The sequence below is a fragment of the Aulonocara sp. 'chitande type north' Nkhata Bay genome, linkage group LG3 (genome assembly GCF_057382095.1).
Source record: "Aulonocara sp. 'chitande type north' Nkhata Bay isolate Kocher_YH1m ecotype deep benthic linkage group LG3, A_spYH_male_GT1.1, whole genome shotgun sequence".
In the NCBI taxonomy this organism is placed as follows: Eukaryota; Metazoa; Chordata; class Actinopteri; order Cichliformes; family Cichlidae; genus Aulonocara; species Aulonocara sp. 'chitande type north' Nkhata Bay.
The window spans coordinates 68,514,558-68,577,067 of record NC_141346.1 but is presented as its reverse complement, the minus strand read 5'-3'; the positions used below and the strand labels follow the sequence as shown (position 1 = coordinate 68,577,067).

General features: G+C 42.6%; 2 protein-coding genes across 7 annotated transcripts; both read right to left on the bottom strand.

The window, feature by feature from the left end:
• Positions 1-4,088: 4,088 nt before the first annotated feature.
• LOC147336819 (uncharacterized) lies at positions 4,089-35,621 on the bottom strand. Its single transcript, XM_086285623.1, has 15 exons — positions 35,565-35,621; positions 33,967-34,059; positions 33,705-33,854; positions 33,485-33,598; positions 22,614-22,706; positions 22,352-22,501; positions 22,132-22,245; positions 16,137-16,215; positions 15,511-15,739; positions 13,599-15,369; positions 13,353-13,526; positions 11,102-11,275; positions 10,788-10,943; positions 6,944-6,990; positions 4,089-6,795 (listed from the first exon to the last, which is right to left on the bottom strand). The coding sequence occupies exons 1-15, from the start codon at positions 35,570-35,572 to the stop codon at positions 6,212-6,214; spliced, it is 3,936 nt and encodes a 1,311-aa protein (XP_086141749.1). The 5' UTR covers positions 35,573-35,621; the 3' UTR covers positions 4,089-6,211.
• A 901-nt stretch (positions 35,622-36,522) lies between these two features.
• Positions 36,523-59,427, bottom strand: LOC147336818 (focadhesin-like). 6 transcript variants are annotated; one of them, XM_086285566.1, is made up of 15 exons: positions 59,357-59,427; positions 56,484-56,555; positions 55,824-55,898; positions 55,265-55,419; positions 54,310-54,402; positions 52,441-52,542; positions 52,096-52,321; positions 51,704-51,910; positions 51,066-51,153; positions 50,708-50,901; positions 49,584-49,844; positions 48,759-48,863; positions 39,846-39,947; positions 39,622-39,749; positions 36,524-38,862 (listed from the first exon to the last, which is right to left on the bottom strand). In XM_086285566.1, exons 2-15 carry the CDS (start codon positions 56,538-56,540, stop codon positions 38,796-38,798), a joined length of 1,860 nt encoding a protein of 619 aa, XP_086141692.1. In that variant the 5' UTR covers positions 56,541-56,555; positions 59,357-59,427; the 3' UTR covers positions 36,524-38,795. The 6 variants fall into 6 exon arrangements, with proteins under 6 accessions (XP_086141690.1, XP_086141691.1, XP_086141696.1 ...); XM_086285567.1 differs by having other exon boundaries at positions 36,525-38,516; positions 59,357-59,426; XM_086285564.1 differs by having other exon boundaries at positions 36,523-39,749.
• Between the last annotated feature and the right edge of the window lie 3,083 nt (positions 59,428-62,510).

The following is a 62,510-nucleotide window of genomic DNA, read 5'->3' as shown; positions in this document are numbered from 1 at the left end:
ATGTGGTCATGTGTTGGGTTACGCCAAGTTTTCTGAGGAGCTTTTGTGATATTTAGTAGATCGGATTACATCTTTTTTTATTTATTACTTATATACGATCCAGTAATTTAGGTCAGTATCGGACTGATACCGATATGCAACATCGGCTCGGTCCATCTCTAGTTCAGATGGCTTTTAATGAGCCTTATAAAATAAACACAGTTTAAAAACATCTAGCAACTAAATCAAGGGTAGCCTGAACTTACAGTCACTGAACACAGCAAGTGTCCCTGCTCTCAGATACAAAACCTGCCTTTAAAAGTTCAGAGTAATGAAATCAGCAGCACTGATTCTATCATTTCTAGTCTCACACACCACTTGTGTATTTCTGTTGTTTTGGTTCACATCGGTTGATTTTCTGCTGTAAACAACTAATGAGAACATTTTCTAAACCTCTGAGTGTCCATCAGGATCCTGTAGAAACAGCTTCCATGTCAAACATTTCTGTTTAGAAAGAAAAAGATTTTTAGAAAATTCTCTAAAGAATTCAACATCTGTTTTGTTTTCTACTATTTATTTATTTTTTAAAGTCACTCTAGCACAGATTTCTTTAGTCACATGTCTTTCTGTGTCTTCCATACAAACATTAAACATGCAAACACTTAACACAGCAACACTGAAACCATTTGAGTGTAACTTTCATTCAAATCAAACTTTATACACAATTACAACATGGAACAAAAGACAATCTAAACATTAAAACACTACAACCAATGAAGAAACAAATGAAACCAATCACAATCAACATCAAAATATGATCATGGAAAAATAGAAGAGACATATCATACAATTCATACACGTTCATGTGAAATCTTTGGGTTCAATAACCTTCAATCCTTCTTTTAAATTACATTTAAATTTCAGCTGGCAGCAAAGAAATTAATCAGAAATTAACCTCAATGAATCTGCAGCTTCATCAATGTGATGCTGAGTTTCTGACTGAGATTGAGTCTGAACATGTCTGACTCTGTGAAACAGTCAGAGTGTTTCTCTGACAGCAGGAGCCTCTTTACACTCAGCTTCACACAGACGAGCTGAGGAATGATCAAGCAAACTTCTTCTTCTGTCATTTTTAACAGCAGCTTGCATCCAAAGATGTTGCACTACTGCCATCTCCTGGCTTTTATTCTTACTTCTCCTCCAGATCCTCAGATCCTCTTGATGACATCAGTATTTCTCAAAAATGAAAAACCACTCCTTTCACCTCATCATGACTTAACTGATTAACCACTTTTTCCAAACGTAAGTTTCATTTCACCACCAGTTCCCACCCTCAACACTCTCCTTTGACTTCTATACTTCAACTAATAACCACATGTTCAACCGTCTCCACAGCATTACACCATCACATAACCCAGTCGGATGTTTCCCCATCATAAAAAGAGAACCATTCAGAAAGTAATGACCTGTTTGTATTCTCCTGCTGCCTATTTAACCCACTACTCCTCTTAACTTCTATTGTGTTTTGTACCCATGTCTCCCTTTTGTTCCATTATCCCATGCCATTCTCCAGAAGTTCTTACTTTGTGTCCAAACTATTCTTTTCCCTCAGATTTCAACAATGGTATCTGCACATCTATGTCTACTTTTTTAACAGCTGCTTTAGCCAATCTGCTCTTTCATTACCCACAATACCTCTGTGAGCCAGAGTCCACATTATCACTATATGTTTATTTTCTTCAGACACTCTATGATGAGCAAAAGGACGTCATACAAATTTACTTTCAATGCTGACAATGAATCACTACATATTATTACTTTTGAAATTCTGCTGTCTTCCACCCATTCTAAAGCCAACAGTGTGACATATAACTCAACTGCATATATACTCAGAAGATTTGATGTTGTTTTTGCAATCTTGAGCCTTAACTGCAGAATTACCACTGCTACACTTGTTGCTTCAGGTTTGGGATCTTTCGACCCGTCTGTATACACCTGTAAATAGTTCATTATAAAATTCTTCAATTCAATTCAATTTTATTTATACAGCACCAAATCACAACAGCAGTCGCCTCAAGGCGCTTTATATTGTACAGTAGATACATAGAAAAAAAACTACAATCATATGACCCCCTAAGAGCAAGCACTTTGGCAACAGTGGGAAGGAAAAACTCCCTTTTAACAGGAAGAAACCTCCAGCAGAACCAGGCTCAGGGAGGGGCGGGGCCATCTGCTGGTTGGGGTGAGAGAAGGAAGACAGGATAAAGACATGCTGTGGAAGAGAGACAGAGGTTAATAACAGATATGATTCAATGCAGAGAGGTCTATTAACACATAGTGAGTGAGAAAGGTGACTGGAAAGGAAAAACTCAATGCATCATGGGAATCCCCCAGCAGCCTATGTCTATTGCAGCATAACTAAGGGAGGATTCAGGGTCACCTGGTCCAGCCCTAACTATATGCTTTAGCAAAAAGGAAAGTTTTAAGCCTAATCTTAAAAGTAGAGATAGTGTCTGTCTCCTGAATCCAAACTGGAAGCTGGTTCCACAGAAGAGGGGCCTGAAAACTGAAGGCTCTGCCTCCCATTCTACTTTTAAATACTCTAGGAACAACAAGTAGGCCTGCAGAGCGAGAGCGAAGTGCTCTAATAGGGTGATATGGTACTACAAGGTCATTAAGATAAGATGGGGCCTGATTATTTAAGACCTTGTATGTGAGGAGCAGGATTTTGAATTCAATTCTGAATTTAACAGGAAGCCAAAACAGGAGAAATATGCTCTCTTTCTAGTCCCTGTCAGGACTCTTGCTGCAGCATTTTGGATCAGCTGAAGGCTTTTCAGCGAGTTTTTAGGACATCCTGATAATAATGAATTACAGTCGTCCAGCCTGGAAGTAATAAATGCATGAACTAGTTTTTCAGCGTCACTCTGAGACAGGATATTTCTAACTTTAGAGATGTTGCGCAAATGAAAGAAAGCAGTGAAGTGAGATTAGTGCTGTAAAACTTCCATAACACTGAACAGATGCCACCACAGATATGTTAAAATCTCAGTCAAAACTAGCAAAAACAAATGAAATCCATGAATCAGAAATGCTGATTGTTGAACAGATAATTCAGTCTGTGCATGAGGAGGATCCACTTTAGACTAAACTACATACAGAAACACAGGAACCAGGGCACAGTGTAAATCCAGGACCTCTGTGTGCAACAGCTGACCTGTATGAACACAAAACACTGACTGAAGTCCACGTTGATGCTTTCTGTCTGTTTTACTTTTACATTTGAAGCAACACATTTTACTTCAAACACACAGATCAGGTAGAAAACTGTGGATTAGAAAACAAATTCATCAAGAAGGTCCTGAAGCAAGAAGTTCATCATTGCATAGAGTAAGAAAAAGGACATGAATCATCCCACGGGTCTGTGCAGTCGTTATGTTATCATCAGCTAAATCATGTCTGCATACTGTGTGTGTGTGTGTGTGTGTGTGTGTGTGTGTGTGTTGCTTTTTTAAATCTTCTACTTAGAGTTCAAACTTGGATAGTGATAAAAACATTGCACTGCTTCATTTAATATCTAATTGAACACATCTGTGGTTGAATTTGAATCTTAAATGTTTTGATTTCAAAGATGTGGTTCTGATATGAAGGAACAGAAAGTCAATTGTTGCCATGGATACAGTGAGACAGACGCCTCAGACCCTTATTTTTTTTATTTCTTTGACTTTTTATTTTATTGATTATTATTTATCAGGCCGGGGTCTTTCTGTGTGGAGTTTGCATGTTCTCCCCGTGTTTGCGTGGGTTCCCTCCGGGTACTCCGGCTTCCTCCCACCGTCCAAAGACATGCAGCTTGTGGGGATAGGTTAATTGGAAAATCCAAATTGCCACTAGGTGTGAGTGTGAATGGTTGTCTGTCCCTGTGTGTTGACCCTGCGACAGACTGGCGACCTGTCCAGGGTGTACCCCGCCTCTCGCCCTATGACAGCTGGGATTGGCTCCAGCGCCCCCCGCGACCCTGAAAAGGATAAGCGGAAGCGAATGGGTGGATGATTATTATTTATTTATTGATTCATTTCTTTATTTTTACATTTTAAAAAGTGCATTTGTCTGAATGAACTAATCCCCATTTCCCATGCTTTGTATCACTGGTCATACTGGGAACAGCCATAGAAAATGTTTGTAAAGAAGAAATCTTAAACATGAGCAGATTCTCAGGCGATTTCTGTTTCCTAACCATTGTTTCAGTGCACACGTCCCATCACTACATGTGTGTTAAAGATTTCTTTGGGATCAAAATCATCCACTGACAGTTATCAGTACAAACAGGATGCAAAAATCCAAAGTTCAGACTTCAGAGTTACTAAAACAGAGATCTGAGGAAAACTGGTTCTTCACACGACGTTTCATGTGTGAACAGTAGAGGTGGTTTCATTTTCACATGTAGGTGTTGCAGTGAGGATTGCAGGGAGACATTTGCTGAATAGCTGCAGCTCTGCTCCTGTAGACTGCCTCTGAATGTGTGTGTGGTGATAAAGTCACTTTAATTAAATGTCACCTGTCAGGGAAAACTTTGTGTTGACTGAAGAAAGTTCACTTCTCTTTCATTGCAGCTCCACTCTTATTTTTGATGCACTCATTTGTTTCATAAATGATTTCAATGATTTTGCCACAGCTCTGCATTGTCAGCTCGGAGCATGTGTGCTTTTGATGAAATGCTGATATGATGACGCTTGATTGGGGAAAGATTTCCACAGGTGGTGTTGTTGGTCTCCTTCTTCCAGTTTTCTTGTTGCTGCCTCTCTCCTCGCCTCAGTTGCTGCAGCTGTATCATGTATGTTGTTATGTTACATACAAAGAGGAATTTGTGACATTAAAGAGTAAAGATTCTTCTAATTGTTTTCATCTCATCTCCTACTGCTTTAGTCTGCGTGGACAATATATGAGTAAATCATTACCAAGCCAGATTATATTTGGAATATTTCAAACAGAGGACATTACAGTGAAATCTGCTTTCAATGTGACATTTACTTTGATCCTTTAAGACACAGTTTATACATCAGACAAGCTGTTTGCAGAGCGATTAAATGTTTGATATTGTTGTTAAAGTTGTACAGATGAGCGTTAATCACCAACAGCTTCATTCATGTGGATGAACTGGACGGTTCCAGGGAAACTATCAGGATCACACGCCTCCAGTGGTCACTGTGAGTAACTACAACTCTGCACATACAATAATTAAGATGAAGAAATGTTTTTATTGTAGAAAGATGAACCAAATGTAGTTTGACTCTCTGACAAACGATGGCAAGATAAAAGTAGTTTGTTAAAAAAGACACAAAAATGGTAACAATGAAAACAAATACAAACAGCAGCATATCCTGATATGAGGCTCACAGATCAGGATCAGTACAATACGTAGCAACCGACATTGATGTTGCCATGGTGACCGCTGCTATATATAGTGTTTCTGTTACCTCACTTGTCTTAAACATCAACGCTGGCTGTTTTTCATTTTACTAATGAGTCCACTCTCTTCCCTCACTTTCGTCTCTTCCTCGTGTTTGAGCTCCTCTCAGAGAGGATTTAAGAAAGAGCTTTGATGATGGCTGTAGCTCAGGAGACAGAGCAAGGCATCTAATGATCAGAAGGTTGGTGGTTCAATCCCTGACTGCTCCAGCTGGCACACAAAGTATCCTTGAGCAAGACACTAACCCTCTCCGATGCATCCATCAGAGTATGAACGTGTTAAACAAGAATCAGTCCATTCACCATGGAAATATCAAAGTAGAAAGTGATGGCAGTTATGATTGGCTGCACAGCTGGATCACATGACCAGGTGAGTGGTACAAATAACAGGAAGCTTCTCTTGTGGCTTTAATAATCATTTGAATTGATAACTTGTGATTTACAGACTGTTCTTTATCTTTTCATTGTCGTCTGAAACACAGAAAAATATCAATGTTGGAAAATATGACATTTATATCTAGTTTCTAAAGGATGGTTTAATTCTCCAAAGGCCACCACAGACATGACAAAGTTATTTCATCATTATAATGCACAAAAACAAAAAGCAGGATGAGCCCTGCTGCTCACCAAACTTGTGTTGAATAATAATTTGTGAATCATTTAGTTTAAAACATCAACTGACTGAATCCATGAATCTCATCATGTGTTTCTGAGTGAAAGACACAGACATGAACAGACTGAACTGTTTCTCTAACAGGTAAGACTAACTACACAGAGTCACTGACCCAGGGCCAAGTAAATATCTTCTTACAAACTTATACACATCTCTAAAACCAGCCCAGAACCCAAACCCAGGATAAAGAGTTTGAGTGAATGTGGTGTGGAAGGTGTGGAGGTGGATCAGAGTGTCAGAGGAGACTCTGTAGAAGGACAGAGTGCCAGCAGGACAGTCCACATACACTGCTGCTCTGTTAGAGACAGAGGAGGAGGAGGAGGAGGAGGAGATGGATGTTCGACTGTTATTGTGCCTGACAGACCGAGGACCATTATAATCACAGTACAGACTCCAGGACTGATCATTTCCACCAAACACACACTCATCACTCCTTCCTTTCCTTTTGATTCCTCTGTAACTCACTGATATCCAAGCCTCTCTCGTCCACTTGACCTCCCAGTAACAGCGACCAGTCAGACCATCTCTACACAGCAGCTGTTCACAAACATCAAATCTGTCTGGATGATCAGGATATGACTGAACCTCCCACACACGTGTCACCTTCCTGTTGTTGTCAGACAGTTGGAGCTTTGTGTTCACTGTGTTTGTGTCGATTGTGAGTTGACAGGAATCTGATGGAGAGAACAAACACAATCCAGCTGCAGTTATTGATCCATCATCTGTTCATTGATTGACCCTTTGATGATGACTCCTGACATGATGAAGATGGTTGAATGTGTGCTGCTTTGTTTTCATGAATCCCATTAAAAACACACTTACACTTCCTCAGACCTGGTCTCAACCATCGGACTCCAGCAGGCTCCACCCTGAAAGGAGGAGGGGGGTCAGAGCAGCACAGTCAGCATGCACACATGGACATTACATGGCTCTCACACACACACTGTTACACACTGATAAAGGAACAGTCCAACATTTTGACACATAAATGTTTAAACTTCAAAAGAGCAAAACTCATAATCACATCACATTTAATCTCCTTTATTAAGCACGATGTCCAGGGAGCATTGACATGTGCCACAGTCAAGGTTCAACACACTGTGACATTCATGCTGTCAGGGAGTGGGTGCATATTAAATGTAAAGACTGGGACTGGCCACAAAAACTGATTCAGTACAGGTAGAGTGCAGCAGCCAGTGCATCACATATTTTGAGCTAATGCAGCGGTCATCACACCACATACTGCTTTCTATGTAAAGGAGCCTTCATTCTCAGATTAGGGTGTTTGTGACCATAAAGTCTGTCTCACAAGGGCAGCCACTGGTCCAGGCGAGGATGCCTCCACAGTGGGATGTCTGAGGCTCGTCATTTTGATTTATTTATTCAGAAATGATATTAAACAACAATACAGGGAAACCTTGAATTAAATGACACAATTCTTGGTCATTGATGGTTACAGCTAACAGTGTCTCTGGGACCACTTTTGACAGCATTTGACTGAAGTGCTGGTTGGCTGCAGGGCCACCATGAAGGCTCTTTCTGGAGCTCTCCGGCTACGTCCACACTAACACGTTTTAGTTTGAAAACGCCTTGTTTTCTCTCCATTTTGGCCTCCCGTCCACACTGAGACGGTGTTTTCCATCCATCCATCCATTTTCTTCCGCTTATCCGGGGCTGGGTCGCGGGGGCAGCAGCCCAAGCAGAGAAGCCCAGACCTCCCTCCTCTCCTCCCTCTCTCCCTCCTCCAGCTTGTCCGGGGGAACACCAAGGCGTTCCCAGGCCAGCTGAGAGATATAGTCTCTCCAGCGCGTCCTGGGTCTGCCCCGGGGCCTCCTCCCGGTGAGACATGTCTGGAAAACCTCGCTCAGGAGGCGCCCAGGAGGCATCCTTGTCAGTTGCCCGAACCACCTCAACTGGCCAAACTTCTCACCCTATCTCTAAGGGAGAGGCCAGCCACCTTCGAGAGGAAGCCCATTTCCACCACTTGTATTCATGATCTCGTTCTTTCGGTCACTACCCACAGCTCGAGGCCATAGCTGAGGGTCGGGGCGTAGGTCGACCGGTAAATTGAGAGCTTCGCTTTTACACTCAGCTCTCTCTTCACCACGACGGACCGGTGCAGCGTCCTCATCGCTGCAGCCGCTGCACCAATCCGTCTGTCGATCTCCTGCTCCCTTCTCCCATCGCTCATGAACAAGACCCCGAGATACTTGAACTCCTCCAGTTGGGGCAGGAACTCGACCCTGACCCGGAGTGGGCACTCCACCCGCAATCACGCCTCGCCACCTTAACGTCTATGCTCTCTATGCTGTTGTGTTGGTGTGTGTCGGACTTTGAGCTGCAAAGCTACAGCCGGCTGTGTGCGTACAGCAACCATGTGTGAAAAGTGGTCAATAAAGAGATGCTGAAAAGCGCGTTCATGCAAACATCGTCGGGTCTGCCGTGATATGTTTACAAAGGGACTTCTGCTCCTGAACCTCTGCACACAGCGTCTGCAGGTTGGGGCTGTACGAAGTCACTTTATCTCTACAGGACTGTAAGCTGTCGTCTGTGAGGTGTGAGCGGTGCTTGTTTTAACATAGTTCATGGTGGAGAACAGCTGCTGACATAATGTGGATCCGAAGATCTATAACTGGCCTACCTGGGGCTGAAAGTCTCGATAAATGCACAGCGTTTTGGCGGGTACACCGGCTTCCACGAGTGTGACGGATATTTTGAGCGATGAAGAAATAATAGAATATAATTTTATTTTTATATTTCAATATCACAATAATCTTCCAATTTAGAACTACAAGGTAAAAAAAGAACTAACATAAATAAAATACACTTCAGCTAAATACTTCTAATGTATTTTCCCGGAGCCGCACTATAAGGACTAAAGAGCCACATGCGGCTCCGGAGCCGACCCCTGACCTAAGTGAAACCACTTGGCTACGCCTAGAAATTCTGTCCATAAAAATTATAAACATAATCGGTGACAAAGGGCAGCCCTGGCGGAGCCCATCACCCACCTGGAACGAGTCCGACTTATTGCCGGCTATGCGGACCGAGCTCTTGCAACGGTCGTATAAGGACTGAATGGCCCGTAGCAATGGGCCAGGCACCCCATACTCCCGGAGCACCCCTCACAGGACTCCCCAAGGGACACGGTCGAATGCTTTCTCCAAGTCCATAAAACACATGTAGACTGGTTGGGCAAACTCCCATGCGCCCTCAAGTATCCATGAGAGGATAAAGAGCTGGTCCAGTGTTCCAGGACTAGGATGAAAACCGCATTGTTCCTCCTGTATCCGAGGTTCGACTAACGGTCGGACTCTCCTCTCCAGCACCCTGGCATAGACTTTCCCAGGGAGGCGTTTTCGCTCAAGGAAAACGCTGTGTTTTGAACACGCTCTCGAAAATGCATACATTTGAAAACGGTGCTTTCCCTTCGCAGTGTGGACAGCAAAAACGCAGACTTGAAAACGATGACACCTTTTTAGTCATGTGATGCAGTCATGTGACCAATTAAACAAAGATAGCGGAGGGCATTATACAACAGTTGTTTTGTTTGCTCTCATTTTTGACACCCCTATTAAAGGTTAATATCAGTCTGCACATGCTCCAGATAGCTTTTCTTTAAACTCTGTAACTCTCACTCGCTTTTGCAACTTTGTACTTTTGTGTTACTCGCAGCAACAACTCCACCTCATTGTTAGTCCATTTAAAAACTCAGTGCTTTTCCTCATTTTGCGGCGACGTTTCAACGAGCCGGAAAGTGAATAGACGTCGGACAGAAATGAGGCAGGCCGGATCTTCCTGCGTTTCATGCATGAGCAGGACTGCAACATAAGCGTTTTTTTCGGCCGTTTCAATGTGGACACACAACCTTGTGAAAACGACTGAAAACAATAGTGTGGACGCAGAGCATTTTCAGACGAAAACACCGTTTTCAAATCCATCTGGGCTAGTGTGGACGTGGTCTCAGTGGCACAGCACATATCCTGCAGTGCAGGCTGCAGGGTAACAGCACCAGTGGTTGTCCTTGCTAGATTGGCTTTACAGTCAAAAACACCCACTGGTCTGGGCCTAACACACAACCACCAATCCACCAGCTCCATCCCTTTGTTTCTTAATCTTTGTTTTCTGTTAGCAATGAATGACTGATTTGAATGATTGATTTATATTATATTTAGTGCCGTCAACATTAACCCGTAATTACGGCGTCAACACGGCAAATTCTCATTAACAAGTTAATGCAGATCAGCCCGATGAGGGGTTACACGGCGTTGAAGCGTTAATGTTGACAACACTAATTATATTATAATTTGACTTTGAATTTCAAGGTTGATCGACCAAAGTTAATTCACTTTGGTCGATCAACAGGCTAAACATGTCCTGGACATGGTCTCTGCACACAGATAAAACTTAAAATAAATAAAGAGAGTGAAAATGTCAGTTCCTTTCCAGAGATCAGTTTGAACAGGCTGCACCGTTGTTGCTGACAGAGATTTTGTCCTTTGAGACCCCATACAGACATCTACTGTTTATGTTAGACCAGAATGGAAAAATGTTCCTATATGTGTGATTGTTCAAATAACACTGGTTTCCAGCGTTAAGTAATCAGACAGAGCCAGTTTCCTTATCTATCAAACACTGTTTGTGGCTGTAACGGCCATCTACATACCTCAGAGTGTCCAGTCTTAGCTGCTCAAGCATCTTCACTCCTGCCTCTCCTGGGTTATTGTAGCTCAGGTCCAGCTCTTTCAGATGGGAAGAACTGGAGCTAATAGCTGAGACCAGAGACTTGCAACCTTCTTCTGTGATCAGGCAGCCTGACAGCCTGCAGACATGACAGATACTCTTAGAGAAGAGAAAAATAGCTAAATGCAAACAGGAAATTGCAGCCAAAAGTGAAACAGGAGTTAAAAATAGCCATTAGTCAATCTAAACCTTGTAAACCTCTAAACCTCATCTACTGAACATTTCAAGAACGCTGACCTGAGTGTTTCCAGTTCACAATATGGACTTTTCAGTCCAGAAGACAAAACTTTCACTCCAGAGTCCTTCAGGTCATTGTTACTCAGGTCAAGCTGTCTCAAACTAGAGGGCTGGGAGCTGAGTAGTGAAGACAGAGTTTCACAGCTTCCCTCTGAGAGATTACAGACACTCAATCTGAACAGACAATAATGAGAAAAATAATAATGTTAAACTTTCTGGTCTGAACCTTTGAAAAAACATGATCTAGATAAAATATCATCTCTATAGAGGTTAAATCATGTGGAGGGTAAATTAATCATCAATAATTAATCAATTAGTCATCATTAAATAATTAATTAAATGTCATTAATGGATTATGTTCAAAATACTTAATAAATTAAATACATACATCATTGATTTAGTCCCAATTAAATTAACTAATTAAATTAAATTAATTAAATTAATTAATTTTACTGAAGTTTAATGTGTCAGCGGAGCACATGTGGAACTGAACCATTCGCTTGTCTTAATTATCTGCTGTTTATATGTGTTACACTTTTTTAATCTTTAATTTTAAATTGAAACTAACATTTAAAAACATTTGGTACAATGTGGAAAGAGGAAGAGTATTTCCACCAGGAGCAGAAACGTCGAAACGACTCAGCATGACGATGCTGTTGGTGGATACTGAAGAGCTCAGCCTGTCAAGACAGGATTAGGTTATCGTTTTTAAAAATGTTTGTTCAATTATATTCTGAGGCCAGTTATCTGGTATAATCTTTGGAAGTCTATTAAAATAAAAATAAAATCAGATGTGTGGACTTTTGGTTGTTTTGTTGTTCAATAAGCAGATGTTGGTGTTTCAGCAATGCAGTAACTTAAGTTTAAAAGGCTTGTTAGAAACAAGCCCCCCCCCCCCCCCCCCCCCAACAAAGATCAGATCTTAATCAGGCTTTATTTTAGAATACATTTTAATAATATTTTTTAAAGCAGTTTAATAATTTCTGGAGCAGGCTGAACAGCAGTCTCCACTATCTACAAACAGCATGAACATGCTGTGGTGAAAATGCTCTCTTTCCTCCTTAACAGTCTTTTTAATGTTAGTTTTAATTTAATGCTTGTTTCAGATGCATAGTCTTAACTCAAAGTAACCATGGTCAGACTTCATTGAAGTCATGAACCGAAAACTCACAGCTGCCAACTCTAGTTTATGGCTAGACTCAGTTTGTTGAACCTGTGCCTTGAAAAGGGTCCTGTTTGTCCCTCGTGTTTGTTTTCACATTTTAGACTTTGCTTCTATTGGACTTTTTATCAGTAACACGTGCTTACGTTTTGCTGGAACAGTTGAAACTAACATAAATAAATAACTCGAGAGGTGATAGTCAGCAGGGGTTTACAAGTTGTGTGCCGCGTTGTCGGCGGTATGCAAGCTCGACCACTTGCGTGGTCTGGCAGACATCACTGAAATCATCTGAGATGATTAGGTTCATTAAATGTGTCAGTAAAATAATTAAAATAGAAAACAAACCAATAATTGATTAAATATGTAATTAACTAATTTGAATTGCACATAAATACATAATGAAACATTTTAAATGAAATAAATGGATAATTCATTATTAATATATTTCTTTAATTATGTACTTTTTAAAAATTAATTACTGAAATAATTAATTCATTAGTGATGTATTTATTTAATACATCCATTAAAATTATTGCTATTTTACTCAAAATAAATTTAATACATAAATATTAAATAGTTAACTTATGATAATGAATACATGCAACTATAACTGATGACATAAAAATGAGGATTTCTTAAGCTGAAGCCAAAGTGCTGACTCATTTTTCATGTTACTCTCTAATGTTTTCCCTAATAACAAGAACATAATTACACTTTAGCCACAAGAGGGCAGCAGCATTAATACAAGTCACATGTATATAAAGGTACAGTGATTATATTACAGACGGTGATGGCAGTGGGTTTTTCCATAACAGATCTACCAACCAATCACAAGTAATTTTTCTTGGTAGTTTTTTTCCCTGAAGTTCCTCCTTTTGAGAATTGAGTAACTGACCAGATCTCTGTCAAACCCCACTGTTGCAGTTTATCTATCCTGCCCTGCGGTTATTTATCTGTTCATTTCTGACACTTTCTCAACTTCTTGCACTCCTTTGAAAGAGATATAAAAGTAAGGATATGTCAGTATAAAAATAAATGTAGTGTTTAAGTTGCAAATTTCAAGTCAAATCACAAACAACAGTATCTGACCTGAGTGTTTCCAGTTTCCAGTTTCCAGTCTTCAGTCCAGAAAACAGTGTTGACAAACCTGAGTCCTGGAGGTTGTTGTTACTCAGATCTAGAGCTCTGAGCTCACAGTCTTCTAGTTGAAGAGAGGAGGACAGAGCTTCACATGCTCTCTCTGACAGGTTACAGCCATTCAGCCTAAAAAAAAAAGATATAAATCATCATAAATAAAGTTACAATAAATTAAATAATAAAAACTTTATAACTTACAGAGCTTTTTTACAGGCTTTGACCACTGGCAGCAGCCTCAGAAGAGCCTCCTCTGAAGCAAAGTATTTCTTCAGGTCAAACACATCCAGATCTTTTTCTGATGACAGTAAGATGAAGACCAGAGCTGACCACTGAGCAGGAGACAGTTTATCTGTGGAGAGACGTCCTGAACTCAGGGACTGTTGGATCTCCTCCACTAGAGAACGATCATTCAGTTCATTCAGACAGTGAAACAGATTGATGCTTTTCTCTGCAGACAGATTCTCACTGAGCTTCTCCTTGATGTACTGAACTGTTTCCTGATTGGTCTGTGAGCTACTTCCTGTTTGTGTCATCAGGCCTTGCAAACGAGTTTGATTAGTCTTCAGACCCAAGAGAAAACGAAGGAACAAGTCCAGGTGTCCATTGGGGCTCTGTAAGGCCTTGTCCACAGCACACTGGTAGAAGTATTTCTCTGTCTGAGAGCTTGTTTGTTGTTTTTCCAGCAGATTGAGTCCAGAGTTGATGAAGGTCAGGTGGACATGAAGAGCAGCCAGAAACTCCTGAACACTGAGATGAACAAAGCAGAACACCTTGTTCTGGTACAGTTGTTTCTCCTCTTTAAAGATCTGTGTGAACACTCCTGAGTACACTGAGGCTGCTCTGATATCGATGCCACACTCTGTCAGGTCTGGTTCATAGAAGATCAGGTTTCCTTTCTGCAGCTGATCAAAAGCCAGTTTTCCCAGTGACTCAATCATCTTCCTGCTCTCTGGACTCCAGTGTGGATCTGTCTCAGCTCCTCCATCATATTTGATCCTCTTGACTTTGGCCTGAACCACCAGGAAGTGGATGTACATCTCAGTCAGGGTCTTGGGCAGCTCTCCTCCCTCTCTGGTTTCCAGCACATCCTCCAGAACTGTAGCAGTGATCCAGCAGAAGACTGGGATGTGACACATGATGTGGAGGCTTCGAGCTTTCTTGATGTGGGAGATGATCCTGCTGGCCTGCTCCTCATCTCTGAATCTCTTCCTGAAGTACTCCTCCTTCTGTGGGTCAGTGAACCCTCTGACCTCTGTCACCATGTCGACACACTGAGGAGGGATCTGATTGGCTGCTGCAGGTCGTGTGGTTATCCAAAGGCGAGCAGAAGGGAGCAGGTTCCCTCTGATGAGGTTTGTCAGCAGCTCATCCAATGAGGTGGACTTTCTGGTTTCTGTCAGGATTTTAGTTTTGTTGAAGTCCAAATTAAGTCGACACTCATCCAGACCATCAAGTATGAACACAACCTGGAAGTCTTCAAGCCTGCAGATTCCTGATTCGTTAGCTTGATTAAAGAAGTGATGAACAAGTTCCACCAAGCTGAACTTTTCCTCTTTCAGCACATTCAGCTCTCTGAAAGTGAATGGAAATATGAACTGGATGTCCTGGTTGGCTTTGTCTTCAGCCCAGTCCAGGCTGTATTTCTGTGTTAAGACTGTTTTCCCAATGCCAGCCACTCCCTTTGTCAGCACTGTTCTGATTGGTTCGTCTCTTCCAGGTGAGGCTTTAAAGATGTCTTCTTGTCTGATTGTTGTTTCTGGTCTGTCTGGTTTCCTGGATGCTGTTTCAATCTGTCTGACCTCATGTTCATCATTGACCTCTGCAGTCCCTCCCTCTGTGATGTAGAGCTCTGTGTAGATCTGATTCAGGAGGGTTGGGCTTCCTGCTTTAGCGATGCCCTCAAACACACACTGGAACTTCTTCTTCAGTTGGGCTTTAAGTTCACGTTTACAGAGTGGAGCAAATATTTCTGAAGGTAAGAAATTCAGAAACAAATATTATATAATAAATATCATAGCCTTTCAGTACCCTGAAAGGATGAATGTCTATTGGTCCATTTCTTGAGCTATTAGGAAAGATCAATATTCAGTCTTTAGAGAAATTCTCTTACTGCTCTGCAGATGGTCAGCCATCTCATGCTGCTTAAGTCTCCTCAAGAAGTGGAGTGTGATCTTCAGAAATGCTTCTCTGCAGCTCTTTCTTTCATCTTCATCCTCACCTTCAAACATCTCCTCATCCTCCATCTGGCTCTTTAAAGTTTCTGGGTGATCTGGACTCAGAAGCTTCTGGATCTTCTTCAGCTCGTTCTTCACAAACATGGTGATGTTGTCCTCCAGCCGCTGGAAAAGAAGACTATATGAATTACCCAGTGGTAAATGGACTGGTTCTTATATAGCTCTCTTTGATACTCTGTGCACACAAAGCATTTTATACAACATGCCTCATTCAACCAAGCACATTGTTCTATGCTTAAATACTTTCTTTCACACTCTGATGGATGCATCAGAGGGCAGCTTGGGTTTAGTACGTTACCCAGTACATTTGCCAGCCAGGGTTTGATTCACAAACCTAACTAGTAGCTGACCTGCTCCCCTCCTGAGCTACAGTCACCCCAATCTGACTGAAATCATGGAGCCCAAACTCTGATTTATGTTGGACACACTGACAATCCTCTGGTCCACAAAGTGCAGCATAGAGGTGACTGAAAAGAACAAATGTAAACGTAGTACTACAAACCATAACCACAGAGTCCAGGTGTGTTTGATGTTGCTGTGCAGACTGACCAGTGGAAACCTCTGCTCTCTGCTGGTCCACTCTGTGGAGGAGTAATGTATAATTAGCTCATGTTATGTCTGTCCACACACAGACACAAGCTAAAGGTCCATGAAGTGATGTTTGGATGGGTTCAGTCAATCAGATGACTGTCATGGTGGAGCTTTGCTAGTCCTGCTGATCCCACTGAGAATTAACAACACAGTTTCCAGATGTCTGTAGTTTTCTGCTCAGTTTCTTTAGTCCCAACAGCTCTTACCATCTCCTGCATAAAGCTTTCCCTCCATGCTCAGATGCCCTGGAACAAGGTGCTCTCTTTATATCAGTGACTGGTTTAAAGTGCCAACTTGCAGTGCTCGCCAAACTTTGTGTCAGCAAAAGTAGTTCTAATGTTTCTTACATTTATTACATTTTTACATTTTTACACACACAAATCAATGAACGCAAAAACATAAACTTTCCAGATATTTTGTTTCACAATGTTACAAAACTCAGTTCAAAACTACACAGTCTGATTTACAAGTACAAAATATTTATGACCACAGTTTGAGCCGATGTATGTCCCGAGTCTGTGGACTCAGTAGTTTTGTTTTGATTGTTCTTGTCTTTTGTTACAATTTCATTCTGATTAAAATTTTCTAGTTCTGAGGTTTTGGTTTCTGTGTTCCCTCTGTACTGTGTTAGTATTGTGTCTCTGTGTTCACTTCCTGCTTTATTTTGACAGTGCCATGTCCTATGTTAGTGTGTCTACTTTTGCTTCCCCTTGTCTGGTTATGTCCAATGAATCCTGCTGTGTCTCCCTTTTCTCATTCCCTGATGGCTCTTTTGTGTATATGAGCCCTTTGTTTTCTCCTGCTTGTTGCTGGTTCGTCTGTGTTGTCTCCCCGTGTCTCCGTTTAAGGTTTCAGGTTAGTTTTGTAGTTTTTTCAGTAGAGGTTATCTTAGCTTCTGCACAGGCCATCTCCACTGCACTTCACCGTTTCAATAAAGCTCACTCACTTCACAGCAGTGTCTGCATCTTGGGTCCTTTATTAAATTCAACATGGCTCGCCCCGCTAGCCGTGACATAAGATGTGAAAACAATATCCAAAAAACACGAGAGACAAACAGGAAATAGTTTTAAGGTGCAGGGCCAACAAACTGAGTCTAGCCATGAACTCAGAGTTGATTGAATTAGCATTTTGAATTGGCTGATCTGAGTTACTTCAATCAAGTCTATGTTCACTTTGAGTTAAGATTATACGTGATTGATGTAAAAGAAAAAAGCCGTCATCAGCAACTGATTCTGATTTAACAGGTTTTCAAATCTAAACGGTACCCATCCCTAGCTGGCTGTAGTTAAACCTTTACTTAAAAAGCATCCCTAGACCCAGCTGTCTTAGCTAATTATAGGCCGATCTCCAACCTGACAACCCTTGAAAGAATAGTTGGGGAGACAATCAGAGGGGCAGTGTGATGATCTTAGGTTACAAACTACTGCAGTCAAGTCATTAAGGGAGACGGGATCAAACTGCTCTCAGACAGCTGAGCACACAGGAGAAAGACTCGGATCTGAGGCAGCAGTCGGCGAGACAAGAGCCCTAATAGATAGAACCTTGTAGGTAAAAATGCTAAAAAATCATCACAAATACTTGGTGAAGAAATGACTCTGACATTATCACGTGAACGAAGAAAAGCGATTGAGGACATTAAAAAATACCTGAGGCCTGTGACTGTTTACTGACACTAAGTTTAAGACAAACTGTGTCTGCAGTTAAAGCCCATCATGTGGGCGATCGTGGCTCAAGAGTTGGGAGTTCGTCTTGTAATCGGAAGGTTGCCGGTTCGAGCCCTGGCTTGGACAGTCTCGGTCGTTGTGTCCTTGGGCAAGACACTTCACCCGTTGCCTACTGGTGGTGGTCAGAGGGCCCGGTGGCGCCAGTGTCCGGCAGCCTCGCCTCTGTCAGTGCGCCCCAGGGTGGCTGTGGCTACAATGTAGCTTGCCATCACCAGTGTGTGAATGTGTGTGTGAATGGGTGGATGACTGGATATGTAAAGCGCTTTGGGGTCCTTAGGGACTAGTAAGGTGCTATATAAATACAGGCCATTTACCATTTACCATTATTTTCAGGATGTCCTAAAAACTCGCTGAAAAGCCTTCAGCTAATCCAAAATGCTGCAGCAAGAGTCCTGACAGGGACTAGAAAGAGAGCAGATTTCTCCTGTTTTGGCTTCCTGTTAAATCCAGAATTCAAAATCCTGCTCCTCACATACAAGGTCTTAAATAATCAGGCCCCATCTTATCTTAATGACCTTGTAGTACCATATCACCCCATTAGAGCACTTCGCTCTCGCTCTGCAGGCCTACTTGTTGTTCCTAGAGTATTTAAAAGTAGAATGGGAGGCAGAGCCTTCAGTTTTCAGGCCCCTCTTCTGTGGAACCAGCTTCCAGTTTGGATTCAGGAGACAGACACTATCTCTACTTTCAAGATTAGGCTTCAAACTTTCTACTTACTTAACGATTAAGTCCCTGTATTCCACCATTATATGGAAATCAGCCATTATAACTTGTGTCAAATCTACTTGTACCTCACAGTTTTCTAAGCACACAGAGAGCAGTAAACCTCAGAGCAGCAGCACATCAGACTGTGCAAAAAATCTAGAAGAGAAAATATTTCGACCCATTTCTAAATGATTCTTGTGACCATGCTGCACCACAACACCTGATCTCTGGTTTCCTCACCTCTTCAATCCCACTTTAATACTTGACTAAACTCATTTTCCTGTTTAGGTGTTGAGGCAAAGCCGCCCATCTACAATGCAGGCAACAGCAAACTGAGCTTTTTTCTACTTTTGTGCTACAAAATGTTCAAGCTGATTAAATTCATTAGAATAAAAGTTCAGATAATTTTCTCATATTAATGTTGGAGGTAGAAATTCAGGCAACTTTGCACAAAAACTGACAGAAATTTCCTTCAAAGATGGAGTTTTTACTTTAATACTGTGAGTACATTTCAGAGCCTGGACTCTTTTACCTTTACTTGAGTAAAGAAGCTGAATCAGTATTTCAGCTTTAAGAGGGTATTTTAACACAAACATCAGTCCTTCTACTTGAGTATGTTTGACACTTTGTTTACGTCTAAATTAACTTTACTGTTAACCAGTTTTCATGTTTCTGTAATCCACCAGTGTGCTCATGCTTTTTTAATTGAAAAGAGATTTTTAAAGATCAAATATAATTATGTTTGTTATTTGTGGATTTTAAATGTCCTTGACAGAGACAGATGATGATCATTATCCTGCACTGTGGTTTCAGGTTTGGTCGAGCTAGCACAAAGAATGGCTATGTTGAACTTCCTCCTGGGATCCACACTAAGAAGTGAGTCCAACATTAGCAGGGTCTCTTTCCTTTATCTGATTCACTTTAGCATTCACAGTCACGTGAAGCTTGTTATTAACTCGATAAGTCAACCCAGGGTTTCAGCTGAGCGCTCACATGAAACACATGGTGTTGGCAGCATCTGATCAATCATATTCATGGAGCCGTGTATCAGCAACAGAGCAGCTGAGTTTGCAGAAGGAAGTCAAACTAAACCACAGGAACAATATGAGGAGATTACACACATAATAAAATACTAGCAGTAACACAGCTGCTGCAGACAAATCAGTCGTGTGATCGTGTGTGAGAGGAGAAGGACTGTAAAGGAGTTTGGTGTTAAAAGCTCTGTATGAATGTGGGAGACTTTGAAGGGCTTTAAAAAGGCCAATATAAAATAAAAGGCAGCAAAATTGCTGAGTGTGAAAGTCACCAGACTTATCAGACCTCTGTGATTAAGACCTGTAAGAACACCTGTTTGTACTTGTTGGCATTATATCAAACACACACGTATATTAAGCCTTTGTTTGAACTCTGGTTGAATTTGTTACTTTCAGACTGTGAAACATCACAGAGGCTGCAGCTGCAGATCTTTTATTCACCTGGAAATTTACTTTAAATGTTAGATGGAAAATGTATTGCTCAGTTTAACCAAAGTAAGAACAAGAATCCATAAACCTTCATAAAGACAAACATCTCCCCAGAACATTGAGCTGCTGAAGTGTCACTGAAGGGAAAAACTATTTGTCCTCCTCCATCCAGCAACACCTGAAACACCTGAGTGGAAGCTCCTCCCTACACTGTGTTTGAAGCAAAGCACAAAGGAGACACCTGCTGGAGCAGCTGGAGTCCTACAGACACTCAGCCTCTTCACTACACAAACACCGGCTACTAGAGGAGGGCGATATGGCCAAAAATATCACGATATAGATTTGAAAATATGCTATAACGATATAACTGATGATATAATTGACACTAGACATTTTATTATTTTTATTATTGTTATTATTATTATTATTAGTGCAAAAAAAACATCAAAGTATTTTCACTTAAACAAGCAGCTGTTTTTTGCATTAAAGTTATATAAAAAATTAACAGTGCAAATGCAAATTCTTTGCTGACAGTTTAACCAAAAGGCATTTCCAGTGGAAACTGGCCAACATATCCTCAGCATAACCATGTATAATATCCACAAAACTTAAAAAAAGGTTATACACACACAATACGGTAATATTATGTTGAACCACAGTACGTATCACTCCACGAGGCTCCTGCCTGTGATAGCCGTAATGCTCCAACAATAGATCAAATGGTGCGGGTTCGTAGCTTAGCAAAGTCGTACTAAAATATTTGACAGATTTTCAAATGCTGTGTACATAAAATCATTTCAAGGTCAGTAAACATAACCAGAATTCAAACATAAGCCACACGGGATTATAAGGGGCTCTGTCGATTTTTAGAAAAATCAAAGGATTGATTTTAAGTGCGCCGTATTTTCCAAAAAACACGGTAATAACGACGGCCCGCTAGCATGCTCTACCAAAAATAGTGCTTTGTTGTGCATCTGACGGACGAAAGCTAAACCAGTTCCACACCAGTGAAGTTGCAGCATTTTTACAAACCAGTTCTGGTTCATCCGTTTCATTCAACGATCCGCTTTCGTCCGTCTCATTCTCTGTTGCCACCATGTGCGTATGTAAAGAAAGGCACTGCGCATGCGTGTTTTACCCATATTCTATCGCAATATTTCATTTTCTTGTCGTTGCCCAACATTATACCGGTATTATTGATGATATGGCCCAGCCCTACCTCCTACAACATCCACTCTTTCCACTCTGACTGCTGTGTTTGTGGAAACACTCCAACACACACTGTTAGAGTTTGTATTGTTGATTGTCATTTATGCTTAGAAATATTTAACCATAGATGCTTAGAGGTGTATAATCAATTGTGTAGTGATAAGTTGTGTGATCTTTAACAGGCTACATAGGCTTGGTGTGCATTCCACACTAGAATGCACACCTACATCCTGGGAGCACGGGAAGAGGTCGCATCTTGTCTTAATTGTTTTATGGTAGGATTAACGTAGCTACGTCTGTTCTAGTCTAAGTGCTTTTCTGTTTAGATGAACTGCTGGACTTCCTCACCGGGGGGGGTCCAGTCTACCCTCTTCCTGACCAAGGATGTTTGACCCTTTGATCAGCAACACACACACACACACACACACACACACACACACACACACACACACACACACACACACACAGGCAAGGTACTCTTTGTTTGTATGTAGACGTCGTATGTTAATGAACCTATGCATATTCATGTAACCTCAATAAAAGGACAGTGTTACGGGAGGACGGAGTCAAGCGGTTGTCCGGTTCTCTCCCGTGCACGAGTAACATGAAGAACTTTGCCTATTTGTGTCTTGCTTAGCAGTGTAATTATATTGTCTTCAACGTTCCAGCGGATGGGTTCAAGCTACAAACCTATCACACACCGCTTCACATATGAACATAGAAATGTGTGTGAAAAAGAGCTGAGCTGATATTAAACATGAGGATTTATTCAAAAATACAGGAACAACATCTAGACACACATTACCTCTCAGCAGCAGAAGAACATCCTTTAAAGTTTACAACAATTTCCTTCGACTCGTTGCTCTTTAAGGAAACACAGCTGGGTTCAGGTCCAGGAGATTCTGGCCTCTTATTGATCCTAAAAGAAAAACAATAAATGTCACAGCTTCATGAGACAGGAAGGAAAAACTGGAAATATTAAATTAAAGACATGATGAACAATCTCATAAAAATAATGTACTTACTCTTTGTCACATAACAGTCTTTTCTTAAAGTTTACAACAATTTCCTTCGACTCGTTGCTCTTTAAGGAAACACAGCTGGGTTCAGGTCCAGGCTCTGGATTAGTTTCACGGTTATGTCCAGCTGAGCCTGGTACGCCCCACAGCTCTGGGCTTTAAAACAACACACACAGAGGTATGAGTGTGAATAATGATGGAGCAGTGATGTGAGTGCTGAGCTGTGACATGGAGAAGAGTCATGGACAGTTAGAGATGGTCATCTCACCTCTGAGCTTTGGTCTGGCTCTCATGTTCCCCACACAGAGTGCTTTTAGAGGGAGGGACTCCCTCCTCTCTGTCCTCACACTGATCCATGCTACTGAAAACATCCAGATGAACAGAATCAACTTTTTGGGGATTTACTGGATGATTGAGCATCAAGACACTTTTTAATATTTTACTCATTTCTGAAGCTTTTTACCAACTTTGTTCAAATTGGTCTGCTGTCATTTTATTGTTGACAAAAAGAGATTTTGAGTTTGAGTGTTGACGTTTCCATGTGGGACTGTTGCTGCAACACCAGGATGTTACTACAGAATACACTTTATATTGTGAGCACTTGGATGTTAGTCCAGTGGTCCTAAACTGACACACCTGCACCTGGATTCATTCTGACCAGATTTTAGCCCAACAGTGTTTCATACTTAATACATCAGACACAAACTCTGCAGCTGTCATTGTGTGCAGTGTGTGTGCAGTGTGTGTGCAGTGTGTGTGCAGTGTGTGTGCAGTGTGTGTGCAGTGTGTGTGCAGCGGGTCACTGTGTCCTATGAGTGTTATACTACAATAAACAGAGCCTGACCGCGGGCATAAAGAGGGCAAAAACCCACTTATGCTCTAAAGATGAAGTTCTGTTTCTCTTCAAATGAGCCTCAGAGCATGTGGAGGGTCATTGAACGCATCACAGATTACCTCAAGAACAACAGGCTGAAGAACATAAAAACAAACGCAGAGTTTCTGTCTGACGGTTTGAACATGAAACAGGAATTATTGAGCAAAAACGGACAGTTTACTAATTTATGATCAATCATCAACGCATTCACCTACAATACACGAATGAACATCAGCAGTTAAACAACATCCACACACTGGAAGCCCGTTTGCGTCACTAAAAAGAAGAAGGATCCAGAACTCGAAATTTCGACTTATTAACTTGGAATTTTGAAAAAACTAACTCAAAATTAAGAGTTAGTGCTGTCAATCAGTCATTTACGTGAATGACGTAATTTCCTTGTTACCCGGAAGCTGAAGCCCTCAGCTACAAATGCTACAGCTAAGACACCAGAATAACAGCCAGTCATAAATGCACAAGTCGCTGATTATTGTCTGTGTGGCTTCACAAATGATGAAATCCTTCTGTTATTAGCTGAATCACATGGCGTTAATATCAGCTAACGTACTCTCGAAAGCGCCGGTTTGTTGCGATGCGGGTTTGAGTGCGCATTGTAGCTGGATTACTGATTGGCAGAACTAACTCCACATTTCGAGCTACTTTTCTCAACATTTCACACGTATTGCTTGGCTAAGTCCACACACAAATTATTTTTCCACCTACAAATCCTGATTTACAAGTACAAAATATTTATGAGCACAATTTGAGCCCATACAGCCACAGACTGACGGAGGCAGGAGAAGCTGCCTACAGACATCAGTCAGTGGATCCACAGTAACATCGAGTTCAGCTGCTGATCATCAACTGTTTCTGTCTCGTTCCCAGACTCTGATCTCACATAAAACGAAGCAGATTTATGCTGAAACTAAGCTGCACACAGCTGATGTCAGCCAGGAAAACAGTACAGACTGCTAACGTTACCTTAACATGGAGACGATCAACTGCGCCACAACATTCACGAAAGCGAAAGTAAAAGCGACGGAAGGAAACGCCCAGAGAGGCGTTTGAGGGACGGTCAGAGTCAGGAACCTCAGAAACGCATCAGGCTGGAGTTTAATTCTGTTTTCATCTTTAGAAACATCTGGAAATAGTTATAAAAACGCTGCGTAATAAAGAAAAATAGTGTAGATTAGTTTGAGTTGTGTTTAGCTGAGCTGTGTCTTTAATCTGAAGTTCATTTTGTGGAGGAGCAGCAAGACTTTCAGTGTTACTCTCAGAGAAAGCCTCCCAAATGTCTGTTGTCTTAATAGTGGAATTATCTGGAAAATGAACCAGTTCTTATGAGCTGCTTTTCTGTATGAGCAGTCAAAGCATTTTATACAGCGTGCTTCATTCACACAAGCACTTCTTTTTCTAACAATGACACTATGATGGATGCATCGGAGAGCAAGTCGGGGTTCCACATCTTGCCCAAGGATACCGTGGCGTGCAGACTGGAGCAGCCAGGGATCAAACCTCCAACCTTCCAGTTAGTAATTCTACCTGCTGAGCTACAGTCTGTACTTCCTGAACATCACACCCTCCTTTTGTTTCTTTATTTCCAGTAGCAACCAGGACCATAATGAACCCTGACTCCAACAGACACTCAGGAGCCACCTGCCCAGTAAGTCAGCCGCTAACTGCAACTATCAGAGCCCTGACCTTCTGCAGAGACGAGTCACACTGAACACAGCAAGTGTCCCTGCTCTCAGATACAAAACCTGCCTTTAAAAGTTCAGAGTAATGAAATCAGCAGTTCTGATTCTAGAATTTGTAGTCTCACACACTTAATTGTTTTGGTTCACATCGGTTGATATTCTGCTGCAAACAACTAATGAGAACATTTTATAAACCTTTGAGTGTCCATCAGGATCCTGTAGAAACAGCTTCCATCTCAAACACTAAACATCATTATTTACATTCTGTTTATTTATTTTTTTAAAGTCCCTCTAGCACAGATTTCTTTAGCTGAATGTCTTTCTGTGTCTTCCATACAAACATTAAACATGAAAACACTCAACACAGCAACACTGAAAGCATTTGAGTGTAACTTTCATTCAAATCAAACTTTATACACAATTACAATAATGGAAAAAAGACAATCTAAATAGTAATACACAACAACCACTGCAGAAATAAATAAAAGAAAACCAAACACAATCCAGACATGAATACACAAATATATTTAAATCTATATATTTATACATTTTAATATGATGTAAAAGAAAACAAATACGAAACCTATCAAACTACCAATATAAAAAAAACAAGAACAGAATCAGAGAGACTTTATTTATCCCCAAGGGCCAATTAACATACAACAGAGCAGCATGACGTTGAAGATAAGCGCAATAAAAGTGAGATAATAAATACACAGAATATACAGTTTTAAAATTACACAGTTTTAAAATTAAAGTGACTGAAGGTGAATAAATAACTGTAAGCAGTGTTGGGGAGTAACGGAATACATGTACCGCCGTTACGTATTTAAAATACAAAATATGAGTAACTGTATTCCGTTACAGTTACCGTTTAAAAAGGTGGTATTCAGAATACAGTTACTTTGTTGAAATAAATGGATTACACTGGGGTACTTTCCCGTTTCATATTGTCGCGGGTCAGGACTGTTTGGGTTTTGTTTGACAGCTACGTTCTGTTGTTCCAGGCAGCAGCGTTACGGTTGCCATGGTTACAGGGTGACGCTCTCTCTCTCTGCGACTGTGTGTTTCCTGGGTGAGAGAGCGCCTTTTCGTTGTTGTTGTGCTAAGCTAACAGGCAGAACGCTACAAGCATAGCTCTAAAGAATGTAGCATCATGGGCAGTGTAGTCCGTGTTGCAGGGAGAATGGACTGCCATACACGTTATGTGTCTGTGAGCGCGAGGAGGGAGAAAAAGGCGAGTGGAAAGGTACGAGCTGTCGTCGAGGAAAAACGGGAGCTGGAAGCATGTAAATATAATAATAACCACTGCAGCCAAGAAGAGAGCCTGACGAGCCCAGTTGTAAGTAAGCTATTAAGACTCGACTGTACACCGTGTTAGTGTTTTCCTCCGAAAACAATAAGTTCAGTTGGAGCAGCCTTTCAACGCCTCTCTCTGTCTCTCGCAAGAAAAGTTGACCCACACAACAAAGTAAAGCTATTTTTCGGCTACGAGCTGACAGGGACCCCGCCGTATTAGTCAGAGGTCCCTTTACTACATGTCGCGGACCTTCAGTAATAGTAATAAATCACACAGCAATAGTACATTCACGTTGTTGTAAAAAGCACGATAATATATTAAGTAATCCAAAGTATTCAGAATACGTTACTGTCATTGAGTAACGTAATGGAATACGTTACAGAATACATTTTGGGGCATGTATTCTGTAATCTGTAACGGAATACATTTTAAAAGTAACCTTCCCAACACTGACTGTAAGTGACTAAAAGTGAGTAAAGTGTTGGTAGTATAAGAGTGTAGTTTATGTTTCTGGTGTGGGAAATGTTCTTATCAGCTGGAGTTAAAAAGCAGAGCTGCTTTGGGGACAAAGGTGGCGCTCCTCCTCCTCTCAGTCCTGCAGGAAATGCAGCGGAGGCGTCGCCCAGAGGGGAGCCATTGAAATGCAGGGTGAAGAATGTGAGAGAGGTCACTGATGATTTTGGCTGCCTGTTTAAGGGCCTGTTGATGAAAACCTGCCAGAGTTCTGACAGGCAGGCCAATGATTTTAGAGCACACTGATGCTGCAGTCTGTTCCTGTATGAAGGCTGAGGGAGTGGGACCAGCAGCTGATGGAGAAGGTCATGATGCTTTCCAGGAAGACGTAGTAAAAAGTCATCATGATGGGTGTGCTGACTCCAAAGGAGTTGAGTTTCCTAAGGAGGTTTAGCCACCATGTCCCCTGCATGCTGGTAAGGCCTGGTTAACACACACATCAGCGTGAACAAAGTGGGAAATGTGTTTCTTCTAATTTTGTTACCATTTTTATTTAAGAAAAAAGCATTAAAAGTGCCAGGACACGTGTAAGTAAGTAAATGCCAAACACAGCTTCTTATCATTGCAAACTCTTATGGCTGCAAATGTTTTACAATAAAAGCAAACGTAAGCATTTGTGAAAACAACAAAACAGCTCAATGATTTGCTAAATTTGTACTGTAGCATCCATCCAGAGGGTTTCCCAGGTTTTCACTAATGCTGCTAAAAAAGCTGCATGTACATGTTAGCAGGCGTAACAGGCCCCGGGAGGATGGACAGTGTGCACCAGCTGGTTAGAACAAAGGAAATAATCAAATAAAATCATCGTTTTATTTCATCAACACACATAAAGGCCAGTTCACAAAAACTGACAAGCATTAGCTAACAGCTAACATGTAAAGGACGTGTGCAGGAGCCTGGATGCAGTTTGTGGAGTTTATATGATCAACATAGTTTTTGGGTTAAAGGTTAAAAGTATAAAGTTATGGCTCACTTGCTTAGAGTTGTATTATATGGGAAGCAGTGCTTACAGATGTCTGTAGTTTTCTGCTCAGTTTCTTTAGTCCCAACAGCTCTTACCATCTCCTGCATAAAGCTTTCCCTCCATGCTCAGATGCCCTGGAACAAGGTGCTCTCTTTATATCAGTGACTGGTTTAAAGTGCCAACTTGCAGTGCTCGCCAAACTTTGTGTCAGCAAAAGTAGTTCTAATGTTTCTTACATTTATTACATTTTTACATTTTTACACACACAAATCAATGAACGCAAAAACATAAACTTTCCAGATATTTTGTTTCACAATGTTACAAAACTCAGTTCAAAACTACACAGTCTGATTTACAAGTACAAAATATTTATGACCACAGTTTGAGCCGATGTATGTCCCGAGTCTGTGGACTCAGTAGTTTTGTTTTGATTGTTCTTGTCTTTTGTTACAATTTCATTCTGATTAAAATTTTCTAGTTCTGAGGTTTTGGTTTCTGTGTTCCCTCTGTACTGTGTTAGTATTGTGTCTCTGTGTTCACTTCCTGCTTTATTTTGACAGTGCCATGTCCTATGTTAGTGTGTCTACTTTTGCTTCCCCTTGTCTGGTTATGTCCAATGAATCCTGCTGTGTCTCCCTTTTCTCATTCCCTGATGGCTCTTTTGTGTATATGAGCCCTTTGTTTTCTCCTGCTTGTTGCTGGTTCGTCTGTGTTGTCTCCCCGTGTCTCCGTTTAAGGTTTCAGGTTAGTTTTGTAGTTTTTTCAGTAGAGGTTATCTTAGCTTCTGCACAGGCCATCTCCACTGCACTTCACCGTTTCAATAAAGCTCACTCACTTCACAGCAGTGTCTGCATCTTGGGTCCTTTATTAAATTCAACATGGCTCGCCCCGCTAGCCGTGACATAAGATGTGAAAACAATATCCAAAAAACACGAGAGACAAACAGGAAATAGTTTTAAGGTGCAGGGCCAACAAACTGAGTCTAGCCATGAACTCAGAGTTGATTGAATTAGCATTTTGAATTGGCTGATCTGAGTTACTTCAATCAAGTCTATGTTCACTTTGAGTTAAGATTATACGTGATTGATGTAAAAGAAAAAAGCCGTCATCAGCAACTGATTCTGATTTAACAGGTTTTCAAATCTAAACGGTACCCATCCCTAGCTGGCTGTAGTTAAACCTTTACTTAAAAAGCATCCCTAGACCCAGCTGTCTTAGCTAATTATAGGCCGATCTCCAACCTGACAACCCTTGAAAGAATAGTTGGGGAGACAATCAGAGGGGCAGTGTGATGATCTTAGGTTACAAACTACTGCAGTCAAGTCATTAAGGGAGACGGGATCAAACTGCTCTCAGACAGCTGAGCACACAGGAGAAAGACTCGGATCTGAGGCAGCAGTCGGCGAGACAAGAGCCCTAATAGATAGAACCTTGTAGGTAAAAATGCTAAAAAATCATCACAAATACTTGGTGAAGAAATGACTCTGACATTATCACGTGAACGAAGAAAAGCGATTGAGGACATTAAAAAATACCTGAGGCCTGTGACTGTTTACTGACACTAAGTTTAAGACAAACTGTGTCTGCAGTTAAAGCCCATCATGTGGGCGATCGTGGCTCAAGAGTTGGGAGTTCGTCTTGTAATCGGAAGGTTGCCGGTTCGAGCCCTGGCTTGGACAGTCTCGGTCGTTGTGTCCTTGGGCAAGACACTTCACCCGTTGCCTACTGGTGGTGGTCAGAGGGCCCGGTGGCGCCAGTGTCCGGCAGCCTCGCCTCTGTCAGTGCGCCCCAGGGTGGCTGTGGCTACAATGTAGCTTGCCATCACCAGTGTGTGAATGTGTGTGTGAATGGGTGGATGACTGGATATGTAAAGCGCTTTGGGGTCCTTAGGGACTAGTAAGGTGCTATATAAATACAGGCCATTTACCATTTACCATTATTTTCAGGATGTCCTAAAAACTCGCTGAAAAGCCTTCAGCTAATCCAAAATGCTGCAGCAAGAGTCCTGACAGGGACTAGAAAGAGAGCAGATTTCTCCTGTTTTGGCTTCCTGTTAAATCCAGAATTCAAAATCCTGCTCCTCACATACAAGGTCTTAAATAATCAGGCCCCATCTTATCTTAATGACCTTGTAGTACCATATCACCCCATTAGAGCACTTCGCTCTCGCTCTGCAGGCCTACTTGTTGTTCCTAGAGTATTTAAAAGTAGAATGGGAGGCAGAGCCTTCAGTTTTCAGGCCCCTCTTCTGTGGAACCAGCTTCCAGTTTGGATTCAGGAGACAGACACTATCTCTACTTTCAAGATTAGGCTTCAAACTTTCTACTTACTTAACGATTAAGTCCCTGTATTCCACCATTATATGGAAATCAGCCATTATAACTTGTGTCAAATCTACTTGTACCTCACAGTTTTCTAAGCACACAGAGAGCAGTAAACCTCAGAGCAGCAGCACATCAGACTGTGCAAAAAATCTAGAAGAGAAAATATTTCGACCCATTTCTAAATGATTCTTGTGACCATGCTGCACCACAACACCTGATCTCTGGTTTCCTCACCTCTTCAATCCCACTTTAATACTTGACTAAACTCATTTTCCTGTTTAGGTGTTGAGGCAAAGCCGCCCATCTACAATGCAGGCAACAGCAAACTGAGCTTTTTTCTACTTTTGTGCTACAAAATGTTCAAGCTGATTAAATTCATTAGAATAAAAGTTCAGATAATTTTCTCATATTAATGTTGGAGGTAGAAATTCAGGCAACTTTGCACAAAAACTGACAGAAATTTCCTTCAAAGATGGAGTTTTTACTTTAATACTGTGAGTACATTTCAGAGCCTGGACTCTTTTACCTTTACTTGAGTAAAGAAGCTGAATCAGTATTTCAGCTTTAAGAGGGTATTTTAACACAAACATCAGTCCTTCTACTTGAGTATGTTTGACACTTTGTTTACGTCTAAATTAACTTTACTGTTAACCAGTTTTCATGTTTCTGTAATCCACCAGTGTGCTCATGCTTTTTTAATTGAAAAGAGATTTTTAAAGATCAAATATAATTATGTTTGTTATTTGTGGATTTTAAATGTCCTTGACAGAGACAGATGATGATCATTATCCTGCACTGTGGTTTCAGGTTTGGTCGAGCTAGCACAAAGAATGGCTATGTTGAACTTCCTCCTGGGATCCACACTAAGAAGTGAGTCCAACATTAGCAGGGTCTCTTTCCTTTATCTGATTCACTTTAGCATTCACAGTCACGTGAAGCTTGTTATTAACTCGATAAGTCAACCCAGGGTTTCAGCTGAGCGCTCACATGAAACACATGGTGTTGGCAGCATCTGATCAATCATATTCATGGAGCCGTGTATCAGCAACAGAGCAGCTGAGTTTGCAGAAGGAAGTCAAACTAAACCACAGGAACAATATGAGGAGATTACACACATAATAAAATACTAGCAGTAACACAGCTGCTGCAGACAAATCAGTCGTGTGATCGTGTGTGAGAGGAGAAGGACTGTAAAGGAGTTTGGTGTTAAAAGCTCTGTATGAATGTGGGAGACTTTGAAGGGCTTTAAAAAGGCCAATATAAAATAAAAGGCAGCAAAATTGCTGAGTGTGAAAGTCACCAGACTTATCAGACCTCTGTGATTAAGACCTGTAAGAACACCTGTTTGTACTTGTTGGCATTATATCAAACACACACGTATATTAAGCCTTTGTTTGAACTCTGGTTGAATTTGTTACTTTCAGACTGTGAAACATCACAGAGGCTGCAGCTGCAGATCTTTTATTCACCTGGAAATTTACTTTAAATGTTAGATGGAAAATGTATTGCTCAGTTTAACCAAAGTAAGAACAAGAATCCATAAACCTTCATAAAGACAAACATCTCCCCAGAACATTGAGCTGCTGAAGTGTCACTGAAGGGAAAAACTATTTGTCCTCCTCCATCCAGCAACACCTGAAACACCTGAGTGGAAGCTCCTCCCTACACTGTGTTTGAAGCAAAGCACAAAGGAGACACCTGCTGGAGCAGCTGGAGTCCTACAGACACTCAGCCTCTTCACTACACAAACACCGGCTACTAGAGGAGGGCGATATGGCCAAAAATATCACGATATAGATTTGAAAATATGCTATAACGATATAACTGATGATATAATTGACACTAGACATTTTATTATTTTTATTATTGTTATTATTATTATTATTAGTGCAAAAAAAACATCAAAGTATTTTCACTTAAACAAGCAGCTGTTTTTTGCATTAAAGTTATATAAAAAATTAACAGTGCAAATGCAAATTCTTTGCTGACAGTTTAACCAAAAGGCATTTCCAGTGGAAACTGGCCAACATATCCTCAGCATAACCATGTATAATATCCACAAAACTTAAAAAAAGGTTATACACACACAATACGGTAATATTATGTTGAACCACAGTACGTATCACTCCACGAGGCTCCTGCCTGTGATAGCCGTAATGCTCCAACAATAGATCAAATGGTGCGGGTTCGTAGCTTAGCAAAGTCGTACTAAAATATTTGACAGATTTTCAAATGCTGTGTACATAAAATCATTTCAAGGTCAGTAAACATAACCAGAATTCAAACATAAGCCACACGGGATTATAAGGGGCTCTGTCGATTTTTAGAAAAATCAAAGGATTGATTTTAAGTGCGCCGTATTTTCCAAAAAACACGGTAATAACGACGGCCCGCTAGCATGCTCTACCAAAAATAGTGCTTTGTTGTGCATCTGACGGACGAAAGCTAAACCAGTTCCACACCAGTGAAGTTGCAGCATTTTTACAAACCAGTTCTGGTTCATCCGTTTCATTCAACGATCCGCTTTCGTCCGTCTCATTCTCTGTTGCCACCATGTGCGTATGTAAAGAAAGGCACTGCGCATGCGTGTTTTACCCATATTCTATCGCAATATTTCATTTTCTTGTCGTTGCCCAACATTATACCGGTATTATTGATGATATGGCCCAGCCCTACCTCCTACAACATCCACTCTTTCCACTCTGACTGCTGTGTTTGTGGAAACACTCCAACACACACTGTTAGAGTTTGTATTGTTGATTGTCATTTATGCTTAGAAATATTTAACCATAGATGCTTAGAGGTGTATAATCAATTGTGTAGTGATAAGTTGTGTGATCTTTAACAGGCTACATAGGCTTGGTGTGCATTCCACACTAGAATGCACACCTACATCCTGGGAGCACGGGAAGAGGTCGCATCTTGTCTTAATTGTTTTATGGTAGGATTAACGTAGCTACGTCTGTTCTAGTCTAAGTGCTTTTCTGTTTAGATGAACTGCTGGACTTCCTCACCGGGGGGGGTCCAGTCTACCCTCTTCCTGACCAAGGATGTTTGACCCTTTGATCAGCAACACACACACACACACACACACACACACACACACACACACACACACACACACACACAGGCAAGGTACTCTTTGTTTGTATGTAGACGTCGTATGTTAATGAACCTATGCATATTCATGTAACCTCAATAAAAGGACAGTGTTACGGGAGGACGGAGTCAAGCGGTTGTCCGGTTCTCTCCCGTGCACGAGTAACATGAAGAACTTTGCCTATTTGTGTCTTGCTTAGCAGTGTAATTATATTGTCTTCAACGTTCCAGCGGATGGGTTCAAGCTACAAACCTATCACACACCGCTTCACATATGAACATAGAAATGTGTGTGAAAAAGAGCTGAGCTGATATTAAACATGAGGATTTATTCAAAAATACAGGAACAACATCTAGACACACATTACCTCTCAGCAGCAGAAGAACATCCTTTAAAGTTTACAACAATTTCCTTCGACTCGTTGCTCTTTAAGGAAACACAGCTGGGTTCAGGTCCAGGAGATTCTGGCCTCTTATTGATCCTAAAAGAAAAACAATAAATGTCACAGCTTCATGAGACAGGAAGGAAAAACTGGAAATATTAAATTAAAGACATGATGAACAATCTCATAAAAATAATGTACTTACTCTTTGTCACATAACAGTCTTTTCTTAAAGTTTACAACAATTTCCTTCGACTCGTTGCTCTTTAAGGAAACACAGCTGGGTTCAGGTCCAGGCTCTGGATTAGTTTCACGGTTATGTCCAGCTGAGCCTGGTACGCCCCACAGCTCTGGGCTTTAAAACAACACACACAGAGGTATGAGTGTGAATAATGATGGAGCAGTGATGTGAGTGCTGAGCTGTGACATGGAGAAGAGTCATGGACAGTTAGAGATGGTCATCTCACCTCTGAGCTTTGGTCTGGCTCTCATGTTCCCCACACAGAGTGCTTTTAGAGGGAGGGACTCCCTCCTCTCTGTCCTCACACTGATCCATGCTACTGAAAACATCCAGATGAACAGAATCAACTTTTTGGGGATTTACTGGATGATTGAGCATCAAGACACTTTTTAATATTTTACTCATTTCTGAAGCTTTTTACCAACTTTGTTCAAATTGGTCTGCTGTCATTTTATTGTTGACAAAAAGAGATTTTGAGTTTGAGTGTTGACGTTTCCATGTGGGACTGTTGCTGCAACACCAGGATGTTACTACAGAATACACTTTATATTGTGAGCACTTGGATGTTAGTCCAGTGGTCCTAAACTGACACACCTGCACCTGGATTCATTCTGACCAGATTTTAGCCCAACAGTGTTTCATACTTAATACATCAGACACAAACTCTGCAGCTGTCATTGTGTGCAGTGTGTGTGCAGTGTGTGTGCAGTGTGTGTGCAGTGTGTGTGCAGTGTGTGTGCAGTGTGTGTGCAGTGTGTGTGCAGCGGGTCACTGTGTCCTATGAGTGTTATACTACAATAAACAGAGCCTGACCGCGGGCATAAAGAGGGCAAAAACCCACTTATGCTCTAAAGATGAAGTTCTGTTTCTCTTCAAATGAGCCTCAGAGCATGTGGAGGGTCATTGAACGCATCACAGATTACCTCAAGAACAACAGGCTGAAGAACATAAAAACAAACGCAGAGTTTCTGTCTGACGGTTTGAACATGAAACAGGAATTATTGAGCAAAAACGGACAGTTTACTAATTTATGATCAATCATCAACGCATTCACCTACAATACACGAATGAACATCAGCAGTTAAACAACATCCACACACTGGAAGCCCGTTTGCGTCACTAAAAAGAAGAAGGATCCAGAACTCGAAATTTCGACTTATTAACTTGGAATTTTGAAAAAACTAACTCAAAATTAAGAGTTAGTGCTGTCAATCAGTCATTTACGTGAATGACGTAATTTCCTTGTTACCCGGAAGCTGAAGCCCTCAGCTACAAATGCTACAGCTAAGACACCAGAATAACAGCCAGTCATAAATGCACAAGTCGCTGATTATTGTCTGTGTGGCTTCACAAATGATGAAATCCTTCTGTTATTAGCTGAATCACATGGCGTTAATATCAGCTAACGTACTCTCGAAAGCGCCGGTTTGTTGCGATGCGGGTTTGAGTGCGCATTGTAGCTGGATTACTGATTGGCAGAACTAACTCCACATTTCGAGCTACTTTTCTCAACATTTCACACGTATTGCTTGGCTAAGTCCACACACAAATTATTTTTCCACCTACAAATCCTGATTTACAAGTACAAAATATTTATGAGCACAATTTGAGCCCATACAGCCACAGACTGACGGAGGCAGGAGAAGCTGCCTACAGACATCAGTCAGTGGATCCACAGTAACATCGAGTTCAGCTGCTGATCATCAACTGTTTCTGTCTCGTTCCCAGACTCTGATCTCACATAAAACGAAGCAGATTTATGCTGAAACTAAGCTGCACACAGCTGATGTCAGCCAGGAAAACAGTACAGACTGCTAACGTTACCTTAACATGGAGACGATCAACTGCGCCACAACATTCACGAAAGCGAAAGTAAAAGCGACGGAAGGAAACGATCAGAGAGGCGTTTGAGGGACGGTCAGAGTCAGGAACCTCAGAAACGCATCAGGCTGGAGTTTAATTCTGTTTTCATCTTTAGAAACATCTGGAAATAGTTATAAAAACGCTGCGTAATAAAGAAAAATAGTGTAGATTAGTTTGAGTTGTGTTTAGCTGAGCTGTGTCTTTAATCTGAAGTTCATTTTGTGGAGGAGCAGCAAGACTTTCAGTGTTACTCTCAGAGAAAGCCTCCCAAATGTCTGTTGTCTTAATAGTGGAATTATCTGGAAAATGAACCAGTTCTTATGAGCTGCTTTTCTGTATGAGCAGTCAAAGCATTTTATACAGCGTGCTTCATTCACACAAGCACTTCTTTTTCTAACAATGACACTATGATGGATGCATCGGAGAGCAAGTCGGGGTTCCACATCTTGCCCAAGGATACCGTGGCGTGCAGACTGGAGCAGCCAGGGATCAAACCTCCAACCTTCCAGTTAGTAATTCTACCTGCTGAGCTACAGTCTGTACTTCCTGAACATCACACCCTCCTTTTGTTTCTTTATTTCCAGTAGCAACCAGGACCATAATGAACCCTGACTCCAACAGACACTCAGGAGCCACCTGCCCAGTAAGTCAGCCGCTAACTGCAACTATCAGAGCCCTGACCTTCTGCAGAGACGAGTCACACTGAACACAGCAAGTGTCCCTGCTCTCAGATACAAAACCTGCCTTTAAAAGTTCAGAGTAATGAAATCAGCAGTTCTGATTCTAGAATTTGTAGTCTCACACACTTAATTGTTTTGGTTCACATCGGTTGATATTCTGCTGCAAACAACTAATGAGAACATTTTATAAACCTTTGAGTGTCCATCAGGATCCTGTAGAAACAGCTTCCATCTCAAACACTAAACATCATTATTTACATTCTGTTTATTTATTTTTTTAAAGTCCCTCTAGCACAGATTTCTTTAGCTGAATGTCTTTCTGTGTCTTCCATACAAACATTAAACATGAAAACACTCAACACAGCAACACTGAAAGCATTTGAGTGTAACTTTCATTCAAATCAAACTTTATACACAATTACAATAATGGAAAAAAGACAATCTAAATAGTAATACACAACAACCACTGCAGAAATAAATAAAAGAAAACCAAACACAATCCAGACATGAATACACAAATATATTTAAATCTATATATTTATACATTTTAATATGATGTAAAAGAAAACAAATACGAAACCTATCAAACTACCAATATAAAAAAAACAAGAACAGAATCAGAGAGACTTTATTTATCCCCAAGGGCCAATTAACATACAACAGAGCAGCATGACGTTGAAGATAAGCGCAATAAAAGTGAGATAATAAATACACAGAATATACAGTTTTAAAATTACACAGTTTTAAAATTAAAGTGACTGAAGGTGAATAAATAACTGTAAGCAGTGTTGGGGAGTAACGGAATACATGTACCGCCGTTACGTATTTAAAATACAAAATATGAGTAACTGTATTCCGTTACAGTTACCGTTTAAAAAGGTGGTATTCAGAATACAGTTACTTTGTTGAAATAAATGGATTACACTGGGGTACTTTCCCGTTTCATATTGTCGCGGGTCAGGACTGTTTGGGTTTTGTTTGACAGCTACGTTCTGTTGTTCCAGGCAGCAGCGTTACGGTTGCCATGGTTACAGGGTGACGCTCTCTCTCTCTGCGACTGTGTGTTTCCTGGGTGAGAGAGCGCCTTTTCGTTGTTGTTGTGCTAAGCTAACAGGCAGAACGCTACAAGCATAGCTCTAAAGAATGTAGCATCATGGGCAGTGTAGTCCGTGTTGCAGGGAGAATGGACTGCCATACACGTTATGTGTCTGTGAGCGCGAGGAGGGAGAAAAAGGCGAGTGGAAAGGTACGAGCTGTCGTCGAGGAAAAACGGGAGCTGGAAGCATGTAAATATAATAATAACCACTGCAGCCAAGAAGAGAGCCTGACGAGCCCAGTTGTAAGTAAGCTATTAAGACTCGACTGTACACCGTGTTAGTGTTTTCCTCCGAAAACAATAAGTTCAGTTGGAGCAGCCTTTCAACGCCTCTCTCTGTCTCTCGCAAGAAAAGTTGACCCACACAACAAAGTAAAGCTATTTTTCGGCTACGAGCTGACAGGGACCCCGCCGTATTAGTCAGAGGTCCCTTTACTACATGTCGCGGACCTTCAGTAATAGTAATAAATCACACAGCAATAGTACATTCACGTTGTTGTAAAAAGCACGATAATATATTAAGTAATCCAAAGTATTCAGAATACGTTACTGTCATTGAGTAACGTAATGGAATACGTTACAGAATACATTTTGGGGCATGTATTCTGTAATCTGTAACGGAATACATTTTAAAAGTAACCTTCCCAACACTGACTGTAAGTGACTAAAAGTGAGTAAAGTGTTGGTAGTATAAGAGTGTAGTTTATGTTTCTGGTGTGGGAAATGTTCTTATCAGCTGGAGTTAAAAAGCAGAGCTGCTTTGGGGACAAAGGTGGCGCTCCTCCTCCTCTCAGTCCTGCAGGAAATGCAGCGGAGGCGTCGCCCAGAGGGGAGCCATTGAAATGCAGGGTGAAGAATGTGAGAGAGGTCACTGATGATTTTGGCTGCCTGTTTAAGGGCCTGTTGATGAAAACCTGCCAGAGTTCTGACAGGCAGGCCAATGATTTTAGAGCACACTGATGCTGCAGTCTGTTCCTGTATGAAGGCTGAGGGAGTGGGACCAGCAGGTGATGGAGAAGGTCATGATGCTTTCCAGGAAGACGTAGTAAAAAGTCATCATGATGGGTGTGCTGACTCCAAAGGAGTTGAGTTTCCTAAGGAGGTTTAGCCACCATGTCCCCTGCATGCTGGTAAGGCCTGGTTAACACACACATCAGCGTGAACAAAGTGGGAAATGTGTTTCTTCTAATTTTGTTACCATTTTTATTTAAGAAAAAAGCATTAAAAGTGCCAGGACACGTGTAAGTAAGTAAATGCCAAACACAGCTTCTTATCATTGCAAACTCTTATGGCTGCAAATGTTTTACAATAAAAGCAAACGTAAGCATTTGTGAAAACAACAAAACAGCTCAATGATTTGCTAAATTTGTACTGTAGCATCCATCCAGAGGGTTTCCCAGGTTTTCACTAATGCTGCTAAAAAAGCTGCATGTACATGTTAGCAGGCGTAACAGGCCCCGGGAGGATGGACAGTGTGCACCAGCTGGTTAGAACAAAGGAAATAATCAAATAAAATCATCGTTTTATTTCATCAACACACATAAAGGCCAGTTCACAAAAACTGACAAGCATTAGCTAACAGCTAACATGTAAAGGACGTGTGCAGGAGCCTGGATGCAGTTTGTGGAGTTTATATGATCAACATAGTTTTTGGGTTAAAGGTTAAAAGTATAAAGTTATGGCTCACTTGCTTAGAGTTGTATTATATGGGAAGCAGTGCTTACAGACTGACATAGTTGGATTTCTTTTGCTTCAAATGTATGCTTTTATTTTGATAGTCTGGCAGAGACAGGAAGTTAGCTGCCTCTCAGTCTCTCTGTTTGAACTGAACTTTGTAAGACTTTGATCCTTCTGGATTCAGGCACGTGTAGCTGCTCTGGACATTTGTACGGAAACATTTAAAACTGGACTCCTGCTGATTTTTGGAGAAACTGACTCAGTGGAGCGTCGAGCTGAGGCTTCATTCACTGCAAAGCTACAAAGTGCATTCATTTATCTTAACAAGCAAAGTTGATGTGACTGAAAAAACAAATATTTCTATTTTTCTGAACTTTCATCAGCTTGCTGAGCAGAAACATCTATGAAGAGTCCAGTCAGTGATTATTACTCATTAGAAGGGAAGATGAAGAATCCTGGTGTTGGAAGCTCACACTGTCTGCACTGTGCATGCAAAGTCCACTGAATGAATGAACCAGTGAATGTAGGAAGTGCCCACTGTTTCTGTAAGTATGGGAGGACCCACCTCTCTCTGCAGATGTCCCTGACACAGGCGGCCCTGGCCAGGATCTGCTCCCACTGGGCGTCCCTCCCCAGCACCACCCTGCTGTCCTGCTGGCTCATTAGACGCTGCAGCTCTGGGTAGACCCGGTCCTTACAGACATGACCAAAGCAGCACACAATCAAAGACAAACAGAAGCTTTGAACACATGAATATGACATTTATAGTAATGCGTTATTATTGCAAACCTGTTTTTTCCACAGAGCGGTCATGAGGCGCAGTCCCACTGCTCTCAGCTTGGGGGAGCCGGCCAGCATGTGCAGACTGTGCAGCACGATCGGGAAGCAAAGCTGGAATATTACAGCACATATGATCAGAGCCAAGTTTACAAGAGAAACACACGGTTACAGCTGAAGAAGGCAGATGTTAGACGATGACTGCTGGTTTGGAGAGTCCAGCTCACTGACAGAGTGCTTTATACTACAGAGCACTGCATCTATCCCACACAGAGGCTGCTGTGGTGGAGTCCAATCCCAGCTCCTACAAACTGGGTACAAGAAACACTGTCTGTGTTCACACAGAGAAAACTGTGTGGAAGACGTGGGAATTTCTCTTTGCTCCTTTGTCAAAGTGCTAAACATCGAGAGGGGAACATTTCAGTTATGTGCACAAACTGATTTACCAACATTTGCCACACACAGTGCCCTGCTAATGGTGCTAATATTTAGCACAGTTTGTTTAATGCAGTGTTTGATTTGTTGCTCTTGATATTGTGCCATTCATTTGTGCACAGAGATGGCATCACAGAGATTTGATGGACATCAGTCTGATCTCTGCTTTTACACTGATAAACCTCAAAAACACATCTTTGTTTATTAGGTTCATTTCAGGACCACAAACAGCGCAGGACGATCAGCTGTGCTTTATGGATCTACATAAACTCAGCTGCATTTGATGTAACAGACATGAGCTGTAGATCACAGATACACACACCCCATCAGCACAGATGTGTTAGTGGTGCTGTTAACACCAGCTGGAGACATTTACAGTTTGTTTTATCCCTCAGGTGTTGTCTAAATACAAGAATGTATGTGTAGGTAAAATACAGTGGGTTGCAAAAGTATTCGGCCCCCTTGAACTTTCCCACATTTTGTCACATTACAGCCACAAACATGAATCAGTTTCATTGGAATTCCAAGTGAAAGACCAACACAAAGTGGTGTACACGTGAGAAGTGGAACGAAAATCAGACATGATTCCAAACATTTTTTACAAATCAATAACTGCAAAGTGGGGTGTGCGTAATTATTCACCCCCCTGAGTCGATACTTTGTAGAACCACCTTTTGCTGCAGTTCCAGCTGCCAGTCTTTTAGGGTCTGTCTCTACCAGCTTTGCACATCTACAGACTGAAATCTTTGCCCATTCTTCTTTGAAACAGCTCCAGCTCAGTCAGATTAGATGGGCAGCGTTTGTGAACAGCAGTTTTCAGATCTTGCCACAGATTCTCAATTGGATTTAGATCTGGACTTTGACTGGGCCATTCTAACACATGGACATGTTTTGTTTTGAACCATCCCATTGTTGCCCTGGCTTTATGTTCAGGGTCGTTGTCCTGCTGGAAGGTGAACCTACGCCCCAGTCTCAAGTCTTTTGCAGACTCCAAGAGGTTTTCTTCCAAGATTGCCCTGTATTTGGCTCCATCCATCTTCCCATCAACTCTGACCAGCTTCCCTGTCCCTGCTGAAGAGAAGCACCCCCAGAGCATGATGCTGCCACCACCATATCTGACAGTGGGGATGGTGTGTTCAGAGTGATGTGCAGTGTTAGTTTTCCACACAGAGCATTTTGCATTTTGGTCTCATCTGACCAGAGCAGCTTCTTCCACATGTTTGCTGTGTCCCCCACATGGCTTGTGGCAACATGCAAACGGGACTTCTTATGGTTTTCTGTTAACAATGGCTTTCTTCTCTCCACTCTTCCATAAAGCACAACTTTGTGCAGTTGTGATGGCATGCCACACATGGTAAGCTCCACACCTCACCACCCGTTGATTCACTTTAGTTTAATTTACAGTCACTACTTTAAAATATTCTTATTGTTCAATATTGTTTCTTTATTAAATGTATTTATTTTTCCATCACACCTTCCAATGTTTATATGGCGTGCACACATATTAACCTTGCAAGGTCAAAGTTCCGTTTTATGTTATATTAATACATCTTTTCTTTGTTTGAGTTACCTGGGGGTTGGCTTCTCCTCCTGTCTGGCAAAAGGTGTAGCAAAGGGCTGAGAGACCTGAAGGAGACCTGAAGTACCACTGACAGCCTAATTGGATTGCACCACATGCTTCATTGCCTGGGGGGTGTTTCATGTGTGTTTAAATGTTTTGTATTAGTTGGTTATATGGCAGCCATCTTGTTTTCCCCCGTGTGTGTCATTTGGTTTAGCTAAACCAGTATTTAAGTTCCCCTGTGTGTAGTGATGGCCAAATGATAGTGATGGCCAAATGAAGCTTTCCGAAGCACTGAAGCTTGTATTGAAAAACGGTTCATTACTCGAAGCTTTTCAACACAGTCCTCTCCGGTGACATCTGGTGGCGAATATTTTGAAGAGCAGCTTGAATCTGCAAAATAAAACGGACAGCTCAAGCATCACTGCTCACTCAAGAGTGGAGTTCTCTCTGATATTGGGCCACCGTTCCGTTGCTTTGAACATGTAATTGGTTTTGTTTTCTCGATTGGGGGGCTGAAAAAATGTAATGCGTATTTGCGTAATACATTTTGATCAATAAACGTTCCCTATTTAAACATGCACTATGGTGTGGCCTTTATTTGCTCATAACTCCTTGATGTTGGTAAATACAATAAGTGAGCAATATATATAATATACATATGAGAATGCACAGCACATTATGGAGTATGCCCCTGCTGTGAAGTCCTGCCTCCATCTACTTGTCATTTAATCACTGGACAGCTGGACAGGTTCATACAAAATATTAGATGAGGCCAATTGTCCTATACATATTTTTGACCTAGGGGTGGGATTGATTGTGAACTGGAAAGGGAAAATGCTTAGGAAGCTGAGTACGGCTGCATCGTTACCGATTTGTAGAATCCTTTTGATTCGATACAGGATCCGATTCAATTTGATTGGAATCTGGAAAGTTTTGCCTCAGTCAGAAATATTACAATTCTGGTCATGTATCAGTATATATTCATAATTTCGTATCTATTACAAGAAAGCTGACACATGTGAGACTTAATTAGAGATGTAAACAGAGAGTTATGAAACCTGCAGCTGCAGAAGCCAGCGAAGAAAAAAAAGAGGCAAACACAGCGCGGACCCGACGACACACCAAAATCTGATTCTGACGCGTCGGGTCCGCTCTCTGTGTTCACGTTTGTATGCAGAATCCGTAAACCTGGGCCCTGTTTCAGGAAGCCGGTTTAGTGGAAAAACTGAGTAAGTATACCCTGAGTTAACGAAAACTCTGGGTTTTCGGTTTCACAAAGCGAGTTCAGATGAAGCCTCAGTGAGTCACTATGACGACACACTCCGTGAAGCTAACCTGCCCCCTAGCAGGTTTACTACAACTAACCCTGACTGTCTCCGCCTCTTTGTCGGAAACCTGACAGTAGGAAGTGTCGGACATGGCGTGTCCCTTCCTTGAAGAGCCAGTAGATCGTGAAGCCCAAATTCTCCGCAGAGCTCTCCGCCGGGAGAGAGTGATCAGAGCGCGTTTGGACATTTTATCATTTCCTGATGATTTCCTGTGCGAACGTTACCGTTTCTCAGCACAATCTATAATTTATTTGAATAACATCCTCAGGCCATATATTACGCATGTGACACATCGCGGACATGCTCTCAGTTCTGTACATATTATTTGTATTGCACTTTGGTTTTTTGCAAACGGGAGCTTTCTGTATAATATTGGTGACGCTGAGCACGTTTCCAAGGCTACCGTCTGTCGGGCAGTCAGGAATGTTACAGTTGCACTGAAACGTCTCCTGCACTCGTGTGTGGTGTTCCCCGGTCATAGACCCACAAGATTCATCAAAGAGGGATGCCACAAAATTGCAGGTATCAGGATGACCAAAACTTAATGTATGATGTGGTGATACTTGGACTACTACTTAAATTCTACATTTATTTTCAGGGTTCCCAGGCGTGATTGGCTGTAGAGATGGCACTCACATTCCAATCATTGCTCCTTCAGTAAATGAAGGAGACTATGTGAACAGGAAGTCTTTCCACAGCATTAATGTACAGGTACATAGTTCCCTGTAGCATTTCAAACTAACAAATTATTTCATCATAGTAATGGATGCTAATTTGTGTTCTCTGCACTGTGAAGATCATATATGATGCTGCCAACATTATGACAAATGTGGAAGCCAAGTGGCCAGGCTCTGTCCATGACTCACAAATATTCCGTGAATGTACACTGAGCACAAAATTTGGACATGGTGAGTTGAAAATACTTTAAAATATATAAAGACCAATTGCTTCAGGGACATTTGAACTGAAGTGTATCCTTCTGTCTTAGGAGAGTTCACTGGCTACTTGCTTGGTGATAGGGGGTATCCATGTTTACCCTATTTGCTTACCCCTTACCCTGACCCTGAACCGGGCCCACAGCAGCGATATAATCTGGCTGATTGCAGGACAAGAGCCAGAATTGAAATGACTATCGGAATGCTTAAGGCCCGGTTCCAGTGCCTGCAAAGACTCAGGGTCACCCCAGAAAGGGCATGTGACATTATTGTGGCATGTGTGATTCTTCACAACATTGCCACAATTAGAGGAGAACACTGTCCTTCTGAACCAAACATCAGCAGTGATCCAAACCATGAACATCCTGACCCTCCCACGGACATACAAGATGGAAGCGCAGTCAGAGACACCATATGTCACAATCATTTCCTTTGACCCATCACCTCAACATGTTGAAAGAAGAATAAACAGATTTTTAGTTCAATTGGCTTTATTGGTCGCCTGTATTTCCTGTACACAAAGTATTAAAAGATGTAAACCTCATAAAGTGTCTCTGTTGCTTCCTCCTCTGTAACAGCTGTCAATGTTTCTTCATTATTTTCCTGTAGTAAAGAAATAAACAACATTGCTGTTCTACTGTAAACTCATATAATCTGTGGAGTATTACTCACAACTGCATGTTGGTCTGGCTCAACAGGAGGCTGCACCAGATGCAGTACACCATCACCATCAACTGATAGAATATGAGGTTTATACAGGTCACTTATAACTTACAAGGGACCAAATGGCAATTAACAAACATACCAAGCACCTTACACTTCATTGTCATTATGCTCTCAAAGACAACCAAGCCTGAGGGAAGGCAAAATCAGTCGGAAAATAACTTCACTACAAAATAATCCATTATGGTAAAGAGTTTATCAAATGAATGAGCAGCACTGCAAAGGTGACTGTGAAGAAAGGATGTATGCACATCATGTATTATTTTGAATTTACCCCTTATGTAGGCACTTGTGTCTTGCGGGGTTATTGACTCAGAGGATGTCCCCGCAGAGATGCCTTCGGCCACAGGGCGCCCACTGTTTTGGCTGAGGGCCAACTGCTCAGCCTCTGTGAGTGGTGGTGGTGGAGGACCCCCACCTGTTTTTCAGGCCTCCGCTTTTTTTCTGTTGGCTATAACGGGTCACATTTGAGCATACAGAGCAAATATGTACTTGTAATGTGCTCAGATAATTTCAATAAGTGCTTACAGACAGAAAATTAATGTAGCCTCTAACTGCGATTGATTTACATCGGACAAACAGACCAAGCACTGTGGCTCATAATACAATTACACCTCACCTGTTTGGACTATATTTTTATATTTCATTTTTACTTGCTGCCAGGAACGTTTGGGGCCTGTTGGGTTGCACCTGCGCTCACATCACATCACAAAATAAAATGTATATAATAACAAATAAAATAACATATGATAAAATAACGTGTTAAATGGGTGGAAATCCCTAGATCAATGTTTAAATTAACACTCACGCATTGACTCTGTCGGCTATGTTTTGCCATGCATGCTCCCTTTTTTTTGCAGCTGAGGCTGTGTTACTTTTTTTCTGCAAAATTTGCATGTTATCGGCATATGCTGCCATCAGAATTTCGGCCTCAAGCGCTGTAAAATACATTGACCACGCCTTCTTTCCCTCCGTCTCCATGGTGACTCGCTTAATCTGTGCTCCACTAATCAGGGCTTTATGTATCCTCGTCCGCGCGCTTAACTTGGGGTTAAAGCAACTCCGCGTTGACTGAACTACTTGTTATCAGCCTTTCTGAAACCGAATATTCCGAGTTGGACAGTTCGGGGTTACTCAACCCTGAGTATCGTTTTTCACTCTGAGTTTTCTAAACCGGCTTCCTGAAACAGGGCCCTGCTCCCAGGTACTGTTTTAGCTGCATGGTGTTTGACGACATGTTGTGAGGTTTAACCTGAGATGCTGGCGTTTCAGGCATAATGATCCATGTCAGGTAGCCCTTTTGTTATTTACATTTAAAAAGAGGATTAGTGTTACTGTGCGCTGCCCCCCCAGGCACCCCCCAGGCATGCTTCATTGCCTGGGGGGTGTTTCATGTGTGTTTAAATGTTTTGTATTAGTTGGTTATATGGCAGCCATCTTGTTTTCCCCCGTGTGTGTCATTTGGTTTAGCTAAACCAGTATTTAAGTTCCCCTGTGTGTAGTGATGGCCAAATGAAGCTTTCTGAAGCTTGTATTGAAAAACGGTTCATTACTCGAGGCTTTTAAACACAGTCCTCTCTGGTGACATCTGGTGGCCAAAAATACAAAGAGCAGCTTGAATCCACAAAATAAAACCAACTGCTTCATAATGACTGCTCTCTCTACAGAGTGGAGTTCTGTCTGATATTGGGCCGCTGTTGCTTTGAACGTGTATTTTTTTGGTGGTTAAAAAAATGTGTTTTATTTGTTTAATAAATAGTTTTGACCAGTAAACTCTCCTTGTTTAAACATGCACCATGGTGTGGTCTTTCTTTGCTTGTGACTTCTTGATGTTGGTAAATACAATAATTGAAAAATACCACGTTACATATAATATATACATATAATAATGTACAACACATTATGGAGTAGGCTTCTGCTGTGAGGTCCTGCCTCCATGCACTTATGCAATTAACAGCTAGACAGGTGTATTTATAAATAATATTATATCAGGGAAATTTTCCCAGACATATTTTTGACCTGGGGGTAGAATTGATTGTGAAATGGAAAATGCTTATGAACTTGCAAATTAAAAACATGATGCATTTAAGGTAACCCTTTTTCATTTTTATTTAAAAAGAGAATTTGTTCTAGTGTGCGATGGCCGAACCTGTTCCTTTTCGTGGAGATCATTTCTCCTGCCTTAAGGAAAATCCCTTCACATGGCACAGAGGAGGCTGGAGTGCAGAGAAACTGGTAGAGATGCAGTTATACAGTCTACCTGGGCCCCACAAACTATCAGCCAAAGAGAATAAATAAATTCAATTGCTGCACATTTGGCAGACTAACATTTTTAGATTAATTAAACAATAAAATATATATTTTTACAACATTACATGTAAAGAGTCAAGTGGAAGTTTTTCTAAAGTTATTTAATGATATTTATATTATGGAAGCAGATTTTTGACATTTTACCTTTTTCCCGTTTTCAGATATAATAAACATGCACAAAACAAAAGCAAACGGCCAGAACACAAAGCTGGAAAACCCACCCGATTGACCAAAATCCACTCAAAATACTCCCACACAACAGAACCTCCTCTATTCCTCGCTGGCTCCAAATCTCTCAGTGGAATGATCAGTGGTTCGCTATCTGTCACCATCAAAACGCTCCACAAATCCCGCGAATGATTCACTTCCTTATAAACCATTGAATCAGATACCGAAGCAGTTAGGTTCTAAATGAAGCTTCGGACGTCACCGATCACGTGACTCTGGCCAAACGAATCAAGCTTCGACACAGTGCTTCTGAAGCAGTGTGTTGATCTTTCTGACACACGCACCGGAGCTTCAGCTTCAAGCGGGCCATCACTACCTGTGTGTCATTTCAGCAGGTCAGTTTGTCATATGGTTGTTTGAGGTTTTGTTAATTATTATCTTGAGTTTAGTCTATTGAGTTGACCTCTTTTATTGGTCTGCCTGTTTAAGTTTTGGCTTTGTTAAATATATTTTCATATTTTTGGGTCAATAAAACCCCTTTTTTGAATTAAAACCACCTGTGTCCTTTATGCTTTACTGCTTGGTCCCTGACAGCAGTGCACGACTAATAGTCGTCCTATGGACAGATTCCCCCACCTGAGCTGTAGATCTCTGCAGCTCGTCCAGAGTCACCATGGGCCTCTTGGCTGCATTTCTGATCAGCGCTCTCCTTGTTCGGCCTGAGTTTAGGTGGACGGCCTTGTCTTGGTAGGTTTACAGTTGTGCCATACTCCTTCCATTTCTGAATGATCACTTGAACAGTGCTCCGTGGGATGTTCAAGGCTTGGGAAACCTTTTTGTAGCCTAAGCCTGCTTTAAATGTCTCAGTAACTTTATCCCTGACCTGTCTGCTGTGTTCTTTGGACTTCATGGTGTTGTTGCTCCCAATATTCTCTTAGACAACCTCTGAGGCCGTCACAGAGCAGCTGTATTTGTACTGACATTAGATTGCACACAGGTGCACTCTGTTTAATCATTTGCACTCATCAGGCAACGTCTATGGGCAACTGACTGCACTTCATTACAAAGCTGGGGCTGTTCTATTAGCAAATTACTGGCAACCAAAAATCTCATGTTGCTCTGAACTGAGCAGCTCCTGGCAGACTGAAATGACGGCTTTGCAACTTAAATCACCCAAAAATCTAAACTAACATCTATCGCTGCTATTGGTGGATTGTGCTCACAGGCTGGTATTTGGGACACGCGGGTCCCTGGTTTTTAAACTCTAGGAGCCTCCTGGATGAAGAGAAGCTCCTCAGACTACATGACCTGGATGACCCCACAGATAAAAGCTCACATGTGTGTATGATGGACTAAAACACACTGTGAGCGCTCAGATGAAGTAGAAAGGTGCTGCTGATGTTCCAGCCCCGTCTCCAGACGCTCACAGTCAGTACAGGTTCTTCTTAGTCGTGCTGCGTACCTTATGAGTGCCGAGGTTTGGCAGGCTTGTGAGAACAGCGTGAGCCAGGACGGGATTCTTTTCTTTGGTCAGTTTGAACAAAAGAAGCAGCACGAGGGGCGGGACCTGCAGAGGGAAACACCCACATCAGCAAACACACCAACCAAACATTAAATGCACTTTGTCAGACCGTACAGAGGCTGCATCACTGACCTGTACGTGCACACGTTTAATGCTGTCGAGCCAAAAACATCACTTTGAATCAACATCACTGCAGTAAATCATCATTTAGGTTTCATAGTGGTTAGCTTCTGGCTTTTCCTGTAACAAAGACCTGCTGCTGCACGTTTAACATGACAAGTACGAGCGAGCAGAGATCTCCAGAGGACTCAAATATGCCAACAACCTTCAACCAGTGCATCCAAACACCAGTGTGTGCAGCACTCTGGGAGCAATTAGAGCAGAAGATGAATCCTCTGGGGCCCGGTGCACGCTTGAGTAATGAGGGGTAAACTTCACACTTCATCTGCAGCTAGTGACTCCAACACAAGTCCAGAGAGAGGTCTGTCCCCTTAGAGCACTCCCTAACCTCTCCCTTTATACGGCAGCAGATCAGCAGCAATCACACAGCAGTGACAGCTTTTTATCTTCCTGCTGATCTGAACCATTTCAAAGTCATGTGTTGGTGCCAAAACACCAGGTTATCAACATGTGTTTCCTGCTCTTAGAAAGACAAACACAAGCTAGCTGCCTCACATACAACATATCTACATGTCAGAGGGAACAACATGCATTACTTTATATTCAGTCCACAGATTTAAGAGAACAGTTGTGTGGGTTATCTACCTGGCAGGGGTCGGCAGCAGCGACAGCCTGGCTTGCTTTCAAAGCCAGCTGGCAGATGTTTTCCTGACCCATGATGATGAGATAAGTCACAATCAGGACAAGAGAGGAGGACAGGCGCTGGCTGGACGACAGGGCGGAGCTGACCGCCAACAGCCAATCGGTCGCTGCTGCTGGATTGTTGGCCACTTTGCGCAGTACCGACAAAGACACGCTGAGCTCACTATACCAGGAACTCAGAGACAGAGGCAGTGATGGGGCAGGCTGAGGGAGACAGATTCACGAGAAACAAATGATAAAGAACAAAGAGCAAAGCTACAGATGCACCATGAATGTTAATGAAGTGTAATTTAAGGATCAAGCAAAGCATCCCAGAGGAACAACACTCCAGAGACTGGATGCTGACCCTGAAGAAGAGGCACTAAAGACAGCCCTGTTGCTATGACACTGAGAGGGAAACAGTATTTTTGGATGGATGTCGTCTATGCTCTACTGCTCTGTCCACTCACCACCTAACACCTACCTGCACTATTGTAACAGTGTTTCTTTACGTGGCTACACCTCAAAGAAAGACTCCAAAAACTGAATGTGAGAAACAGGCCTGGGGCTACCTGCTGGGTTACCTGCTGGGTTACCTGTTGAGTTACCTGTTGGGTTACCTGCTAGGCTACCTGCTAGGCTACCTGCTAGGCTACCTGTTGGGCTACCTGCTGGGTCACCTGCTGGGTTACCTGCTAGGCTACCTGTTGGGCTACCTGTTGGGTTACCTGCTGGGTTACCTGTTGGGTTACCTGCTAGGCTACCTGTTGGGCTACCTGCTGGGTCACCTGTTGGGTTACCTGCTGGGTTACCTGTTGGATTACCTGCTAGGCTACCTGTTGGGCTACCTGTTGGGTTACCTGCTGGGTTACCTGTTGGGCTACCTGTTGGGCTACCTGCTAGGCTACCTGCTGGGTCACCTGCTAGGCTACCTGCTAGGGTACCTGTTGGGCTACCTGCTGGGTTACCTATTGGGCTACCTGTTGGGTTACCTGTTGGGCTACCTGCTAGGCTACCTGCTGGGCTACCTGCTAGGCTACCTGCTGGGTCACCTGTTGGGCTACCTGCTGGGTCACCTGCTGGGTTACCTGCTGGGGTTTATCCGTGGGCCTGCTAACTCTGTGCAGCAGGCTGTGAGCCAGCCTGTGGTTGGTGCTGTGTGTGTTCTGGTCAGACAGCGGCTCAGTGAGACCCAAGCAGGACAGGAGCTGCAACACGGGGAGAATCAGGACCGGACTCAACCAGGGCGACGCCTCCTCTTGTTCAGGGACCAAACTCAGTGCTGTGTTAAGAGAAAGAATATCTCATGTAGGACACAAAGCTCTGTGAGGTTCCAACCATGACCTGCACAGGACCTAGTTTTGTTCCCACTAATTCTTTCACTGCTTCAAAGTCTCTTAAAGGAAGCTAAAGCCAGCAGAGCTTTGTCCAAAATAATCACTTTACCAAGTCTGAGAAGGCTGGTCAGCTGATCTGAAGGGGCTTCCAACAAGAGCAAGGCCACGCCCATCACCAGCTCATCCAACAGCAACTCCTACAGAAAACAAACAGCGATGCCAACAGGTCAATACAGGCCGCAGGCCACAGAGGCCCGAGGGCTCACACATTACAGCACTGACTGGTTCACAATGGGGGACATTTGACCCACATGTGTAAACCTCTCCAGGTACACAGAGACACGGGCAGCGTGAGCGCGCTAAAGTGAGACCCGCTTTGATTTTCAGCCATCATGGAGGACAAAAGGTTTCACACCTGTTCAGGCCTCAAACTCAGGTGTGCTCTCCCTGGTAGGAGCAACAAGGCTGAAAACACTGAACCAAACAATGCTACATTTCTACAAAGTGTCTTTGAGTGTCAGATATTCACATGTCAGCTCGCTGCAGTGAGTGAAGAAGCTGATAAGCATTAATGCCAAATAAGCCACTGCTGGGAGTCCAGGCTCAGGTTTGGAGCAGAGACATTTGCACACGTAAAACAAAAAGCATCCCTTTTGTTTGCTTCCATATTTAGGCTCGCTCACGTTAACCAGCACAGCAGCGCGGCTTCTTTATCTTTGCTGGTGTCTGTTTACAAACAGCCATCACCTGACAGGCTGGAACCAGCTGCTGTATTAAGCCGATTATTGGTCTGCAGTCTCCGTTGAACTCGAGGCATCGCCGACACGCACACAGCAGCTGCAGAGCCAGCGCCGCTTTCTCTGGTTTCCACTGGTCTCCAGAGCTCCCAGTTAGATCTTGGAGCAGAGCGCCCACAAATGCACACAGCTCCAGGACTGCCTCCACGCTGTCCACCTGCAGGGACAGAGAGGAGAGGCTGACATAGCTCCATCCTGCTCTCTGTGTTAGTCACTTCCTGTCAATCTGAGCGTATGCAAATAAGAGAGACACATTTAAAGGATGGTGGACTGTAACATACAGAGTGGAAACATGTCGGCCGTGTCTTTGTACAGTTACCTAACATAACTTCAGCTTGTTACCTGCATGTGTGGAACCAGCTGACAAAGACAGAGCAGCAGCCTGTCAGACACTGGGGACAGCGTTTCCTGCTCCTCGTTCTGGGGGGCGGACCTGGATCCTCCCTGAATGGGCAGCAGCACCCTAAGAAGACTCTGTCGAAGGAGCGCGTGCTCGGGTTGCCTGTGCGGTTGGCAGTATAGGTACCGAAGGAAGGGGGCCAGCATGGTGATATAAGCCTCTTTATCTCTGTAACGTACACACACACTGGAGTCAGAAGAACCTCTGAAAATATATCATCTGATAATGTCCAGTTGTCTTCAAAGACAACAACATAACAGGATACGACAGGAACCAGTAAGACTTACCTGTCAACAGCTTTCTGGATAAAGTCATCGATCTCGAACAGCAGAGCCGGCCAGCAGTCCTCTCTGTTCTCCAGGGCTGTGACGTACGGGTGAGGGCTGCTCCTGCAATGGACGGGTCAGTGTCCCAGCTCTGATTCAAGTTATGCTCCCAACAAGCCACTGAGTCAGTCTATTACAACGAAGACAAACTAAGAAGGCCTAAATCCACACAAGACCTGTCGCCTTCCTCCTCTCACCCCAACCAATCACAGCACATGGCCCCGCCCCGCCTTGAGGCGACTGTTGTTGTGATTTGTTGCTGTATGAATAAAACTGAATTACAAGTTCTCCAAAGAACAAACTGTTAACACTAAAAACTATTGACGGTGTTATTTTAAAGCATCCACCCTTTTTTTGGCCAAGTGCTACACATCGTCACTTTTGCAGAATGCAGTCACATAAATAGTCCTCCAACATCCGTACTGTGAGAGACTAAACGTTAGCAGTTCCACACACACTAACGCATCCACTGATACCATTATAGATCCAGCCTCCGTGTTTCCAGTCTTCACATGACGTAACCTGTTTGACCACGTGTCACCCTTCAGCACGCCATTTCCAGACCCTGAGTTTCAATACAGCGCCAACTCGTCAGCCTATCAGAGCACTCCCCACGTTTCAGCACAAAGGAAGCAAACAATCAGGAGTTTCTTCTATTTATTGTGACTCAAAGCCTGGTGTTTCAGAGCACTGGCAGGCAATTTGGACAGGGGAGATCTTTCTGTTGCACCGCTGATTTTTATACGGATGTTCACGAGTGTCTTTGCCTTTGAGGTGAAGTCTGCATTCATCCACAGGACAGATTTTATACACTAAAAAGAGGAGAGCTCACTATATTGTGACCAAACATCACTTTTAATGTTAAAACCCTGTTGGTTCTTACAGCGGCCCATCACTGCAGCCACAGCACCATCTGTCACTCTGTCCTCACTCGTGAACAACACCCACAGATACTTAAACGCCTCCAACTTGGGCGCCAGCTCGTCCTTGACCTGGAGTGGCTGCTCCACTGTTTTCAGCTTTGAACCACAGCCTCAGACTTGGAGGTGCTGATTCTCTGATTCTCAGCTGCAGAATTACTCAAAACAGCATCGATAACAACACCCAGCAGGAATAGATCCGACAGTGATGGCAAAACGGACCAAGCTCCAAAAGTCTTGCTCCATTGCCTCACCAAGCTCCTCGTTCAGCTGAGTTTTTGCTTCAGCTTCTGCAAGAGTTACACTCATCCTGTCGATATCTGCCAGAAGATAGCCAAGCCTAACAGGACGCTTCAACCTGCTGCTCCTGAACCTCCAATGTCTATCTTCTGGTTCAGGGATTGCCACCAACACATCAAAGTCCCCCAGCAGGACTATGGAGTTGCTAGATGGGGTACCCACCTCACCCAGCAACTCTAAAAAGTACTCTAAGCAACTGTTAGTCACATATGCACAAATGACTATGGGCACCTGTTCCCAACATGACGGCACAGGGAAGCAACCGTCCTGTCCACCAGGGAAAACGTCTAAATGCTGGCATCAAGTCAGGGAGATACAAACGTACCCATTCCCTGCCTGCCCCCTCTCACTCTTTACATGTAGTCAGTATTTTTCAACACGCACTAGTTTGGGATGTTCATGCTCCAAGAGCCAGTTTATAGCTGGGACTGAAGCACCAGGGCCACGACTGCCACCCCACAGAGCACCGGACTCCTACAGCACTTCAAGTGGGTGATGGACCAATGCTGCCTCTTTGGACTAGCAGTAAGCTACAAGCTATGTGTAGCTTGATAGATTACACAAGACAACATGTATGAACACCTCTAGATATTAGACACGAGATACTTACCTGATAGAATACGGACAGGTGAAGTGTCCATCGCTCTGGTCAGCCTGCATCTCCAACAATCGCCGAATGACTTTTATCAACCCTTGCGTGTGTCTGTTGGATATCAGAGTCAGAATAACTGAAAAAACTAAAAGTCTGAGTGTTTTCTTTGCTTCAAATAGTTACATTATGCTGCACCACGAGGTCAGCGTCCAGATTAGAGAGCATCTGTGGAACAGTGACCTTTAACATTTTCATGTTTCAAAGCTATTTTCTTTACTTCATGAGCCCTGATGGAGAGCAATGACATCGTGGATTTATCCTCAGCACAGACTAAGCTGTGACCTCCATGTGTTTAACTCGGTTTGTAGACTGTCAGTCGGGCTCCTGCACTGGAAGCATTGACTCTGTGTTACACACTGGTAGCTGGAAAAGAAGGCGACTGGACTTGATTAAGTTTTAAAGATGTTTCCTTCTTATACAAGGTGGAGAGACCCACATACTTAAACCCTACAGGGCGTTGCCCTCCTTGGAGATGGTCATCGAGCTATTTGTCATGTGCGTCGTCACATGAGTATAAACAAAAGCGTAGGTCATTGTCAACACCAAGGGTTAAGGGTTGAACCACTATGAGACCTTACCGCGACCCATCATGTGACCTTTGAGGTCACCTGAGGCGAGGTGTGAGTGGGCCTTTAAAGGGATTTAAAGACTGAATTCGTAACAGTGGACAAACACGGCCTTCTTCATGCCTCTTCTCAGTTCCCAGTGTTAGCATTCTCATGCTAAAGAGAGCCTTCTTTGTCCTGCTGATACACGACCTCGTCCTGCTGAGGTCCGTCTTTCATGTTGTGCCCTTGTGCAGCGGCTGTAACGCTGCATGGACGCAGGTTACAGAGCCTCTATCAGACTCATTGACAAACAGCTGAGCTTTCTGAGGCAGGATCGTGGCGTCCAATAACTGCGTGTTGCATACCTTGCAGAAGGCAGGAGGTTGAGGACACCATTGAGGATGTAGTCCAGGTCTGCATGGCCCTGGTCCACCAATAACACCAAGGTGTCACAGCACGCTGAACACACCACAGCACAGTCACTGCAGCACTGCTGCCACAAAGCTTCCAGTGCTGGGCCCTGAACGACAACAGTGATGCAGTCAGAGTTTCAGAAGTTTAACTAGACTATCTGTGCCGTTTCCACACATGCACTGAAGCCCTGAATGAAAACGGACAGAGACACAGGTGCAATCTGTCCCACTCAGTTCAGCCACTCAGCACTGATTCAATCCCACAAGGTTTGATTCAATTTGGACTCAGACAGTCAGAAATATAACTATGCTCGTTTCTCAGTGCATATCCATATTTTATATCTGTGTATAAAAACAAAGCTGACACTGTGAGATCAGAGGCGTCAGCCTCACAGCAGATGTGTCAAAGTCACTGAGGATAAAACACAGGACCACATGAAGCAGATGTTCCTGCTCTTTTATACTTCATGTAACTAAAGAAATGATCACATGTGATCTTACAGGAACTCACCTGAGCACAGGACCAGGTGATCTGCCCATCTGACCCTTTTTCCTTTAAGACAGCTGCAACAAGACTTCTCACCGTCTGCAACACAAGAAAATCACACTTCTGTCCCATGATTCACAATAACAAAGAGAGGAAGAGAAACCAACACTACAGAGTGAATGAATGAATGAATGAATGAATGGATGAATGAATGAATGAATGAATGAATGAATGAATGGATGAATGTGCCCACAGGGACCTGAGTCTGTGTGTTCAGTAAAACCTGCCTCCCCTCTACATAAACATATTATACACACGAGTGTGAGTGACTCAGAAACCCTCGTGGTTGCCAACAAACATACAAAGTAACTCTGTGTCTTGGATCTTGTTACACTGTAAACTCACCTCCTGTCTCTTTAAAATCCTCCAACAGCTGCACACATGCATCCGTGCACCTTACAGTCATGTTACTCTATCAAATAGTTACGTTACTCTTTACTCTGTCTTATCAGGAGACTTTTTTATGAGTGTTGCTGAATTCCTGTTAATGGTAGAGATTTTCTGCCCGTGTGAGCTGCTAGTTTACCTCTATCAGTAACAAATCACTCGTACCTGTGGAATCTCTGCAGACAAGGGAGGGATCATTTGTATCATTTGGATGGGAGGAGTCACAGAGCCTCTTACCTGGGCTTGTATGACGGGGCTGGGGAACTGGAGCCGCGTCTTTAAACTCTCCATCATGTCACTGGATCACACCTGTGAACATCCAGAATCTCCATTAGAACAAGAGGAGGAGGTTTGAGAAAAAACACAAAAACTAAATGGGGAGTCTCGTGAATCCAAGCTGGGAGCTGGTCCACAGGAGATGGGCCACTGAGAGACAGCTGAAGGCACTGCCTCCTATTCTACCTAGCAACAACAAATAAGGCTGCAGTCTGAGGAGGGAGTGCTCTATCAGTATAACTTTGTACTACAAGCTTTTTAAGAGACGACAGAGGCTGATTATTCGAGGCCTCGTCTGTCAGAAGGAGGACTTTAAATCTTGGATTTAACAGGGAGTCAGTGAAGAGGAGCTAATATGTGACAGATATGCTCTCTTTCTACTTCCTGTTGGTACTCGTGCTGCAGCGTTTCAGCTTAACTGGAGGCTTTGAGGCTTTTCATGGCACCTGTCTGATAACACTGACTCACAATCATGCAGCTAGAATCACTCTCAGCTTAGTTCACAGACCTACGTGGTTGTTTGTGCACACTGAATGATATATTCTGCTCAAAGACGGCTCCTCACAGCTTCACTGGAGGCCACGATGATGCTGTTTCTAAGAGTTTTAGGGCCGAGCACAACAGCCTCTGTCTGGATTTAGAAGCAGGAAATTAGAGGTCACCAGGTCTTTTAGGTCTCTGTGATCAACAAATCACAACAACAGTCACGTGAAGGCACAGACCACGAAGTACAGAGAAAATCCCACTAACCGCTCAACCCCAATGAGCAAGGCCTCGGCCACAGCAGGAAGGAAAATCTCCCTTTTAGCCGAAACAGACTGGAGGACGGGCAGACGTCTGACCGACTGGTGGAGAGGGAGGGACTCACATGGTGGATACTCATCTCTCACAGACGGTGAGAGGACAAAGACAAAAGTGTCACCTCATATCAGGCGGCACCTCCAGGGCTGAAAACTGAAACCTGTGCAGAAGTGCCAAAAACTGCAATTCCCCTAACGGCCCCTGGAGCCTGCATCCAAAAGTGAGACAACCCCAACAGCCCCCTATATGAGCACTGTCACAGTTTACAGCTGTAGCTTTTTACCAGGCCTCACCTCTGCCCATCCAAGTGACCCACCTGTGTCACATACACTGTGAAGCTGAGCAGTGTGTCACTATGAAAGCTCTGCTTCTTCCATGGTTTATATACACATGCTGTGTGGATCTGTGTCTGAAGGAGCACAATACATTGGGACGCACACTCATTGTGTCCCAAGTGTCACTTTCAAACTATAAAATACAAAAATAAAATCAGCAGCGTTGCTCTGTTGGTCTCTAAGAGGACATCAGGCTAACATCTACTGTTATTAAATTAGTGCGACACACCATGATGAGCTGCAGTCACACTGATACAGCCACATAGTACGAGACAGCTCAAATAATTAATCAGGAGTAATCCCCCAGATATATAACAACGCTCAATCTGGAAATGGCAAAGCTGACCAGCCAAGACAGAGCAGCATGTTTATGAAGTGTCCCACAAGAAACTGGACACGTCAGAGAAACCAGGAGAGGAACTGTGGTGTTACATGATGACGTCAGGAGAACATGTATGTGCAGAAGGACTGCTTATGAGCTGAAGGTTTGGCTGGGTTTACATCAGGGATCTGCTCTGAGCGCCTCCCTCGTTTACAATGATGTTTGAAAGCATGACAGATGAGGCCAATGCACGAGTCTCTGTGGACTTTTGCAGACAACACTGTCATCTGTAGTGACAGCAGGGACCCAGTGGAAGAGAGTCTGCAGAGGTGGAGGTGTGCACTGAAGAGAAGAGGAAGAAAAGTCAGTAGAAGCAAGATGAGTGAATGAGAGGGAGGCCGATGGAAACATGCAAAAAGCAGAGCTAATGGGATAGATGAGTTTTAAACACCTGGAATCAACCATCCAAAGCAGTGCACAAGAGTGACAAAGAGAAGCGTGTAGTTAGAGTGGAGTGGGTGAATACAGCTGTTAAGGGTCACTGAGTGAAGGATGCAACAGGAGTGAAAAGGACAGTTTATAGTTAGACCTGCTCTGGTGTCTGTTTTGGAGATGGTGACAATGACTTCAAATTAAAATCTAAAACCCAGCTGGATGTGTCGTAGTGGAAAATGTTCAGTTTGTCTTTAGAGTGACTGGAATGGACGAGGAGGGCCAGCTCAGGCTGAACCTGAGACCAGGTGACAGACCTGGATCCTCGGGACCAGGTGAGAGGAGGCAGATGAGTTGCTATGGAGACACTAAGAGGAGAAACCGGAAGAAGGAGAATGAGCTACTATCTGTGGCGTTTCCATCAGAGCCGCTGCGCAGATCGACCCTGCAGGGCTTCCGTCGTGATGTTCGTGGCAGGAACACTGCATTGTTTCTTGAAACTACACCGTTAGCTGGGTGACATTAACGGCGAGATGTGTGAAAACTGCAGTTCTCCAAGTGACAAGACTTTTATTAATGAAGTGAGTGAAAGTAAGGTTGATTTGTCAAAGCGGTTCCTGCGGTGCGCAGCTCGTCCTGGTGTTTCCTACATTTCCCACAGGCCAAAGCGCTTCACCACGAAGCTTCCGTACACACGAGGCCATCCGCAGTTATCTGGTGATCGTAATACGGAGAAAACTAAACTGTAAAGTCGTCCGGACACAACTTAGCGCTGAACAGGACCTGCTAATAGCAGCTTAGCATCACCACAAGCTAATGCTAACGTTATACAGCTGACGGCAGGTTCACTGTAACAGAAACGCGGCTGTAACTGTAACTGCAGCAGGCTAAGAAAGACTAACGAAGCTCAGATGAAGTTATACATGCTGTTCAACAAACTTTACCTCCTCCATCCAGCAGACCCGCGCGGAAATACGGCGAGCAGCGAGGGCCAAAAAGGACAGGAAACCGCCTGTCTCACGCGATTACGTCACAGACATGCACAGCACGCGCAGGCTGACTTCATATTTTCAGCACATTTAATAGAGCACTGCAATTATTATTATTGTTGTTGCTGTTGCTGTTTCTTGTTGTTAATATTATTTTATGACAAAATGTTGACACACTGTGTGAAATGTAAATAAAATTGAATGGTTTGCAAATCTCATGAACCCATCCTTTACTCATAACGCAACATAGAAAACAAATGAGCTCATTGTGAATTTGGTGGCAGCAACATCCCAAAAAGCTTGCAGCATGGCCATGTTTCCAACATCACCTCTACTTTCAACAACCATCCATAAACACCTGGGAACTGAGGAGACCAGGGGCTGGACTTTTGGGAGAGCATCATTTTTGTCTGATATAAGGGACAGAGCTGCTCAACAGTCCTGCGGCTTTTCATCTCGTGATGTCACAAATATCTGCACCACAGACAGGCCGGTTCAGGACTTGCGGTCTTCCACTACAAAGCCCTGCTGTAGTGTGCAGCTTAGCAACATCCTCCATAAACATGTAAAAGACATCATCTCCATGGGAGCACATGTTGCTCTAAAACCTGTGTATATAATTCAGTCTTGGTTCCTTTCCAAATGTGCAAGGTGCCAATTCCAGAGGCACTGATCTAATGCCAACCATCAGAGATGCAGCCTTTTTAAACACTGATAACAAACTTCAGCTCAGACATGCAAAGCGTCTCATTACAGACGATTTACAGCCGGCGAGCCTTCAAAGTCTTGGGTCTGAGATGAGTCCGTAAGAAACCACGTCGGCCGGTTTGGAAGCACGTCGCGAGGCTCCAAATGCTCCACCAGACCGCCGACAGGTCTCACACACCACAGCCGCTCTATCACGTGACACATACTGCTCCTATGTGCTAAGGTCATGTGTTGGGTTACGCCAAGTCTTCTGAGGAGCTTTTGTGATATTTAGTAGATCGGATTACATCTTTTTTTTATTTATTACTTATATCCGACCCAGTAATTTAGGTCAGTATCGGACTGATACCGATATGCAACATCGGCTCGGTCCATCTCTAGTTCAGATGGCTTTTAATGAGCCTTATAAAATAAACACAGTTTAAAAACATCTAGCAACTAAATCAAGGGTAGCCTGAAGTCACTGAACACAGCAAGTGTCCCTGCTCTCAGATACAAAACCTGCCTTTAAAAGTTCAGAGTAATGAAATCAGCAGCACTGATTCTATCATTTCTAGTCTCACACACCACTTGTGCATTTCTGTTGTTTTGGTTCACATCGGTTGATATTCTGCTGTAAACAACTAATGAGAACATTTTCTAAACCTCTGAGTGTCCATCAGGATCCTGTAGAAACAGCTTCCATGTCAAACATTAATATTCTGGATTCTGTTTAGAAAGAAAAAGATTTTTAGAAAATTCTCTAAAGAATTCAACATCTGTTTTGTTTTCTACTATTTATTTAAAAAGTCCCTCTAGCACAGATTTCTTTAGTCACATGTCTTTCTGTGTCTTCCATACAAACATTAAACATGCAAACACTCAACACATCAACACTGAAACCATTTGAGTGTAACTTTCATTCAAATCAAACTTTATACACAATTACAACATGGAACAAAAGACAATCTAAACATTAAAACACTACAACCAATGAAGAAACAAATGAAACCAATCACAATCAACATCAAAATATGATCATGGAAAAATAGAAGAGACATATCATACAATTCATACACGTTCATGTGAAATCTTTGGGTTCAATAACCTTCAATCCTTCTTTTAAATTACATTTAAATTTCAGCTGGCAGCAAAGAAATTAATCACAAATTAACCACAATTAATCTGCAGCTTCATCAATGTGATGCTGAGTTTCTGACTGAGATTGAGTCTGAACATGTCTGACTCTGTGAAACAGTCAGAGTGTTTCTCTGACAGCAGGAGCCTCTTTACACTCAGCTTCACACAGACGAGCTGAGGAACGATCAAGCAAACTTCTTCTTCTGTCATTTTTAACAGCAGCTTGCATCCAAAGATGTTGCACATATAACTCAACTGCATATATACTCAGAAGATTTGATGTTGTTTTTGCAATCTTGAGCCTTAACTGCAGAATTACCACTGCTACACTTGTTGCTTCAGGTTTGGGATCTTTCGACCCGTCTGTATACACCTGTAAATAGTTCATTATAAAATTCTTCAATTCAATTCAATTTTATTTATACAGCACCAAATCACAACAGCAGTCGCCTCAAGGCGCTTTATATTGTACAGTAGATACATAGAAAAAAAACTACAATCATATGACCCCCTATGAGCAGCACTTTGGCAACAGTGGGAAGGAAAAACTCCCTTTTAACAGGAAGAAACCTCCAGCAGAACCAGGCTTAGGAAAAGCTTAGCAAAAGCTTCTTCAAGCTGCTGCCGTCGGGGAGGAGACTGCAGAGTCTCCAGGCCAGAACCAGCAGACTGAAGGACAGCTTCATCCATCAGGCTGTCAGGAAGCTTAACTCCCTCCCGATTCTGCCCCCTCTCCCCTCTCTCCTCCACGGTCTCACTGAACTCTGTCACACACACACACACACACTCTGACTCACTCACTGGCCTGCACCAGTTACCAGTCACTTTGTGGAGCATTGGACTGCCATTACCTCATAAGACTTTGTTGTTACACTTTCTCTTACCGTACATTACCAAATCTCCATTTGCACTATTTGCCTATTTGCACTACTCTGCCTGGTTTACACTCAATGTCACTTACCCATTATATTGTATATTGTATAGCTTTCTTGTTATATGTAAAATTGTATTTATTTAAATTTTTACTTTTTAATTATTTTACTTGCATTTTTAATCACTTTTATATTTAAATATATTTAAATGTTCATTTGCTATTTATCTAGGGATTGAGAGTAACGCAATTTCTATTCTCTGTATGTCCTGTACATGTGGCAGAATCGACAAATAAAGTTGACTTTGACTTTGACTTTGACTTTGAAGGGGCGGGGCCATCTGCTGCGACCGGTTGGGGTGAGAGAAGGAAGACAGGATAAAGACACGCTGTGGAAGAGAGACAGAGGTT

What these genes read in the sequence shown, in the direction of transcription:
- LOC147336819 (XM_086285623.1), bottom strand. An exon ending in TGTTCTTCTGCTGCTGAGAG is followed by an intron (nt 22,707 to 33,484) that starts GTAATGTGTGTC and finishes GGATGTTTTCAG; the next exon opens with TAGCATGGATCAGTGTGAGG. An exon ending in ACCTGGACTCTGTGGTTATG is followed by an intron (nt 15,740 to 16,136) that starts GTTTGTAGTACT and finishes CTTCTTTTCCAG; the next exon opens with CGGCTGGAGGACAACATCAC.
- LOC147336818 (XM_086285564.1), bottom strand. Translation starts at nt 56,540, where the DNA reads ATGATGGAGAGTTTAAAGACGCGGCTCCAGTTCCCCAGCCCCGTCATA. An exon ending in AGCTGGTTCCACACATGCAG is followed by an intron (nt 51,911 to 52,095) that starts GTAACAAGCTGA and finishes CTGTCCCTGCAG; the next exon opens with GTGGACAGCGTGGAGGCAGT. An exon ending in CCACGGATAAACCCCAGCAG is followed by an intron (nt 49,845 to 50,707) that starts GTAACCCAGCAG and finishes TGTCTCCCTCAG; the next exon opens with CCTGCCCCATCACTGCCTCT.